This window comes from Brachionichthys hirsutus, unplaced genomic scaffold (assembly GCF_040956055.1).
Source record: "Brachionichthys hirsutus isolate HB-005 unplaced genomic scaffold, CSIRO-AGI_Bhir_v1 contig_306, whole genome shotgun sequence".
NCBI classification, from domain to species: domain Eukaryota; kingdom Metazoa; phylum Chordata; class Actinopteri; order Lophiiformes; family Brachionichthyidae; genus Brachionichthys; species Brachionichthys hirsutus.
The window spans coordinates 210,633-282,721 of record NW_027180368.1 but is presented as its reverse complement, the minus strand read 5'-3'; the positions used below and the strand labels follow the sequence as shown (position 1 = coordinate 282,721).

The 72,089-nt window shown below is 43.5% G+C and overlaps 2 protein-coding genes, 6 non-coding genes and 2 pseudogenes across 8 annotated transcripts; 6 read left to right on the top strand and 4 right to left on the bottom strand.

The window, feature by feature from the left end:
• The first annotated feature begins 44,020 nt into the window (after window positions 1-44,020).
• On the top strand, window positions 44,021-44,211 carry LOC137914127 (U2 spliceosomal RNA). The gene has a single exon (XR_011106407.1). It is a non-coding gene; the product is annotated as a U2 spliceosomal RNA (small nuclear RNA).
• Window positions 44,212-44,315: 104 nt separating this feature from the next.
• Window positions 44,316-44,427, top strand: LOC137914131 (U5 spliceosomal RNA). The gene has a single exon (XR_011106408.1). It is a non-coding gene; the product is annotated as a U5 spliceosomal RNA (small nuclear RNA).
• Window positions 44,428-50,745: 6,318 nt separating this feature from the next.
• Window positions 50,746-50,924, top strand: LOC137914128 (U2 spliceosomal RNA; annotated as a pseudogene).
• An 858-nt stretch (window positions 50,925-51,782) lies between these two features.
• trnad-guc (transfer RNA aspartic acid (anticodon GUC)) lies at window positions 51,783-51,854 on the bottom strand. The gene has a single exon. It is a non-coding gene; the product is annotated as a tRNA-Asp (tRNA).
• An 81-nt stretch (window positions 51,855-51,935) lies between these two features.
• On the top strand, window positions 51,936-52,054 carry LOC137914132 (5S ribosomal RNA). Its single transcript, XR_011106409.1, has one exon. It is a non-coding gene; the product is annotated as a 5S ribosomal RNA (ribosomal RNA).
• A 3,803-nt stretch (window positions 52,055-55,857) lies between these two features.
• On the bottom strand, window positions 55,858-57,546 carry LOC137914125 (tigger transposable element-derived protein 1-like). The gene has a single exon (XM_068757743.1). It carries the CDS (start codon window positions 57,544-57,546, stop codon window positions 55,858-55,860), a length of 1,689 nt encoding a protein of 562 aa, XP_068613844.1.
• A 5,577-nt stretch (window positions 57,547-63,123) lies between these two features.
• On the top strand, window positions 63,124-63,303 carry LOC137914129 (U2 spliceosomal RNA; annotated as a pseudogene).
• Window positions 63,304-64,161: 858 nt separating this feature from the next.
• Window positions 64,162-64,233, bottom strand: trnad-guc (transfer RNA aspartic acid (anticodon GUC)). The gene has a single exon. It is a non-coding gene; the product is annotated as a tRNA-Asp (tRNA).
• A 79-nt stretch (window positions 64,234-64,312) lies between these two features.
• LOC137914126 (5S ribosomal RNA) lies at window positions 64,313-64,431 on the top strand. Its single transcript, XR_011106406.1, has one exon. It is a non-coding gene; the product is annotated as a 5S ribosomal RNA (ribosomal RNA).
• Window positions 64,432-68,234: 3,803 nt separating this feature from the next.
• On the bottom strand, window positions 68,235-69,923 carry LOC137914124 (tigger transposable element-derived protein 1-like). The gene has a single exon (XM_068757742.1). It carries the CDS (start codon window positions 69,921-69,923, stop codon window positions 68,235-68,237), a length of 1,689 nt encoding a protein of 562 aa, XP_068613843.1.
• Window positions 69,924-72,089: the final 2,166 nt, after the last annotated feature.

Below are 72,089 nucleotides of genomic sequence, written 5' to 3'. Positions count from 1 at the left end.
ATAAACATGTTCCGGGAAGCGGAACAGAGTTGGTTTGGAGGAGCGCGCCAGACCACCCGGTCTTGGCTGCGTCAGAGAGAAAAAGGATCCCTGCCTCTGCCTGATTCATTTCGATGCGTTTGAAAATTAATACAACAATGTTAGAGACTTTATCTCTAACATTTATTGGTCCTCGAGCCGCGAATCCAATATCACGTGAATCCACGGTCCGGAACGTGCGGCAGGAGCGCGGACGCACGCGGTTTTTGCGCTGGCATGACGATGGCCAGTCGGCAACGCAGCGGGTCCTCGGAGAAGGCCCCATTCACGTTTCGGTCCGACGGAAGATCCGTGTGACGGAGGAACAGTGGGAAATACGCATCGATGGACGAAGGTAAGTAAGGATTAAGATGTTTGTGTGTGAATGAGTGAGAATGGAGGTCGCGCGCGCATCGCGTGCTTGTCGGTTACGTAGACGGGTTTCGTCTTAAACGTTATCTGTGGAAGAGTAATTAGGTTATCATCGAATACCCCTTGGGTCAATAGATCCTAAAACTGGTGGCGTTTACGCTAGCCATAGAAATTGGTGGAGATTTCTTAAATCCGGGTTATCAGCGAATAAGCCCTTGATCCGTAGCGGTCATAAATCTCGGCTGTTCTTAGAGCAGGCAGGAAGCGGATTCTTCTTAATCCCCCTGCTCTGAAAACAGACAGGCAGGAAGCAGGTTATTAAAGTATAATAAGCCTTGGGCCGCGTAGAACGAGCCCTAAATCGAGCATGGCCATTGAGTGTAACAACAAGTAACGTGTGTATGTATGTATGTATGGATGCTTAAATGGTGCTCTTAAGCAGAGGAGCACATGGGGAACTGTAACATAAAACGGCATGCTATAAAAAATTAAAAATAAAAATCGTGAGCAACAGGATAACGTGGGTTGCAGAATGTCTTAGTGAGTTCTGCAGGCCTCGACTGGACATTCATGCAAGGGGGGATAACTTTCCCAGTTGAAGATAAACATCTAGGAAGGTAGATTGTTTGTAAATAGATTATTTCTAGCAAAGAAGAAGGAAAAAGTGATGTTTTAGTAATTAAAGTACAAGAGGATGTTTAATGATGGAGGAGATTTAAGAAGGATTGAGAAGGTCGCTTAGATGGAGGAGTGGAGAAGAACACCAGAAGGAAGAAGCAGGAACCGGTGAGTATACGGAAAGTATTGAGAATGTGTGGAGGAACAGCTAAGTTGAGGAAAAGAAACCGGAATGTGGTAAGTGTTGGAAATGTAACGTAAGAAATATGATGTGTAAAGATTGTTTTGAGCGTTTCAGAAGAGACAAAGACGCAGCATGGCGAAACAGCATGCGGAGACCACATGGCAGCTCCAAGATGGAGACCAGGACAACTACAAAATGGAGGTTTAAGCAGAAAAAGTCTTTGTGAATTCCAAATTAGCATGACAGAACCACGTCTCTGCAGCCATTGATATGCGGATGATTCTGGAGACGCCTTTTGTTTGAGAAAGTTTTGGAAGACAAAGAAGGTTGAAGGAGATGTAAGAAGATGAAGCTGAGGAGAAGAAAAAAGAGGAGACAAAGGAATGCTGGATGGTGAAGACAGACAAGAGACGAAGACATGCCACATGGCATCGGATGACGCTGCATGGAGACCACAGGCAGGCCACAGCGCCAGGATGATGACCAAGACAAGCTCAAAGTGCTTGCACAGAATTAAAAATAAATAAAAATAAAATATCTAACGCCTTTTAACAAAACCCCAGATCAGCATAGTGGAGGTAAAATCACAAAATGGTGGGTTCAAGGAGGACGACTGACTGAATGCCTGTCTTTTTATGGCTGAGTGGAAATGAGACGTGCCCTCTCAAGTCCGCTCGGTCTTGGGACACGTTTGAAGCTACTCGTCCCCCACCATTTGCTTAGCTAAACACAGGAATGGGGATGTACCAGATCACCCCCCCAACTTTTATGACTCTGTGGAATGCGAGCCACAGGGAGTCATCAAGAACAGACAGTTTAATTAGATTAAAAACTAAAGTAATCTCAGGATCTAAATAAAATCTAAAATAATTGGTGATGATTCAACGGCAGACAGGTAATTGCACAAACACACGCACACATCTAAAGAGACTTTTGACTGTACGGTACAAGACAGATAAGGAGGTTAGAGACTGACTTCAGACTGAAGGAAGATGAGACGACTAGAGACAGACTTGACTCAATTCAGATGTGAATTGGGAACTTGACATTTGTGAATATAACATGTAAATTTAATGCTATTGCTTTTTCTACCATAGCAGGAGGGTCCCGGACTGGACTGGGAGCAGATAAACTCTGCCAACATATGGGTTCTCAATAGTGAAACACGAAATGAAGGAAGGAAGAGGTTCAAAGATTTTATCGTGTGTCAATAAAGGAATGTGTTTTGTTCTGAGTTGCAAATGCCTATAACAGCTCCAGGAACACCAGGAGAGACTGCTAAGCTGTGATGCAGAAACGACAGCCGACGGAAGCGCTGTACGGTCGAAGGAACATCTCAAGTAACAGCAGAGGAGAAGCCTGACGGACTGGAGGCGATGAACCTTCCAGCCAACACGTGGCAACCTCAATAGGAGCATCTCAGACGAGCACAGGGTGAGAGGCACATGGAAACTCTTTTGAACTTATTTCATCCCAAATTGAGTGATGTACATAATATGTTGTGAATGTGATGTAAGAGTAGGAATTATTTTGAGACATTGTATTAACCAAGTTAGACTAATGCTAATAGAGTAGACTAGATTTACTAATGGAAGCAAGTTTGAACCATGGAATACTTTCATAGTTCAAACAGGAGGGATTGCACAGCAGTAATTAAATCAATAGTTACTATGGAAGAATAAAAATAATACTAAAAAATTTTTTTTTTGCTGTATATATATGTGTAGAATCACTAAATGCTGTTCCAGTAGCCATAATAACTAGTTATAACGGTAATGATTTTGTGAATCAGGTGGTAAGATGTGAAACAACACGCAGATCAGATGTCACTGTATATCAGAGCGCTAGGCTAGTGTAGAGAAGGCTAAAATAAGGTTTGGCCAATGCACGGAAGAAACCAAAACCCATGGATGCAGTACATCGATTTGGTGAAGAGGAAGCGTTGAGTGAATAGATGAAGCACACTCTTTCTGAACGATGTCCAGAGAGCAAATGATCTGCCGAAGTTTTTCTTTGTCCCGACAGGAGGGCGAATCTACAGAGCGTGTTTGGTGTTGTCTTCATGAAAACCATCAGGAAGCAGCAGACGGTCCGGACCGAGGAACGGAGGACCACTCAGGGTCATGCTGACGACACCAACGAGACGTGAACATCCAGAGTTCCTCCTGAATCCATCCGTTGCACTGTAGGAGGAAACGTCTCTTGCCAAACTGATCCAGAGATGCAGACAGGAAGTCTGATCAGAGAGAGGTGGTGAGAGATTGAATCACACTCATTTTAAGATCCGTGAGGAAGAGACCCTCACAGTGTAACGCAGGACAAGAACACTGACAGTGAAGCTGAATCACTTTCAAGAAGATTTGCTGATGGACAAGGAACGAGAACAACGAGACTGATCTTACACCGAGAACAGTTTGCATTTTCTAAAGTGTAATCTGTTTGAATGTTTGTCTAGAGATGTGTGACTAGAAGAACGTCATAAAGTAATCTATGCAGATTAGGAGAGTTTCATAGGAGTAGTTAACCAACACCTGGTATCGTTATACTGTATTAATTGCAACTGTCAGTAATTTATGATTAAGTGGAGAAGCGTACGATGCAATTAGAATCCTAAAATAGATCAAATAACACTAATGAGCAGGATGTAGATTTAAATTCATAAACTAAATTTAACTAAACCATTGCTATTTGATATTCCAATAGGCATGAAATTAATAGAAAGATAGGTTAACAATTATACTAAAATAGAAGTAATAAGTCTACAACAACGTAAAAGTGTATAAGCATATGACTTTTGATAACATTAGAGTAAGTAAAAGTAGCTAAATTATAGTGACAAGTTGAGTTAATAAGACAGTAAAAGATTGTTAGGATTATCCATCCATAATATAGACATTGTAATAATTTAATTTAGAGTTCAGAATGTTCCAGATGTGTTAAAACTTTGGAGCAATAAAGATAAAATAATCATGTCACTGTTTCCAAATTTCAGTGTAGAGAAGATAATGCTGGTAAAATGTTAAAGTAATTCAAACTAGGAGAAACATCGGTAATGCGTTAACGTAGGATTTGTGAATAAAGGGTTTGACAGTAACATTTAGATTGTGGAAATGAATGTTGATTGTTTTTGTACTGATTTGATTTTATGTTTTTTCATGTTTGTTTTCCTTGTTGACGAGGAATGAGATGTTTGACATTGTATTAGGAGGATTGTTAAAATGCCTGAATTGGGGGTCGTTAAGATAATCGCAGGTGCAGCTGGATTGTGGAAGGAATTTTCCCGTTTGAAAGATGTATGCTATATGAAGATGGAATCTGCAAACTACGGGTTTTTCGCCTTCCTCCCTGATTCAGGTCAGATCTTGAATGTAAGAACTCAGATCATGAATGTAATAACTCAGGTATTGATCTTGATTGTATTGATTTTGTTCTATGATTGTTTTCTGATAGTTTAGTTCAAGCATGTTTAGTTAACACTGAATGTTTTGTAGAAACCAGAAGAATGTTACAATTTTACAATGAAAATACAGGAGGGACTGTTAGAGTCAATTTTCAATGTAATGTAATTGTTAGGTGAAGAACAGTCCCATCTGGTGGGCAGCGATGTTTGCGCCCTAAAGGTATTGTGATGTCACTGGGTCAAGAGGTGGAGCTACGAAGGTGATAAATAAACATGTTCCGGGAAGCGGAACAGAGTTGGTTTGGAGGAGCGCGCCAGACCACCCGGTCTTGGCTGCGTCAGAGAGAAAAAGGATCCCTGCCTCTGCCTGATTCATTTCGATGCGTTTGAAAATTAATACAACAATGTTAGAGACTTTATCCCTAACAGTGTCCAAAGGGTCGATAACTTGTCCACTTACCACATGTGTCACAAATCATTGGTTGTCCAAAGGGTACATAACTTGCCCACTTACCACATGTCTCCCAACTCACTGGGTGTCCAAAGGGTCGATAACATGCCCACTTACCACATGCGTCCCAAATTAATGGGGGACCAAATGAATTGGTGTCCAAAGGGTCGATAACTTGCCCACTTACCACATGTCTCACAAATCAATGGGTGTCCAAAGGGTCACCAAATGAATGGCTGTCCAAAGGGTACATAACTTGCCCACTTACCACATGTCTCACAAATTGATCAGTGTCCACAGGGTCGATAACTTGCCCACTTACCACATGTCTCCCAACTCACTGGGTGTCCAAAGGGTCGATAACTTGCCCACTTACCCCATGTGTCCCAAATTATTGGGGAACCAAATGAATGGGTGTCCAAAGGGTCAATAACTTGCCCACTTACCACATGTCTCACAAATCGATCGGTGTCCAAAGGGTCGATAACTTGCCAACTTACCACATGTGTCCAAAATCAATGGGTGTCCATAGGGTTGATAACTTGCCCACTTACCCCCAAGTGACCCCCCCACCAAGACCCATCGATTTGGGTATATGAGGTAAGTGGGCAAGATATTGACCTTTTGGACCGCCCCCCAAGTGACCCCCCCACCAAGACCCATTGATTTGGGTATATGAGGTAAGTGGACAAGATATTTACCTTTTGGACCAAGGGGACCCCCCCCGAGTGACCCCCCCACCAAGACCCATTGATTTGGCATATATGAGGTAAGTGGACAGATTACTTTACCTTTGGACAGCTTGGGACCCCCCCGCAAAGATTCTGCCCATATGAGGTAAGTGGCCAGAATAAGGACCATTTGGTCCCCCCCCCTAAGAAAAGAGAGAAAAATAGGTTTTGGTGCCACCTAGTGTATTTTTCCTGACAGCACAACAGGGGTGTCACTTATGTGCAGAATACATTGTCACCTGACGTCCAAAAGTCTGACGGAGGCTCAGGCAGCCCTTCGCCTCAATACGGTTTTAATTGCCAACCTACGGCCATTCAAAATTTGTCCAAAACCCCCCTGGTGAGCTTACCAACACCGTGAATGTGTGAACACCCAGGTGCTATATACAAATGTATGTAGTGCGTTAAAATTTGGGGCAGTTGGGGCCGGACGGGGGATGCGGAGGAGGGCAACGGCGCACTCCTGCCCTGCACCCTCCCCCTTATCTCCCCGCCTAGCACCCACGTGACCCCATGTGGTGCATTAAAATGGGGGGGGGGGGTTGCAGAGGGATGCTCGGTGAACGCCCCCCAGCACCAGGCCTCCCAGGTGCATGTACCCTATGTGTATATTTACAAATGTGTTGTGCTAAGGTGTTGAGTTAAGAGGCGCAGCACATGAGGCCCCAGCCTCATGTGCTGGGGGGAGGAGGGAGCCCGACCGTAGTCCCCAGCCTCACCCATCCCACCCACAGGTGTCAGAGGGCCAAACCATGCACAGGGCCCGGATTGAGCGCCGCCCCCGACGCATCCCACCCATCCCCCATAATCCAGCCCCCAGGAAGAAATTGGGCAGAAATTTCCAAGAGCAGACAGGGGGCAGAGCCTTCAGTTATCAAGCTCCTTTATTGTGGAATCGGCTCCCTATTTTGGTTTGTGAGACAGACACCATCTCTATGTTCAAGAGTAGATTGAAGACTTTCCTTTTTAACAAAACTTATAACTAATTGATGCAGTAATCAATATAATCAATCTCCTGTCATTAGGCAGCATTGGTGGCTTAACATCATGACACACTGAGCTCCTCCCCCTTTCTCTGATTATTCATGTTATAAATATATGTGTGCAATCTGTCTCTATTCCCCGTGTTCTTGTTCTCTCTCTCCTGCTGTTTGTCCCTCTTTCTCTTTCAGGTCCTCCTGTCTGTGGTGCTGCAGAACCTGGACCTGTGGCCTCAACGCTGATGTCCATATAGCTAGCATTAGCATTTTGTTTTTGTCTGCTCCTGCTCTGTCTCACTATCACTTCCCTATCCATCTCCTTGACTCGTCTCTGACCTGCCATTCTCTCTCTCTCTTCCTCTCTCTCTCAACCCAGCCGGCCAGACAGATGGCCGTCCACCATGAGCCTAGGTTCTGTCCAAGGTTTCTGCCCATTAAAGGGAAATTATTCCTTGCCTCCGTTGCTCTTGGGGGTCAAGTTGGGTTCTGTGTTTCCCTGCAGGTCTTTCCCTGCTAATCCAGTAAAGTGCCTTGAGATGACTTTATGTTGTGATCTGGCGCTATATAAATAAAACTGAATTGAATTGAATTGAAACATGTGGGAAACATTTTAGACAGAGTGAAGATCTGACAGTCCACATGAGAACCCACACAGAAAAGAAGCTTCACAGGTGTGAAACATGTGGCAAACATTTCAGACATAGTAGTCAATTCACAGTCCACATGAGAACCCACAAAGAAGAGAAGCTTCACAGGTGTGAAACATGTGGCGAACATTTCAGACATAGTAGTCAATTCACAGTTCATGTGAGAACCCACAAAGAAGAGAAGCCTTACAGTTGTAAAAAATGTGGGGACAATTTTAGAAAGAGTGGAGATCTGACAGTCCACGTGAGAACCCACAAAGAAGAGAAGCCTTACACTTGTGAAACATGTGGGAAACCTTTTTGACAGAGTGGAGATCTGACAGTCCACATGAGAACCCACAAAGAAGAGAAGCCTTACAGTTGTAAATCATGTGGGGAACATTTTAAACAGAGTGGAGATCTGACAGTCAACATGAGAACCCACACAGATAAGAAGCCTTACAGTTGTAAAACATGTGGGAAACACTTTAGAAAGAGTGGATATCTGACAGTCCACATGAGAACCGACAAAGAAGAGAAGCCTTACAGTTGTGAAACATGTGGGAAACTTTTTAGAAAGAGTGGAGATCTGACAGCGCACATGAGAACCCACAAAGAAGAAAAGCCTAACAGGTGTGAAACATGTGGGAAACTTTTTAGAAAGAGTGGAGATCTGACAGTGCACATGAGAACCCACAAATAAGAGAAGCCTTACAGTTGTAAACAAGTGGGAAACATTTTAGAGAGAGTGGTTAATTGACTCGCCACATGAGAACCCACAAAGGAGACAAGCCTTACAGGTGTGAAACATGTGGGAAACGTTTTCGACAGAGTGGAGATCTGACAGTTCACATGAGAACCCACAAAGAAGAGAAGCCTCACAGGTGTTAAACATGTGGGAAACTTTTTAGACAGAGTGGAGATCTGACAGTCCACATGAGAACCCACAAAGAAGAGAAGCCTTACAGTTGTAAAACATGTGGGAAACTTTTCAGACAGAGTGGATATCTTACAGTCCACATGTGAACCTACACAGATGAGAAGCCTTACAGTTGTAAAGCATTTGGGAAACATTTTAGACAGAGTGAAGATCTGACAGTCCACATGAGAACCCACAAAGAAGAGAAGCCTTACAGTTGCAAAAAATGTGGGGAAAATTTTAGAAAGAGTGGAGATCTGACAGTCCACGTGAGAACCCACAAAGAAGAGAAGCCTCACAGGTGTTAAACATGTGGGAAACTTTTTAGACAGAGTGGAGATCTGACAGTCCACATGAGAACCCACAAAGAAGAGAAGCCTTACAGTTGTAAAACATGTGGGAAACTTTTCAGACAGAGTGGATATCTGACAGTCCACATGTGAACCTACACAGATGAGAAGCCTTACAGTTGTAAAGCATTTGGGAAACATTTTAGACAGAGTGAAGATCTGACAGTCCATGTGCGAACCCACAAAGAAGAGAAGCCTTACAGTTGTAAACAAGTGGGAAACATTTTAGAGAGAGTGGTTAATTGACTTGCCACATGAGAACCCACAAAGAAGAAAAGACTCACAGGTGTGAAACATGTGGGAAACCTTTTCGACAGAGTGGATATCTTACAGTCAACATGAGAACCCACACAGATAAGAAGCCTTACAGTTGTAAAACATGTGGGAAACACTTTAGAAAGAGTGGATATCTGACAGTCCACATGAGAACCGACAAAGAAGAGAAGCCTTACAGTTGTGAAACACGTGGGAAACTTTTTAGAAAGAGTGGAGATCTGACAGCGCACATGAGAACCCACAAAGAAGAGAAGCCTAACAGGTGTGAAACCTGTGGGAAACTTTTTAGACAGATTGGAGATCTGACAGTCAACATGAGAACCCACACAGATGAGAAGCCTTACAGTTGTAAAACATGTGGGAAACTTTTCAGACAGAGTGGATATCTTACAGTCCACATGTGAACCTACACAGATGAGAAGCCTTACAGTTGTAAAGCATTTGGGAAACATTTTAGACCGAGTGAAGATCTGACAGTCCACATGAGAACCCACACAGATGAGAAGCCTTACAGTTGTAAAACATGTGGGAAACATTTTAGACAGAGTGAAGATCTGACAGTCCACATGAGAACTTACACAGATGAGAAGCCTTACAGTTGAACAATATGTGGGAAACTTTTCAGACAGAGTTGAGATCTGACAGTCCACATGAGAACTGTTAGGGATAAAGTCTCTAACATTGTGATATTAAATTTTAAACGCATCGAAATGAAGCAGGCAGAAGCAGGGATCCTTTTTCTCTGACGCAGCCAAGACCGGGTGGTCTGGCGCGCTCCTCCAAAACCAACACTGTTCCGCTTTCCGGAACCTGTTTATTTATCACCTTCGTAGCTCCACCTCTTGACCCAGTGACATCACAATACTTTTAGGGGGGGGGCAAACATCGCTGCCCACCAGATGGGACTGTTCTACACCTAACAGTTACATTACATTGAAAATTGACTCTAACAGTCCCTCCTGTATTTTCATTGTAAAACTGTAACATTCTTCTGGTTTCTACAAAACATTCAGTGTTAACTAAACATGCTTGAACTAAACTATCAGAAAACAATCACAGAACAAAATCAATACAATCAAAATCAATACCTGAGTTATTACATTCATGATCTGAGTTCTTACATTCAAGATCTGACCTGAATCAGGGAGGAAGGCGAAAAACCCGTAGTTTGCAGATTCCATCTTCATATAGCATACATCTTTCAAACGGGAAAATTCCTTCCACAATCCAGCTGCACCTGCGATTATCTTAATGACCCCCAATTCAGGCATTTTAACAATCCTCCTAATACAATGTCAAACATCTCATTCCTCGTCAACAAGGAAAACAAACATGAAAAAACATAAAATCAAATCAGTACAAAAACAATCAACATTCATTTCCACAATCTAAATGTTACTGTCAAACCCTTTATTCACAAACCCTACGTTAGAACATTACGGATATTTCTCCGAGTTTGAATTACTTTAATATTTTACCAGCATTATCTTCTCTACACTGAAATTTGAAAACAGTGACATGATTATTTTATCTTTATTGCTCCAAAGTTTTAACACATCTGGAACATTCTGAACTCTAAATTAAATTATTACAATGTCTACATTATGGATGGATAATCATAACAATCTTTTACTGTCTTATTAACTCAACTTGTCACTATAATTTAGCTACTTTCACTTACTCTAATGTTATCAAAAGTCATATGCTTAGACACTTTTACGTTGTTGTAGACTTATTACTTCTATTTTAGTATAATTGTTAACCTATCTTTCTATTAGCAATTGTTTAGTTAAATTTAGTTTATGAATTTAAATCTACATCCTGCTCATTAGTGTTATTTGATCTATTTTAGGATTCTAATTGCATCGTACGCTTCTCCACTTAATCATAAATTACTGACAGTTGCTATTAATACAGTATAACGATACCAGGTGTTGGTTAACTACTCCTATGAAACTCTCCTAATCTGCATAGATTACTTTATGACGTTCTTCTAGTCACACATCTCTAGACAAACATTCAAACAGATTACACTTTGGAAAATGCAAAGTTTTCTCGGTGTTAAGTCAGTCTCGTTGTTCTCGTTCCTTGTCCATCAGCAAATCTTCTTGAAGAGTGATTCAGCTTCACTGTCAGTGTTCTTGTCCTGCGTTACACTGTGAGGGTCTCTTCCTCACGGATCTTAAAATGAGTGTGATTCAATCTCTCACCACCTCTCTCTGATCAGACTTCCTGTCTGCATCTCTGGATCAGTTTGGCAAGAGCCGTTTCCTCCTGCAGTGCAACGGATGGATTCAGGAAGAACTCTGGATGTTCACGTCTCGTTGGTGTTGTCAGCATGACCCTGAGTGGTCCTCCGTTCCTCGGTCCGGACCGTCTGCTGCTTCCTGATGGTTTCCATGAAGACGCCGACACCGAACATGCTCTGTAGATTCGCCCTCCTGTCGGGACAAAGAAAAACTTCGGCAGATCATTTGCTCTCTGGACATCGTTCAGAAAGAGTGTGCTTCATCTATTCCCTCAACGCTTCCTCTTCACCAAATCGATGTACTGCATCCATGGCTTTTAGTTTCTTCCGTGCATTGGCTAAACCTCATTTTAGCCTTCCCTACACTAGCCTAGCGCTCTGATATGCAGTGACATCTGATCTGCGTGTTGTTTCAAATCTTACCACCTGATTCACAAAATCATTACCGTTATAACTACTTATTATGGCTACTGGAACAGGATTTAGTGATTCTACACATATATACAGCAAACAATTTTTTTTAGTATTATTTTTATTCTTCCAGAGTAACTATTGATTTAATTACTGCTGTGCAATCCCTCCTGTTTGAACTATGAACGTAGTCCATGGTTCAAACTTGCTTCCATTAGTAAATCTAGTCTACTCTATCAGCATTAGTCTAACTTGTTTAATACAATGTCTCAAAATAATTCCTACTCTTACATCACATTCACAACATATTATATACATCACTCAATTTGGGATGAAATAAGTTCAAAAGAGTTTCCATGTGCCTCTCACCCTATGCTTGTCTGAGATGCTCCTATTGAGGGTGCCATGCGTTGGCTGGAAGGTTCATCGCCTCCAGTCCGTCAGGCTTCTCCTCTGCTGTTACTTGTCTGAGATGTTCCTTCGACCGTACAGCGCTTCCGTTGGCTGTTGTTTCTGCATCACAGCTTAGCAGTCTCTCCTGGTGTTCCTGGAGCTGTCATCGGCGTTTGCAACTCAGAACAAAACACATTCCTTTATTGACACACGATAAAATCTTTGAACCTCTTCCTTCCTTCATTTCACGTTTCACTATTGAGAACCCATATGTTGACTGAGAGATTATCTGCTCCCAGTCCAGTCCGGGATCTCTCCTGCTATGGTAGAAAAAGCAATAGCATTAAATTTACATGTTATATTCACAAATGTCAAGTCCCCAATTCACATCTGAATTGATTCAAGTCTGTCTCTAGTCGTCTCATCTTCCTTCAGTCTGAAGTCAGTCTCTAACCTCCTTATCTGTCTTGTACCGTAGTCAAAAGTCTCTTTAGATGTGTGCGTGTGTTTGTGCAATTACCTGTTCACCATTGAATCATCAATTATTTTAGATTTTATTTAGATAATCTAATTAAACTGTCTGTCTTTGATGACTCCCTGTGGCTTGCATTCCACAGAGTCATAAAAGTTGGGGGATGATCTGGTACATCCCCATTCCTGTGTTTAGCTAAGCAAATGGTGGGGGACGAGTAGCTTCAAACGTGTCCCAAGACTGAGCGGACTTGAGAGGGCCCGTCTCATTTCCACTCAGCCATAAAAAGACAGGCATTCAGTCAGTCGTCCTCCTTGAACCCACCATTTTGTGATTTTACCTCCACTATGCTGATCTGGGATTTTCTTAAAAGGCGTTAGATATTTTATTTTTATTTATTTTTAATTCTGTGCAAGCACTTTGATCTTGTCTTGGTCACCATCCTGGCGTTGTGGCCTGCCTGTGGCCTCCATGCAGCGTCATCCGATGCCATGTAGCATGTCTTTGTCTCTTGTCTGTCTTCACCATCCAGCATTCCTTTGTCTCCTCTTTTTTCTTCTCAGCTTCATCTTCTTACATCTCCTTCAACCTTCTTTGTCTTCCAAAACTTTCTCAAACAAAAGGGTGTCTCCAGAACCATCCGCATATCAATGGCTGCAGAGATGTGGTTCTGTCATGCTAATTTGGAATTCACAAAGACTTTTTCTGCTTAAACCTCCATTTTGTAGTTGTCCTGGTCTCCATCTTGGAGGTGCCATGTGGTCTCTTTCTCCATGCTGCTCCTTTGTCTCTTCTGAAACGCTCAGAACAATCTTTACACATCATATTTCTTACGTTACATTTCCAACACTTACCACATTCTGGTTTCTTTTCCTCAACTTAGCTGTTCCTCCACACATTCTCAATACTTTCCATATACTCACCAGTTCCTGCTTCTTCCTTCTGACGTTCTTCTCCACTTCATCCAAGCAACCTTCTCAATCCTTCTTAAATCTTCTCCATCATTAAACATCCTCTTGTACTTTCATTACCAAAACATCACCTTTTCCTTCTTCTCTGCTAGAAATAATCTATTTACAAACAATCTACCTTCCTAGATGTTTATCTTCAACTGGGAAGTTATCCCCCTTGCACGAATGTCCAGTCGAGGCCTGCAGAACTCACTGAGACATTCTGCAACCCAAGTTATCCTGTTGCTCACGATTTTTATTTTAGTTTTTTATAGCATGCTATTTTATGTTACAGTTCCCCATGTGCTCCTCCGCTTAAAAGCACCATTCAAGTATCCATACATACATACGTTACTTGTCGTTACATTCAATGGCCATGCTCGATTTAGGACTCGTTCTACGCGGCCCAAGGCTTGTTATACTTTAACAACCTGCTTCCTGCCTGTCTGTTTTCAGAGCAGGGGGATTAAGAAGAATCCGCGTCCTGCCTGCTCTAAGAACAGCCGAGATTTATGACCGCTACGGATCAAGGGCTTATTCGCTGATAACCCGGATTTAAGAAATCTCCACCAATTTCTATGGCTAGCGTAAACGCCACCAGTTTTAGGATCTATTGACCCAAGGGGTATTCGATGATAACCTAATTACTCTTCCACAGATAACGTTTAAGACGAAACCCGTCTACGTAACCGACAAGCACGCGATGCGCGCGCGACCTCCATTCTCACTCATTCACACACATAAACATCTTAATCCTACTTACCTTCGTCCATCGATGCGTATTTCCCGCTGTTCTTCCGTCACACGGATCTCCCGTCGGACCGAAACGTGAACGGGGCCTTCTCCGAGGACCCGCTGCGTTGTCGACACACCATCGTCATGCCTGCGCAAAAACCGCGTGCGTCCGCGCTCCTGCCGCACGTTCCGGACCGTGGATTCACGTGATATTGGATTCGCGGCTCGAGGACCAATAAATGTGAGGGATAAAGTCTCTAACATTGTGATATTAAATTTTAAACGCATCGAAATGAAGCAGGCAGAAGCAGGGATTCTTTCTCTCTGGCGCAGCTAAGACCGGGTGGTCTGGCGCGCTCCTCCAAAACCAACTCTGTTCCGCTTTCCGGAACCTGTTTATTTATCACCTTCGTAGCTCCACCTCTTGACCCAGTGACATCACAATACTTTTAGGGGGGGGGGGCAAACATCGCTGCCCACCAGATGGGACTGTTCTACACCTAACAGTTACATTACATTGAAAATTGACTCTAACAAGAACCCACACAGAAGAGCCTTCACAGGTGTGAAACATGTGGGAAACTTTTTAGACAGAGTGGAGATCTGACAGTCCACGTGCGAACCCACAAAGAAGAGAAGCCTTACAGTTGTAAACATGTGGGAAACATTATAGAGAGAGTGGTTAATTGACTCGCCACATGAGAACCCACAAAGAAGAGAAGACTCACAGGTGTGAAACATGTGGGAAACCTTTTCGACAGAGTGAAGATCTGACAGTCCACATGAGAACCCACACAGATGAGAAGCCTTACAGTTTTAAAACATGTGGGAAACACTTTAGAAAGAGTGGATATCTGACAGTCCACATGAGAACCGACAAAGAAGAGAAGCCTTACAGTTGTGAAACACGTGGGAAACTTTTTAGAAAGAGTGGAGATCTGACAGCGCCCATGAGAACCCACAAAGAAGAGACGCCTAACAGGTGTGAAACATGTGGGAAACTTTTTAGACAGATTGGAGATTTGACAGTCAACATGAGAACCCACACAGATGAAAAGCCTTACAGTTGTAAAGCATTTGGGAAACATTTTAGACAGAGTGAAGATCTGACAGTCCACATGAGAACCCACACAGATGAGAAGCCTTACAGTTGTAAAACATGTGGAAAACCTTTTCGACAGAGTGGAGATCTGACAGTCCACATGAGAACCCACAAAGAAGAGAAGCCTTACAGTTGTAAACATGTGGTAAACATTTTAGAGAGAGTGGTTAATTGACTCGCCACATGAGAACCCACAAAGAAGAGAAGCCTTACAGTTGTAAATCATGTGGGGAACATTTTAAACAGAGTGGAGATCTGACAGTCAACATGAGAACCGACAAAGAAGAGAAGCCTTACAGTTGTGAAACACGTGGGAAACTTTTTAGAAAGAGTGGAGATCTGACAGTGCACATGAGAACCCACAAAGAAGAGAAGCCTCACAGGTGTGAAACACATGGGAAACCTTTTAGACAGATTGGAGATCTGACAGTCAACATGAGAACCCACACAGATGAGAAGCCTTACAGTTGTAAAACATGTGGGAAACATTTTAAACAGAGTGGAAATCTGACAGTCAACATGAGAACCCACACAGATGAGAAGCCTTATAGTTGTAAAACATGTGGGTAACTTTTCAGACAGAGGGGATATCTGACAGTCCACATGAGAACCCACACAGATCAGAAGCCTTACAGTTGTAAAACATGTGGGAAACATTTTAGAGAGAGTGGTTAATTGACTTGCCACATGAGAACCCACAAAGAAGAGAAGCCTCACAGGTGTTAAACATGTGGGAAACCTTTTCGACAGAGTGGAGATCTGACAGTCCACATGAGAACCCACACAGAAGAGAAGCCTTACAGTTGTTTATCATGTGGGAAACATTTTAGACAGATTGGAGATCTGACAGTCACACATGAGAAGCCTTACAGTTGTAAAACATGTGGCAAACATTTCAGACATTTACTCCATCCGCCCCCCTCGAGTGTGTGCTTGGAGATGTCTTACATGCAGCTGCGTGACTGTGTAAACCCATTCCACGATGCCCCAGCACTCTTTTTTTCTTCATCCTGATTTTAATGTTAGAACATAATGTTTAGAGCAGTTTTTGAGTCAGCAGAGAGTTGGCCATTTTTTGTGCAGTACACTCCTCAGCAATCAATGACCCTTTATGTGCTGCCACTTCATGGCTGAGTTGCTGTTCTTCCTAAAAGCTTCCACTTTTCAGCAATACAACTTGCAGTTGACAGTGGATTATTCAGAATGCCGTGGACTGACTTATTGCCCATCCTTTATTCGTGCCATGCGTGAGTTCACTGGGCTCTTCAGATTGGAATGATTCAAATGTTTGTAATGTAGACTGAGTGGCTGGGTGCCCGGATTTATACAGCTGTTCTTAATGAAACACCTGTATTTGACAACAAAGTGGTGTATCCTAATACTTCTAAGTACTTCTAAGTCAGTCTATAATGTATGTCAAAATGATCTTCATGCAGATGCAGTCAAATATGTTATCCACAAGGCTGCTTCAAAATAAAATACATCTGATATTCCTTCAGATTAACACCTTTCAGGTTAAGCTGAAGGCTGGTTGACTAGTAGCTGTCCTGATTTCTGATGGATAGACTGATATCATTCAGGTAAATTAAGCTCCATTATGCATAACCGCTGTGTTTTCATGAATGCTGTTTATATGCAGAAGTGTTTTGCATCCATAATAAGAAAGTAAGACCTCACCGCTAATGCAAAGCTGTAACATCGGCAGAGATGTTTTCCTAGGGATTCAGTGATCCTTAATTGTGGAATGTCGACTTCATATTAAAGCAGCAGCCCAAGATGCTGCTGCACATGGAGAGACCTCACATAGTCTATATTAGTAAGCCACAAATAATTGTGCTTGCTTGGTGGAAGAGAAGTCTTTGTGTCCAGTTGCATAAAATGTAAATAAAAGTGCATAACCGGTTCAGAGTTTTTCCCGCTTTGGCTGCACGTCTAAATCTGCATGAATACAAAGTGCTAAATAAGACTGATGAGAAAATGCTGGGCACAGCAGGTCGTTGGATGCTACGTAACTTTGATACATTAAAGAGCTCTAAAATGCTATGTACTGAGCTCTTTGAAAACATGTCTCCAGTTCATTCACACCCCTTGCTGAAAGTTTCAGCCTTTCATCATCAAGATGATTCTTTTTCAAGGTTTTTTGCCTTTATTCGAGGCAGTGAAGTATCATAATACTAATAATCACTATAGCAGGGAAAGATAGAGGTGATGACATGTGTTGCCAAGCTGTTGCATTAAGGGTGGTCTGGAGCAGGGGGGTCACTCATTTCAGTTCAGGGGGCACATGCAGCCTAATGTGATGCCAAGTGGGCCGGCTATTTATAGCATAGCTATAAATAGCAATAAATGAATGCTCCTTTTGTCACAATGGCATGAGGATATGTTTTTATTTAATGAACTATCCATTTACAAACAACTTCAGATTTCTCAAGAAGAACATGCAATTTGCTTCAGTTTATTTATATATATACACTAATCAGTGTTTGCACAAAGGCATGACACTTTAAGTCACAGGTATTCAGCCCTGAAAAACATGACAGCCTATTGCACTTGAAGCTTAAATCAACCTCTCATGATGTAGGAATCATTTTTACTCCATTTTCCACATGCATAATAATTCTCAAAACTTAAACTGACTGCACATATCTTACAAAGTGGTGGTGGCCATTTTAAATGTGCAAGAAAGAAAGTACCGTATTTTTTGGATTATACGTCGCTCCGGATTGTAGGTCGCACCAGCCAAAAAATGCATAATTAAGAAGAAAAAATCATATATAGGTCGCACTGGAGTATGAGTCGCATTTTTGGGGAAAATTTATTTGATAAAATCCAACACCAAACAACATATAGCACAAAGAACATGCTAACAAGTTTACCAAAATATCAGGTTTTATTCCGAATCACGAAATCCAAGGAAATCTTCATCCTCGGTGTCACTTTTGAACAACTCCCCCAACTCGGCAGGTAGACAAGACGCCGCTTCCTCTTCTACGTCGCTTACATCAGACTCGTCGTCAGTTGCAGTTCCAATTATTCCAGCCTTTCTGAATCCCGACAGGATGGTTGCGGTTGTCACTGAAGCCCATGCTTTGTCGATCCATTCAATGAGTTCCAGGAAAGTTGCATGGCGCATTCTCCCGGTTGCCGTGAAGCTGTGCTCTCCATCCGTCATCCACTGCTCCCACAGGTTACGCAAAACTGACTTAAAGCTCCTATTCACGGAGATATCAAGTGGCTGGAGTATTTTGGTTAAGCCTCCAGGGATGATGGCAGGTATGGAGTTGAAAACTTTTAATTTATTTTTTAACTGTGGTGTGATGTGCGCTCTCATGCTATCCATCACAAGCAGAGCTTTGCGTGCTCTAAAGAAACCATCCGGTCGCTTATTATAACACTTTGTAAGCCACAAGTTCATCATTTCTTGATCAATCCACCCTTTCTCGTTCACGGCGATTTCAACTGAGGAGGATTGGATTTTTGGCATGGTTTTTCGTTTGAAAATGACCATCGGTGGCAGTTTTGATCCGTCTCCACAACATGCCAGCACCACTGTGAAGTGTGATCTCTCATGACCAGTTGTAACGATATTCACACTTTTTTGCCCTTTCTCTGCAACACTTCGGCCCATGGGGATGTGAAAAGTGAGGGGGACCTCGTCCATGTTAATAATATGATCCGGTGTCACATTGTGATCACTTACATGCTTGTCAATGAACGTGCGGAAACTGTCAACCTTGGCTTGGAAGTCCGCTGGCAGTTTTTGGGACAGTGTCGTCCTAGCTCTGATAGAGAGGCGTTTGCGTTGCATGAAGCGGTAACACCAAGAAGGTCCTCCCGCAAAGCCGTTTATATTCACTTCCCTGGCAACCACTTGGGCGCGGAGACGCAACTGCACCGTTGACAAACCTCTTCCAGAAGCACGTTGTTCAAGCACCCATGCGTGAACTCGTTCCTCCAACTGTGGCCACCTAGCTTGTTGCCCGCGATTAGCTTTCTTTGTTTTCTTCATTTCAGTAAGCATAACCTCCGCTTTTCGCCAGTCCCTTACAAGTTTTTCGCTCACTCCAAACTTTCTTTCTGCTGCTCGATTGCCGTTTTCGGCTCCATATTTCACTATCTGAAGCTTGTAAGCCGCAGAATATGACTTTCTTTTCGGCGCCATTTTCAATCAGCCCTTCTAATTGGTGTTTTTAGATAACAGGTGTGACAGATAACTCTGAACCTCCAGAAACCACGACAGATTCTGACGGGTCACAGAGTTCCCTGTAAGACCTGTTATAGAAATGTGTAGGCTACTGTCTCTGCGCTCACAGATTTTGTAAAAAAAAACATATATAAGTCGCTCCGATTTATAAGTCGCACCCCCGACCAAACTATGACAAAAACCGCGACTTATAATCCGGAAAATACGGTAATAACCTGGCTTGAAAATAAAACTTATGACCAAACTCCTTCGTAGCGAAGCAGGTGACCAACATTAAATCGCACAATGAACTGTATTTTTTTTAATTCAAAACGTTTCTGATGCAGCATATTACAAGAACGAGTCCGGTTTAGACGACTTTGTTTTCCTCGTCAGGCTGATGTTGGCAAAAGCTTCTCGGGACATGCGAGTTCTGCAGCCTTCAGCGTGCATGTTTTCATTAGCTCCGTAATACGACTTTGATGCTAATGCTATTTCGCTAGCAATTATGTAGCTGGCTTTTACAGCTGCATCACTGACCTCTCGGCTCCGAGTGAAAACACACTTTGGCTAATGAGGGTGTGAAGTTGAGTACAAAAGTAAGTAGCTGTATCTATCTCAGCGTTGTTTTGTCTTTGTTTCCCCTCCTCTTCATTTCCGGCAACATGGACGCCGCCCGGCGCATTACTGCCCTCCACTGGTCTCTGAACGAGAGCTTCATGTGGACTCCAGTATAATTGTTGTTTTTGTCTTTTTCTTCTTTATTTTTCTTCTGGAATATTTAATTCATTGAGATCTGGGATGCGTGATTTAACCCTTTGAAGCCTGATCCATGAATAATTGCCATTAAAATTTTATTTTTGTAAAATAAGGTGTTGAGGAACATTTTTGTAAAAAGAAAACACATCTGCATACGGTATATGTTTGTCTTTAATTTGCTTTTAGTTTTTTTCTTATGGAAAAACATGTTTCATTGTATACATCAGGTTTTTCAAGTGGGACATTTTTAATTCATGAAGTAGATGGCTCACAATTCCGAAAGACGAAGTGCATCAAATATGATACACTCAACTTTAACGGGTTAAGTGTTCACTTGTTCACTCAGTGTTCTTTGGTCAGTGTAATAGAACTTAACACTTTCAGCCACGCAAACCTAAAAAACCCATGATGACCCACTTAAAGCATCACTACTACATTTTAAATCCTTTGGTCTTGAATGTTAGTCCAATGACTCTTTGCGCGTGTCAACTGTCACCAGTTAGGTGCACGTCAAAGCAAGTGTCGCACTTCAAAGCAAATGTCGCACTTCAAAGCAAGTGGTGTGGGTATATATAACTCGCCAAAGAAAAAAGTTTTAAGAGAGCATATTTCTTCTGCACTCGATAAAGTGATTATGACTTCGATCAAGTAAGTATTAAGTGTCATTGCTTTTGTTTATGCTTTTCTTGGTATTGATTGACACTGGATGATTTTTTTTCAACACAAAATTGGAGCATCCAGTCAACATATCAGGTTTCAAGGTAATCGTGTTAATTTTCAGAGCAACTAAGATTCAGGCTCCAGCTGTCCAACAGCCCCCCAAGGTTTACGGACTCACCCTTCCGATCAGCGAGGATCTGCCAAAGGAGGCCGAGTTGACCCGGACCGGCTTGCTGTTTGAAATGCTGAAGGGCTTTGACGTTATTGAGAGCAAATCAGTGCTGAAGCACAGGTAGGATTTACCGGTTGAAATAGTTATGTATTGTTCTTTTTCCTTGATTTAGTCCATCAGATGTTTAGTTGTCAAAATGTCAGAAGGGACAGTCAAAAATACAGACGTCCCCACGCTATATCGCGGTTCACTTTCCGCAGATTCACTTTATTGTGGATTTTCATATATCATGGATTTTATTGCGGGATTCTGCGGTATGTACAAATGTTTATTCATTGTCCCAACCGCTTAATCCGTTATCGGGTCGCGAGCCAAGCTGGAGCCAACCCCAGCAGTCAATGGGCGAGAGGCAGGGGACACCCCGGACAAGCCGCCAGTCCATCGCAGGGCAACACAGAGACACACAACCAGCCACACACACACTCACAACTTAGTGTCACCAATCAGCCTAGGCTGCATGTCTTTGGAGGTGGGAGGAAGCCGGAGAACCCGGAGAGAACCCACACAGACACGGGGAGAACATGCAAACTCCCCACAGAACGGCCACAAGTCGGAGACAAACCCGCGACCATCTTGCTGTGAGGCAACAGTGCTTACCACTGCGCCACCGAGCCTCCCTACAAGTGTTTATATTTACATAAAATAAGCATTTTCTGGCCCAAGTTAAATAAAATAGTATTTTTTTCAAAATGAAAATACATATTACAACACATATAAAATACAGTACCGGTACGGTACATATTGGACGAGATCTGCGTTCAGAAAACACAAAGAGCTGCACCTACATCCAGTTGGCGTCAGCGTGATTCGTTGGCGTTATGTCGACTTTGTGCTGTGCTCGTGTTTTTTGTTGAAGATTTGAAATATACACTACTTGTTAGTCATTTAGAAAAATGACTAATTTGGTGGTTTTGGGTCATCATCAACCCAAAAACCGCTAAATAAACCAAATACTGCATTGTTTGTGTAATTCTGTAATCAAGTACAGAAACGCTTCTGGAAGAAATCTCTCTTACTGTGATGTCTCAGTATGAAAACGTGCACATGCATGCACATTCATTGTGTGCACGCAATGAACTTACTTTCGTTTTTATTTTCAGAGGTGTTTCTGACAGAGTTGTTTGAGACAGAAAACAGATCAGATCAGAAAACATCTGTTTGCTATTTTGAACAAAGACTGTCACAGATATTTTATATGTGTTTGGGAACTGGATGTTCCATTTGTGCTACCGTCTGTCTCAAAGTTAATCTCATAATAAAACCACATTTTATATTACAATAATACTGTTTATCATTTATTCTATTATTGTGTGTGTGTCTGCCTGGATCTATATAGCAATTAACGAATTCAGTACCTAAACGAGTATTCTCGTCCAAAAAAATACCTTCACGTCCGAAACGTACATTACATTTGAATGAAAGTAAGCTTTTCCATTTCAAGAATAATTTAATAATAACTAGTTTTAATACAATTATATTTAAGGTATTTCCACCTTTTTGTGGCGCCCCTTGGAGGCCACGGCGCCCTTAGCATTTTCCTATATTGCCGGCTCTAGAATATTGGAGGATCTGTGATTGTTTAGAGCTAACCGATTTACTGCCATCAAGAACTTAATGAGTGAAGTTAATAAAAGTGCTAAAGCACAAGTGGAGGGACCATTGCATGCTTGTTAAGGTGCAGACAAATGTGAAAATGCCCTGTGTTTCATTTTCAGAGAGGATATCACCAAAAAGCTAGAGAAGCTGTTTAAGGAGTGGCTGACGGAGATGTGCATCGAAATGGTAGGACATCTTTTTACATACGCCATGTTGTTTCAAAGCTAACCAGCTGTGGTGCTTAAAACATGTTATTCCAAAGATAACATTTTATTTGTTTACTTTTTAATTTTAGAATGTACCAGAAATAGTGACGGACAACGTTGGAGGAAAGGTCCTTCCGTTTGGCTCCTCTGTTCTGGGTGTTGATTCAAAAGGTGAGTTTTCCTATTCTTGACCGTGAGTGTCTGGACTGCCGGAACTTTGCATGCTCATAAGGAAAATGATGGAGAAGCTCCTCTAATATGAACCTGTGCTGTTTTGACAGGCGCTGATATCGATGCTGTTTGCGTGGGACCCTCATTTCTGGAGAGGGGTGATTTCTTCACCTCTTTCTTTGAAAAGCTTAAAGCCCAGAAGGAGGTCACCAACGCACGGGTTAGCCATATACACAGTACATGTACGTGTCCGTCATACAAGATAGTAACGATTATCTAACTAACTAACCATCTTTGTGTCTTCAGGCCATCACAAAGGCATTTGTCCCAGTCATCAAACTGAAATTTGATGGGGTTGAATGAATGATTCGTTTATTTAACAGGGACAGCGCACATTAATAAACATTTCTGTCAATGTGCCAGAATTAGCCAAAAGGCTATTTTTCATCTGTTGTCCCTGGACAGAAATTCCATGCCCCCAAAATATATATACATATGAAATAAAATTAATAAAAATACAGATATAAAATAACCACATGAATAAAAACTATATCAACTAAAACAATTTCAAGTAACAGTAAAACTTAATGTCTATTAACTAAAATTTTATAAAGCAACTAAAATCATAAAAACAGATGACATTAAAAAACAACAAATTAAACAGCAGTTTCTCTCAGTGACGACACAACTGTGTGCTAATGAGCCATTCCTTAAGGTGAAATTTAAATGCATTATAGCTCTCAAGATTTCTGACGATAACTGGGATAGAATTCCACTCGTGTGCAGCTTTAAAGGAAAAGGCAGATTGACTTGACTTGAATTTGCTTTTCCTGAGTGGGATAACGCAGTCCCCTCTTGCAGCACCTCTAGAAACTCGATGTGTGGCAGTTCTTACATCCACAAACTGTCTGAGCGGAGGAGATGTTAAACCATTAATAATTTTGTACATCAGACATGAATTTATATATTTAATCAAATTTTCCCAGTTTAACAATTTGTATTTATTTAATATTGGGCAGTGATGAAAATATGCTGGTTTTTTGTCCAGTATTTTAAGCGTTTGTTTGTACAGAGACTGCAGAGGTATTAGAGTAGTGATACTCGCCTGTGACCAGGTTGTTAAGCAGTAAGTGATATGCGAAAGAATCATTGAATGCATATACGTCAACGACGCCCCTGTCGACATGTAATCCCGAGTGAATCTAAAGTTTGAGAGACTGAATTTAACTCTATTACAGACCTTTTTAACCTGTTTTTTGAAATTAAGTTGTGAATCTATAAGGACTCCAAGGTACTTGTATTCGGAAACAATCTGCAGCCTTTCCCCCAAAACAAAGACATCTGGGTCAGCACCAGAGCACTTTGTCTTTGAGAAAAACATGCAGACCGTTTTTGACAGATTTAATTGCAAACAGCACTGCTTCAGCCAAGTTGTTACATGAACCATGATGTCTGTGAGTTCTTCAGCAACTTGTGTAGTACTGCTACCAAAAACATAGATAACCGTATCGTCAGCATACATTTGTAAGTCGATGTCAGGACAAACAGAAGGTAAATCATTAACATATAAAGAGAACAGCAATGGTCCCAGGACATAACCTTGAGGAACACCTGTAGACTGACCTAGAACAGCTGATTGATGGTTTTGTAGTTGAACACACTGAGAACGGTGTAATAGATATGATTCTAACCATCCAAGTGTGCGCAGTGAAAAATTAAAGGTAGACAGTTTAGACAGGAGGATTCTGTGATTGACAGTATCAAACGCCTTTTTCAGGTCAAGAAATATTGCTCCGACAACACCACTTTTATCCATTAAAGATTTGATCCTTTCAACGAAAAAACAGTTTGCCGTTTCAGTCGAGTGTTTGGCCCTAAAGCCAAATTGCATTGGATGCAGAGAAAACAGGCCAGTATTCAGATAGCAAGTTATTTGTTCTGCTACCAATTTCTCTACCACCTTTGACAGTGTCGGGATTATACTAATAGGCCTATAGTTGCTAGGCAGCAGAGGATTTCCACCTTTAAATATAGGAGTCACAACTGCCTTTTTCCAAACACTTGGAAATTTTCCCTGGGAAATTGAAAGGTTAATAATTTTGGTTAATGGATAAAGTATTGATGAACTGAGCTCTTTGAGCATAACTGTGTCCAAACCAAAGACATCTTTAGCTCTTGACGTATTTAACGATTGGATAATTCTCCTAACCTCCATTTCACTAACATTTCTTATACTGAATGCTGGTTCATTTGTGCTTAGTGTTCTGATATTTGTTTTGCCAACAGGAAAACATTGAGCAATTGTGGACACAGAGTCAACAAAGTAATGGTTGAGAACCTCTGTAATTTCAGACGGACTATTTATGATTTTTGAGGCACCAGGTCAAATTGATCTGTAATCTTTTTAAGGTTTTTTCGAGATTTTTTGTCCTCCCAATTAATGTTAAAATCTCCCATAATAACTACTTCTTTGTTAAAATTACATTCTCTAAGTAAGTTCTCAAAATTCTCATAGAAATTACTCTTTGATGAGGGAGGGCGATAAATCAGTATAAGAGCAAATGACATTTGTTGTGACAAAACTATATTTATGCCAATGCACTCTAATTCTTTGCCATTTGACCATTCTATTTCCTGACACTGAATGCAATCTTTGACGTAGATCATCACGCCGCCTCCCTTTGAGCTCACCCTGTCTCTCCTGTAAATGTTAAAACTAGGTACATTAAGAGCTGCTGATGGGGTAGATTCCTGGAGCCAGGTCTCAGACAAACAAAGGTAGTCTAAGTTAGAGTCCAGCAAAAGATGATGCACCTGCTCACTTTTAGATTTAATGCTGCGTATATTCAAATGCCCTCCTAAAAGACCCTTCGGCTTCATTATAGGATCCCAAACTGTTCTTGAATGATTTACAGTCTGAAAGACTTTACACTTACGGTTCTTCGTGATCGCTGAGTTTACTCGTGTCTTGTTTACATTCTGTTCAGGAGCAGCTACCTGGTCACGCCTCCTTAGAGTCCGTTGTGATCCATCCTCCCCAAAACAAGGGGCATTCATAGAACTGATTGTCACAGCCTCATTTAAAAGACCACAGGTTATAGGCGTGGCTTGAGGAGCAGAAGATGGAGGAGGTATCCGAGGGATTTGGATTAAATTGCCCTGATGGGCAGCAGAGGGGCGAGATGAAGCACGTGCTGAAGTTCTCTGGTTGGAGATAATGGTGGAGATTACAGGGTTTGGGCAGCAGGGGGAGCTGGCGATGAGGACCGGTGATGGAGAGGTCCCTGAGGAGGAAGAGGGGCCATCAGAGGCCGGCGTGGTGACCTGTGCCGTCGGTGGTGTGGTGGGATAAGGAGGTGCGGTCAGTCAATGATGGGGAGCTGTGGAGACTGCATGGGAGATGTTCAATGAGAGAGCACGTGTCCCCTGGTTGAGGTAATAATATGACTTGCGAAACCAGGAAACACTCTACTCTGCAGAAAGCTACATGAGTCTTAATGGTTTCTGTGCTTCTTTCTAGATTGACTTGGTATTTGCAAAGTTGGGACGAAGGAGTGTTCCTGACAAACTCAACTTCCTCAACGATCAGCTGTTGAGGAACATGGGTACAGAGTGTGTGAGGAGTCTCAACGGTAAGAACCAAACAGCAGGAACCTCTTTGTGCTGTGTGGCCATTTAGTGTACGGTAATATGGCTGAAGCTTTGACATGACTGTCTTCAGTCACCTTTGTCTCTGTATGTTAGGCTACAGAACATCAGCCGAGATCCTCAAGCTTGTCCCAAATGTTGAGAACTTCCAGCTGGCCTTGAGAACCATCAAGCTGTGTGCTAAACGTGGGTAGAACTCAACTCGCTACGTTTTGCCAGACTGTCCAGAGACCGGTTCAGAATATGTTGAGAATTAACTAACGGTGACACACGACTGACTTCACCTTTGATACAAACTGGGTTTAAGTGTTGCTCACTGCATCTGAAAACATTGACGTTTTTTTGTGCGTGTGGTGGCAAACACACTGTTATCTGGGCTCAATATGAAAAAGCAAAAACAGACCGACAAACTGAGGACACATGGACATAGTAACATGCTGCATTGAGCTGCTCTGGTAGCGCAGATTAAAGTGGATCACTGTAAATTAGGCCGTCTTGAGGACTAGAGGTCTGACTTCTTTCTCATCTTCGTCTTTCCCTTCAGGACGGAACATTTATTCCAACATGCTGGGCTTCTTGGGCGGGATATCTTGGACTACACTTGTGGCAAGAATCTGCCAGGTGTACCCAAATGCGACCGCATCCACCCTGGTGATTAAATTCTTCAAGGTGTACTCCATGTGGTGAGTATTCTGATTCTGGTGTTCCTGTGGGAAGACCAAATATTGAATTACATTTGATAAGAGTTCCCTGAGACTGATCATCATCTCGTCAGTGTCTTGTTTCCATTAAAGCCAGTCTGTGTTTCTCCATGTACAAACTGATTGTGTTTCACAGAACGCACTTTCAGGGATTGCGTGTTTGCGTCCAGATACGTGCCCGTGAGCGTTTTGTAAAAAGGATTATCAGATGTGAAAATCTTGTGTTTTCAGGGAGTGGCCTTACACTGTTCGGCTGCAGCGAGTAGATGACCTCGGGTACGGCCACCCATTTTGGGAACCCAGGGTAAGGAACCAGCCAGCAGCGTTTTACAGCTACTATACTACTACTACTACTACTACTACTAACTCCTATAAAATCTACATTTTCAGTTTGTGATTGGGGGTCTCTGTAGCACATTTAAGCCAAGTATGTTTTCGTGTGATCTTTCAGCTTCATCGACCTGACAGCCTCCACCTCATGCCCATCATCACCCCAGTCTACCCACAGCAGAACAGCAGCACCAACGTGTCTCTCTCCACTTTCCACATCATCGCAGAGGAGATCATCCGGGGTGTGTAGTGTCTCAGATGACATAATAATAATAAATATAATCATGCGTTGGTCTTATATAGCGCTTTTCTGGACACTCAAAGACGCTTTACATTGTGCACTCGTCTTCACCATGGCCATGGAAGTCATTATCCGTGCATCTCGATGGGCGGTGGGAGGAGAGCGGCTAAAACCAGGCTTGCGCCTCCCTCCCATTAGGGCATACATGGATGATATGACCACTCTAACCTCAACCATTCCATGCACAAGACGGCTGCTGAGGAAGTTGCAGGAGAACATCGAATGGGCCCGGATGAGGTTTAAACCGAGCAAGTCCAGGAGCTTATCTGTGGTGAAAGGGAAGCTATCAGACCAGCGCTTTAACATCGGCGAGGAGCCCATACCAACTGTGTTAGAGAAGCCAATCAAGAGCCTTGGGCGTTGGTACGATGCAACCCTTAAGGATATGGTTCAAGTGGAGCAGCTTAGACGGGATGCCATCAGCGGTCTTCAGAGCATTGACAGGACCATGCTCCCTGGCAGGCTGAAGCTTTGGTGTCTTCAGTTTGGTCTCATACCTCGGCTGATGTGGCCTCTGACCATTTATGAGGTACCATGCTCGAAGGTTGAGAAGCTGGAGAGGGTCATCAGCTCTTTTGCCAGGAAATGGCTTGGGCTTCCCAGGTGCCGTACCGACATAGCACTGTATGGTAGAGGCATCCTGGAGCTTCCTCTATGTAGCCTCACAGAGGAATACAAGAGCAGCAAAGTCAGGCTGGAGATGACGCTGACAGATTCTCGAGACCCCTGTGTAGCTCAAACCGCTCCTGCAATTGCAACTGGGAGGAAGTGGACTCCAACTGTAGCTATACACCAGGCTAAATCAGCCCTTAAGCACCGGGATATTGTCGGCCACGTGCAAATGGGAAGAAGAGGCATTGGCCTAGAGGAGGGTAAACCATCCTGGTGCAAGGCATCTCCAGCTCAGCGACGTGGGCTGGTGGTCGAGGAGGTTCGCCGAGAGGAGCAGGCTGCAAGGTGCGCAAAGGCTGTCTCACAAGGAAAGCAAGGCCAATGGATGCGTTGAGAAGATGTTGAGAAGCGCAAGCTCTCTTGGAGAGAGATGTGGGACATGGAAGCTTATCGAACCAGCTTTATCCTGCGAGCGACATACGATGTGCTACCATCACCACAGAACCTCAACCAATGGTACGGAGAAGATCCTACATGCCCCCTCTGTCCATCTCCAGCAAACTTGAAGCACATTCTAGTTGGCTGCAAGACAAGCCTTACACAAGGCCGTTACACCTGGCGGCACAATCAAGTCCTGAAGTGTCTGGCAGCTGCACTGGAGAATAGAAGAATGGTCGTCAATGCCCTGCCCCCCCTTTCCTCCCATCTTACATCATTAGGACATTTTGTCCGTGAAGGGGAGAAACAACAAAAGAGATGTATTCCAAAATCAGAGGTAGGACAGATGGGAGCAGCACGGGACTGGAAGCTCCTTGTTGATCTGGAGCAGAGACTCTGTTTTCCAGTGGAGATCGCCACAACCAACCTCAGGCCAGATCTTGTGTTGTGGTCTACCTCAATTCGAAGTGTTTACATCATAGAGCTCACAGTGCCATGGGAGGATAATATAGGCGAGGCCTTTGAGCGGAAGAAGCTTCGGTATGCTGAGCTGGCAGCGGATGCTGAACAACGGGTCTGGAAGACCACAGTCCTCCCTGTAGAAGTGGGCTGCAGAGGCTTTGTAGGCAGGACTGCTACTAGTCTCCTCAGGGGCATGGGAATCCGGGGCCAGGCCCAACGGCAAATCATCACAGCCCTGTCCAGTGCTGCTGAACGAGCAAGCCAGTGGCTCTGGATCAGGAGGAGAGACAACAGCTGGGCTCCAAAATGACAGAGACAACATCAGGGGGTATAGAAGGGGGTAAGGCAGAGGGGGGCACACCCGGGACGCCAGGTGTTGCTGCTGAACCCTCTTGAGGTGTCGTGGGCCTGTTCAGTGAAACACCTATGATGGAGGGTGCCCACCTGATGACCCCAATGAAACCCTTAGCCCCTTCTATCCTGCCCTGTGATGACTATAATCCCTACGCATTTATCAAGGTAAAAAAAGGATTGTAACATCCAGTCCCATTCCGGTATGCAGCCAGACAAGTTTGGCTCAGGGATGAGGATGCCCCTGCCGTGCAGAGTCCAGTGCACTTTGGGTAATAACACCATATCCTGTGTTTGTAAAACTGCATTCTTCATTCACTCCATACTTGGTGGTGGTGAAGCTACTCCTGGAGCCACAGCTGCCCTGGGGCAGACTGACAGGGCTGCCAATTTGCGCCATCGGCCCTCCTGACCACCAACGACATTCACTCGCTCACTACATCCAACGTATACTCACAGTGCTGCGTTCATAGGGGATCAGTGGATGTGTGTCTAGTAGTTTCTAGTTTGGAAACAAAGCTGGGAGTTGCTTGAATCAGACTTTGAGCTTTCCTGTCCCTCGTTCACAGGTCATGAAATCTGTCAGGAGATCAAACAGAATAAGGCAGAGTGGTCCAAGCTGTTTGAAGAGCCAGACTTCCTTGGAAAGTATAAGTATGTATTCAACTAGAATTGTCACATCCAGAAAGAAGTCAAAAATGTATCGATTTGTAAAATGCAATAATTGTCTTTGACATTGTGAATTGTTCGCTCCTCGTCAAAGCTTTTCCAAAGATTGACTGCCGTAAAGAAAGTGGAGCTGTAGACGTGATGCTTAATTTCCTTATTGAGATGATATGAGAGCAACATGCTCAGACATTGTTCTGTCTTTTTGTGTGAAGGCACTGCGTTCTGCTAACGGCATCGTCGGCTACAGAGAGGCAGCATCTTGCCTGGTGAGTAGAACCAGCCAGACGTCTCAGGTGAACCGGAACACGCGTCTGTTTTCCTCTTTCTGAAAACGGTTTTGCTCCCTTTGTCAGGGTTAGCCTGGTGGAATCCCAGATCAGACTGCTGGTGAAGGATCTGGAGATGCATGCATTCCTTTCCCGGGCGCATGTGAGCACCAAGTCCACCACTGAAGCCGCTGCTCAGTAAGGGCACCGTTACATTTTTGTGTTTTAATTTCCACTGCAATTTCTCTTAAAAATGATGCTCATAAGATCCATATTTAACTGTGCAGTAGTAAAGTAATGCAACTTTTCTTGGTGTTTGCTTGTTTGTTGTTGTTTCTTCTGTGTCAGAGGTGGACGGAGCACAACGTGGATGATTGGGCTGCTCTTTGACCTGCGCAATTTTAAATCGGTCTCCGTCAATGTGAAAGACAACATTCAGAACTTCACTGACAATAGTGGGTTTGCCTTTTCTCTCTCCTTCAATTAAGATCAATTCAAACATGGCTGACTTTATGAATCGCTCTGTTATTTTGTGCCGTTCCAGTCTACAGCAAGGCCAAAACAACTGGCGTGTTGGAAGAGGGAATGCATGTCTCTGCCACATGCATTTCCAAGATGCCAAATCTGACCTGGAGGGAAGGCAAAGGTGGCAAGAACCACGTGTACACCGTTTTCGCCGAGCGCAGCGTCAGCCAGGCGGTGGCATTTTGTGGCGCAGTCGCCTCCAGTCAGCCGGCCTCCAAGAGGAAACAAACGGCAGCCTCTGAGAGCCCAGCTAAAAGAATCAAAGCTGAGGCGGTGAGAACATTTTTGGATGAGAAAATAGATTTAAATCATTGAACCAAATGTCTTAATTATTAGTGCTGCCATATTAAAGTTAGTGTTTCATATTTTGGGAATACACCCGATAACTTCCTTCCCAGCTATTTATTTTTAGTTGTTAAAAGATCAACTGAAATAATAAAGTCAAGTTTCCTTTTTTATGAACAGAAGAGCGTTGTGGCTAACGACTGGTGCCAGCCAGCTCCCTCTGCCAGTGGAGACCGCACAACAACCGGGATTCCACGGGCCGGAAAGAGACACCTTCCTTCCGAATCTGTTCCGTCATCAAAGAAGAGGAAGGTCAGTGAGGAAGCGGGGGTGTCTCCTCTGTCTGTGAGGTCAACAACGAAAGAGACAGAAACAGCCGTCTGCCGCGATGAGGTATGCTGAACACTTTTAAACTGATGGAAAGAGCTTCCTGTTCTGGGACTCACATCTCTTCCTTCCCTTTCAGAAGCCTGTTCCGGAGCTCTGTAAGGCAGAGGCCCCGCCCATCACGCTGTTCAAAAGACCAGTGATGAGGCTCTTTTTGAAAAAATAGCACACTGGGTGAGGAGGCAGGCAGTAAAGGCGGATGGAAGCTACCAAAGGCTGGAGGGGGATTTTGGAGAGCTGTAAATATCACCAAAGGGATGACCCTCTTTGTCAACACCCCAGCTGAATGCAGGGCAGGAGGAGGGCTTATGAACTGTGCTCATTTATCCAGCAGATGGCAGACACACTGCATTTCATGTATCACATACCGTTTTTTGGAGGATGAGGGTTTCCATCACCTGCTCGCATGCACACCGATGATCGATGGCAATATAAATGGCAATATATTGCTCTTTCCCTGTAAGAACTTCCTGAAACTCATGCCCTTATTAGCCAGTTGTGTAACATGGGGCTTTGTTTTCTGCTCGTGTTTTTTTTAATGTGCCCTATATTTGCACTCAAGCTCCTTGATTTAAAATAACAAAAAATGTAATTAAGTTCAGGCTTAATTTAAGGGTGTGTACATCCACAACCTGGAACGGCTCCCTGTGTGGCTTCCTTGGAATAGTCGCATATTTTTCATTGTGAGATTGAACGGAAGACTTGCACGGGAGATTTTATTGTAAGTTACTTACTATTTTATTGTACATTTTATTGTAAGTTACTATTTTATTGTACATTTTATTGTAAGTTACTATTTTATTGTACATTTTATTGTAAGTTACTACTACTTGTATGATCCACAATTATTAAAAGTCTTCTTTCTTATCATATACAGCTCATTGCTTGGTTTCTTTGTTTTGGAAGAACAACGACCAGCTGAGCATCAGCATCACTGGAAATTCACCTCGTTTTCGGCTATTGATTTATTGGCACACAAGCTGATATTCACCAGCTATCCAAATTTAGCCCATTGTAATGTAAATAAAAGTTCTTCCTTTCTTAATGTCCTCAAGTAAATTTCATAATAATAAGTAATATAAACAAACAAGAAAGAAAAGAATCAAGCTCCCAAAATATAACAATAAAGGCATCTGGCTCAGTTATTGGCCATCAGCTAGATATCCATTTGAAACATCATTTTCTTGTGCTAGCCTTTGTGAATGTGCACAGCACAAAATATAGCAGCGCATAAATTTAAAGGTTAAAGAGCAAGGAAAGCAATTTGAATAGTTGCGTAAAAGTCAGCTCATTTGTTCTTTGACTTCAAAAATAATCCTCCACAGAAATCAGCAGACTCTTGGCATTTCCCCTCAAACGCTCTGCCAGGGATAGACTGCTTATTTCTAAGAATTTCTGCCTTTGGTCTGGTCTTAACCAAGCGCAGCGCCCTTAGACTGACTCAAGTTTAATGTTGATGCTAATGACCCAACATTCACGTTAGGTTCGGTAGTTGGACAATTCTTACTTTGTTGTGTTGACCCACTTAAAAGAGAAGACGTTTATACGTTGAACAGTGACACATTTATTGCCTCATAACAATAACTGGCAACATATTTACAATATACAAAATAATAGAAATAAAAAAGGTACAAAAATAAATCCCTCTTATAATAAAATAAAATAAATAAAAGTACAATCGAATGGTCTTTCTTTGAATTGCAAGCACGAGAGTTGAGTTCTTCCGTTTCTCCTTTGAGGAAAGGAGAGCGAGTTCATGTAGGTTGTGTGTCTTATCTGAATGTGTGATTCAGGTGAATCGCTGCTCTGACGTCTCTGAGGACAGAACCAACGGCTGGCCACGCCGTGCGTCTGGTCTGTCCACAGTCTTTCTTTCTAACTGGCTCGCCACTCAACCCTCCAGGGTTCAGAATCTGTATTCGTCTTATTCCGCTAAAAGAAAAACCAATCTACACACATAGTGCAGAATGTAAATTACTATCTTTTTCCCTCTTAGCTTGTGATCTCAAATCACTCCAATAAAAGAAAATTAATTTTCATATGAAATCAATCTATAATAAACACACATATTCAATCATTGTGAATTGAACATAACAGACATATTTCAAATAATTATAAAAGTGCAATTAAATCAGACAGTATCATATAATCATTGTATTTCAACAGGAACTTTCATATTTTAACATTCAGAATTAAATGAACTGAATCCAAGTCATAGCAATCAGCATGAGGGCATATTTACACAATAAAATGACTTAACAGTCAACAGAATTACGTGTGACGCAGCTTTAATGCTGCACTACGTCATCACTGCTTCACTGCACTAGCTAGATGATAGCTAGCTTAACGGTCGATAGCTGCTGTTAGCATTCGCATTGAATTTGATGCTGAACTTGGCTGTTAGCTTCGCGCTAGCGCTATTAGCGTCTTTTTTTCCCAATCATTCTTTACAATTTAGATGATATAACATACCATTTTACTGCTAAATATATGGTATAATATCTCCATATCTCCGATCGGTTTATTTTAGAAAGTAATCATCAGAACTCGGCGTTATTTGCCCAGAAACAACTTATAACGGTTCATGGCCTTGTTAGCAACTAGCGCTAGCATTTTAGTCTTTGTTGCTTCCTTACCGGAGCTCAAGTTGAGAGGGCCCGCTGGATGGTAGCGGCTCCTCCGTTCAGTTCAAATGGCATTTGGTCCTAACAAGCAAGCACTTATTAATAACAGCAATGAATGTGATGATGAATTACTAATTTATAAATCTTGCTTCAGACCAAGGTTCTCTTCAATTTCTCGTAACGTTCTCTTAGGGGGTGTCAAACTCATTTTCTCCGAGGGCCACATCAGCATTACGGTTGCCCTCAAAGGGCCAGTTGTAAATGTATCATTGTGTAAATGTAACTAAATGTAATGTAATCTAAATAAAATGTAACTACTCCTTAACATGCTGCTAAATAACTGTATTTACTACTACATACTTAATTAAATTATAAATATTACATATGCAATTGCATAGTTCTAAAAATATATCGATATCTTACTGCTGTAAAAATATCCGCCGAGGTTATGTAATCGCCAAATTGTCTGTAATTTGTTCTTCAATATCTCCATTGATTATTGACCGATATTTAGGGAATTTAAGGCAGTCATGTAGGGTGGGGGGGGGGGGGGGGTCTCTATCTCACCACTGAATATCATCTGGGTCGGATCCAGAATGGAGTTAGCAACAAATATTTAATTTTAACATTAAAACCATTTACAGATTAAAGATCAGTTACAAATACACATCAACTCTGATTCACTTTTACTTTTCAGCATTTTACAAAAACAAATGTCTGCACAAAGGCCTTGCGGGCCACAAAAAATGACGTGGCGGGCCACATTGGCCCCCGGGCCTTGAGTTTGACACTTATGTCTTAGGCTGTCTTCGCGTGACGTTCTCTTTCGCTGTCTTAGATCAGAATGAGTGAGCGCGAGCTTGCAACGGCACTTTTTGAGTGCAACACGGAAGGACGCGTGTGCCTCCTTCTGGCAAGAATGTGCAACTACATCTCTAAATTATGTATATTGTTTTGGAAACCATATCTTTTGGAAACCATGATCAGAGAGCGACTGATTTATTGCCCTAAAAACTCTGTGGTTGCTTCTCCCATATAATTAGACGACTACGTTGCTGGGATTTCATTAAACTGAGGGACGGTGTATTACAACCTAAAAAGGAAAAGCCTCATTCAATACACTTGAGGCCGAGCGTCAGCGGCACTTAAAATGCGTCATTGTTTAATTCCACATTCAATCTCCTCCTGTAGAATTAGATTTGACCCAGCGTTGAATCGAGACCGACTTGGTTGGTACACAGAAAGCATGAAGCACCGTTTGGGAGGGAACATCTCGTGAAGTCTGGGTATTTCCGAGTCGGTGTTGCGTAGCGATAACGTAGCTGGCTCGGTATGTGTCGTGTTCTTCCTCCTGTCAGCGTGACGTGACGGTGGAGACGAATGGCACATTCAACAATTTCCTTTCATGTGTTGGATGAGTAACCTAATGTTCTTGCGGACACACAAGTCTTTAGAATTTCATGCCCAGCCTGTCACTTCACCCCCCCCCCCCCCCCCCTCACTTCTGCTTTGTAACATATACTCTCGCTCTCCTCCTCATTTCTTTTCTTTATGTTTTTTTTTTAAGTGTAGTTTTCTGGCCGGTTGGGTGTTGTAGTGAATTTTCTTATCATTTCTTTTGCTCTCGTGCTTTTTTCATTGGATTTTATTAAGGCCTGATAACTGAAACTCAATTTACAGAATATTAATTATGAATTAACCATGAATTTCCTGTGTACATATTTGAGTGTTTTTCGTTAGATGCAAAAGAGGTCTGATACCAGACCATGCAGTTGCTCCTGGACACTCTTCAGTATGCTGCTGCTGCTGATGCTTGGTGCACAACAAATCACTACAGATGACTGAACTGACAGTAAAAAGAAATATTTTCCTAATTGAATTAAAAACTTTATTGCTGAACTGCAGCTAAACTCCACCCGAGGCCTTCTATTTGCATGCAAACTGAAGTAGAAATGCAAATGAGCTGGTGAGAGAGAGAGAGAGAGAAAAAGGAAGTGAGTGCATTAATGAAATATGGCAGTTTTGCTCCTTAAGACATTTTAATTCTATTTTAACTGGGTAGCTAAAGAATTTTAGATGATAATGCTGGTGATATGTTCAAATGAAACTGTGAATTCACACCGTCAGACCTTGATCACAGCCACTCTGTGTCCAAATGATGAATCTTTAATTCTTGCATGATTTCATCTTCCAAAGTTCACAGTAGACATTGGGGAGCATTTATGGCAGTTCATATAGACATTATAACATGGAGTCCCCCACCCCGCTTTCAGCTGTAACAGTTCCACTCCACTGTGAAGCTTTTCTTCAAATCTCTGGAGTGTGTCTGTGAGAATGTCTGATCATTCATCCAGAAAAGCATTTGTGAAGCACCGATGCGAGCAAGAAGGCCTGGTAATCTTTGTTCCAGTTCATCTCAAAGGTGTTTGATGGGTTTGAGGTCAGGGCTCTGTGCAGGCCAGACTAGTTCTTCCAAATCAAACTCACCAAAGCATGTCTTTCAGGACGTTGGTCTGAAAAAAGGCCTTCCCCAAGCTGACCCGACACAGTTGGAAGCATATACTTATCTTAAATGTCTTGGTATTCTGAAGCATTAGGATTTGCCTTCACTGGAACTATTGGACATGTAGGTCAACCCGTGAAAAACAATCCCATACCATTATCCCTCCTCCACTAAACAGGTCATGTTCTCCTGGCATCAGCCAATCCCAGACGAATCCACCAGGCTGCCAGAGAGGCCCGATTCCTCACTCTGCAGAACATGATTCCACTGTTCCAGAGTCTAGTGGCGGCGGGATTTACTCCATCCGCCCCCCGAGTGTGTGCTTGGAGATGTCAAAGCTTCCAGTGCCGACTGTGAAAGAGGATTTAGTTTAATGAATTGTATCAAAACAAAATCCAGAAGTCATCTTGAAGTGACACATTTGGACCCGCTGATGCGCATTAAGTCAAAGCAAGAAGCAGACGAAGCCATCAACCTGGACAAAGTGTACAACCATTGGAGAAGTGACAAGGACAGACGTAAAAAATGAGGTAAAATTTAAGTCAGATTTATGCATATTCTAGTGACAGATTTTGAGATTTTTTCTTTATGGATATTAATCATTAAATGTCATTGTGCAAATGTGAATGTTTTAATGTGATCAAAATGTTATGTCTGAAAGGCGTATATCTCTCATATCTTCCAGAACAGGATGCCCCCAGCCAGGCCAAAGCAGGACTCTCACATATGTACACATCCCATTTTTCAGATTGTTGTCTTTTTTAAGTGTACCATTCATTCATTGTCCCAACCGCTTAGTCCGTTATCGGGTCGCGGGCCAAGCTGGAGCCAATCCCAGCAGTCAATGGGCAAGAGGCAGGGTACACCCCGGACAAGCCGCCAGTTCATCGCAGGGCAACACAGAGACATACAACCAGCCACACACACACTCACACCTACGGGCAATTTAGTGTCACCAATCAGCCCAGGCTGCATGTCTTTGGAGGTGGGAGGAAGCCGGAGAACCCGGAGAGAACACACACAGACACGGGGAGGACCCGGAGAGAACCCACGCAGACACGGGGAGAACACGGAGAGAACCCACGCAGACACGGGGAGAACACGGAGAGAACCCACGCAGACACGGGGAGAACACGGAGAGAACCCACGCAGACACGGGGAGAACACGGAGAGAACCCACGCAGACACGGGGAGAACACGGAGAGAACCCACGCAGACACGGGGAGAACACGGAGAGAACCCACGCAGACACGGGGAGAACACGGAGAGAACCCACACAGACACGGGGAGAACATGCAAACTCCTCACAGAATGGCCACAAGTCGGAGACAAACTTGCGGCCACCCCGCCGTGAGGCTAACAGTGTTTACCACAGCACCAACGGGCCGCTAATTCAAGAAAATCTATTTGCTTTCCATTATATTTACTGCAGCCTTTTCTTTCTGATAAAGATCTGAGATTTCAGATCTCAGAGGCTCGGGAGTGATTCCCTGTTAGAGGGAGGACAAATAGATTATTTTGGGACTTTGGGGGAATTCTTGAAAAATTAACTACGTCTTATTTACAAACTTAAGTATATCCTCATCGCACAGAAGTTGCTGCTAGGTACATTTTCTTGCTATGAAAGGTTAGAGCGTGTGAAACTATGTTCAAACATAGATTAGAGATGACATCTTCTCCATCCATAAATTCCCAGCCAATAAAAGCCACTCCTTTTTGGGGGTTGGGCAGCTTTAGCCTTGATTGCAGCGCACATTCATTCTATCTTAAGATCTACAGGAGAGGAGATCCATTGGGATCTACTGAAGTCACATGATTTACAAGGAGAGCGAGACAAAATCTAATCTTGGAAAACAATATCTCCATCTCTCAGCCAAGACTGAGAACATTAAATAACTTCACACCAGTTGGAGTTACCCTGAATTGATCCTATATGTTGATTATCTAGTCATTAAGAAGCTATTTGAGATGCATAATATATAGAAAGAAAATGTGATGGAAAAGTGATTTTATTAGCTTATTGGATGAGGATTCAGCTGGTGGTGTATGGAGAAATCATGTGTATTGATAGCTGTTTATGGTGGTTTCATTAGACATCCTTTACCTCGCCTCACTGGCAAAAAAATAAGTATATTGAAACACATCTGAATATGCAGTAACCCTTCTTAAAGCATTTTATTGTGCCAATCAACCACGAAGAAGATATTTTCTGGCCAGCCTCCCAAAGTTCCCATGGCAAGTTCAAGACTTCGAACATCAAAGCCATTCCCCACCACCACCCTGAACGCTTGGTGGCTTTGTTCACGTTTTGAAGATCAAAGCACAAAGCAGCCAACATGGTTTATATATATAAAGGCCGCCACAGTTTTGGTTTTATGGACTCAGCTTCCGTCAGGTAAGAAACTTTTATTCTTTACACCTGGTCTATCTCTTGTCAAGCCGTTTTGTGTCTTCAGTCTAGAGCAGGTCTGGCATTGTAACGGCCCTTTGGTTGACTGACCGGCCTGTGTAAGGTTAATTGGAAATTACATTTGTATTTTAAAATTAATTTTTGTTAGTTGGCTGTTAGCAACGTATAATTTAGAAGTGAATTCTACTTTGTAGAAAATCCGGTAGTTTTTTGAAATAAAACACCTTTTAGACGCTAATAATCGATACAACGGAAATTGTATAAAAGAATTATTCTTTTTGTGCAGCCCGGTAACAAATAATGCCTCACGGACCGGTACCGGGCCGCGGCCCGGTGGGTGGGGACCACTGAGTCACAAATGTACTCTTACACGTTTGTCAAAACAATGATATTTACTGCTTTTTTAAATAAAGAAATACAATTGATATTATGCAGAATTGAGTTCAGACTCTTGGCCCGGACCCGCAAAAATATTTTCTGTTTCTCATGTGGCCCCATGAGAAAAAATAATTGCCCACCCCTGGTCTAGGGTGACCAGATTGTCCCGCATTGTGCTGGACGGCATAGCATGTTAATGTCAAAATCCTGCATTATGCAGATTGCGGGTGTACCCCGCATTTTAATCTTACCGCAAAAGCATAGACATTGCTCGACACAAGCGTGGGACAGTCGTGCCGCAAATGGACAGGCAAAGTCGTTTTTCTGATTGGATTCTGTCCTTTCGGTATGATTGTGTGAAGAGTTGATGTTTCTAATGGCTTAATGTTTCTGTTCTTTTTAGACAGAACAGTGTTGGTGATGTCGGCTAGAAGTACAATGAACATTGATGAAAGCACATTCCGGCTTCGCACCGTGAATTTCATTCACCAGCAGCTCGTGCAGCTGGCCGAAGAATGTGGGAAGACCTACCACAGCGGTCAGGCCAGCCTGCAGTTCTGCACCGAGCTGAAGGGCAAACTGAAAAAGGTTCTCCATCGGGTATGCACTGTTCAGTTCTTTCAGTCAAAAATGTCTTCTGATTGCAAAGGGAATCTTGACTTCTGTCTTTTCACCTCACACACAGTAATATATTCTAGACTGTATTTATTGACGGTTGGACTTGTTCCTGTCTTTAGAATTGTTTGGTGTGCTGTCCCGCTCTGGAAGCTGTTGGTCTGAGGCCTGATAGACTGAACCCATCGGCCCCCAGCTTTGAGCACAAGCACCTGTCTCCTCTGTTGGATCCCACCAACCCCAACCAACCCCTCCTGCCTCAGAACCCGGTACCTGTCCGTCAGAGTAAGTTTCTTGTTTTCTTTTTCAGGACTTGGAGCCTGCTGCTCAGCTGCTGGTCAGCTGTTCAACGTTTCTGACTAGTGTTTATGATCTTGTAGGTCCACAGGCCGTCCGTCCACTAAAGAGGCGCTTCGTTCAGGACGATGTCAACGACCGGCCCTCTAAACGGATCTGCTACGGCCTTATCCAACCCTCTCAGCCGGTTGCGGCGATCTTTGGCACCGGTCTGTGGACTTTCTGATTGTTCTAGTTCACTTGTTAGAGCTGTCATTAAAAGGGTTTCTAATACTTGTGGCTCCAACAGCTTCACCAGCAGTTAAGGAGGAAGAGGAGGAGATGGAGGTGGACGAATTTGTCCAACATAAGATGGTGGACAAAATCATCTTTGATGAGAAGATGGAGGTGGATGAAAACATCCAGGATGAGGAGAACAAGGTTCTCCATCGGGTATGCACTGTTCAGTTCTTTCAGTCAAAAATGTCTTCTGATTGCAAAGGGAATCTTGACTTCTGTCTTTTCACCTCAAACACAGTAATATATTCTAGACTGTATTTATTGATGGTTGGACTTGTTCCTGTCTTTAGAATAGTTTGGCGTGCTGTCCCGCTCTGGAAGCTGTTGGTCTGAGGCCTGATACACTGAACCCATCGGTCCCCAGCTTTGAGCACAAGCACCTGTCTCCTCTGTTGGATCCCACCAACCCCAACCAACCCCTCCTGCCTCACAACCCGGTACCTGTCCGTCAGAGTAAGTTTCTTGTTTTCTTTTTCAGGACTTGGAGCCTGCTGCTCAGCTGAGTTCAACGTTTCTGACTAGTGTTTATGATCTTGTAGGTCCACAGGCCGTCCGTCCACTAAAGCGGCGCTTCGTTCAGGACGATGTCAATGACCGGCCCTCTAAACGGATCTGCTACGGCCTTATCCAACCCTCTCAGCCGGTTGCGGCGATCTTTGGCACCGGTCAGTGGACTTTCTGATTGTTCTAGTTCACTTGTTAGAGCTGTCATTAAAAGGGTTTCTAATACTTGTGGCTCCAACAGCTTCACCAGCAGTTAAGGAGGAAGAGGAGGAGATGGAGGTGGACGAATTTGTCCAACATAAGATGGTGGACAAAATCGTCTTTGATGAGAAGATGGAGGTGGATGAAAACATCCAGGATGAGGAGGAGATGGAGGTGGATGAAAACATCCAGGATGAGGAGGAGATGGAGGTGGATGAGAACATCCAGGATGAGGAGATGGAGGTGGATGAAAACATCCAGGATGAGGAGGAGATGGAGGTGGATGAAAACATCCAGGATGAGGAGGAGATGGAGGTGGATGAAAACATCCAGGATGAGGAGGAGATGGAGGTGGATGAAAACATCCAGGATGAGCAGATGGAGGTGAATGAAAACATCCAGGATGAGGAGGAGATGGAGGTGGATGAAAACATCCAGGATGAGGAGATGGAGGTGGATGAAAACATCCAGGATGAGGAGATGGAGGTGGATGAAAACATCCAGGATGAGGAGGAGATGGAGGTGGATGAAAACATCCAGGATGAGGAGATGGAGGTGGATGAAAACATCCAGGATGAGGAGATGGAGGTGGATGAAAACAACAAGGATGAGGAGGAGATGGAGGTGGACGAATTTGTCCAACATAAGATGGTCGACAAAATCATCTTTGATGAGAAGATGAAGGCGGATGAAAAAATCCAGGATAAGGAGGCGATGAAGATGGACGATATCGTCCTTGAAATGGAGAAATTGAGCTTGATGCCGGTCGACCTCCCCAGCTTCACCATGGATGACGTGTCACAGTGAGTTTCAGGCCAGGTTTAAAGCCAGAATGCCGTAGCTCCCGTGTGAAGGGTTGGCGTTGAGACATGTTCTGTCCTCTGTGTTATTTTGTGTCCCTCTCAGGTCCTATGAGAGCGTGGTGACCGAGCTGTTCTCAATTGAGATAGAATAAGTCTACCCCAGGCCAGCGGGGCCCAACAACGTTTACTCCACATCAACCTGCAGACCTCCATGAGCGCTTCTGTAAATGAAGAAGCAGAAGAAGAAACCCTCATCCTCATCTTCACTTGATCTTTGCTTAAGGGACATGTTTTTATCACGCAGAGGGCAAATCCTCAAGACAAACTTAAATAAATTTTTGTCTTTGACCATTTACGATATTTTGTGAGTCAAATTCAATCTTGGATTGGCAGACCGGGGTGGTGGTCCCTCTTTATAAGAAGGGGGACCGGAGGGTGTGCTCCAACTATAGAGGGATCACACTCCTCAGCCTCCCCGGTAAGGTCTATTCAGGGGTACCGGATAGTCCCTGATAAGGGGTGTCCCTCTCCCTATATGACCTCTCACTGGATCGGTTCGCAGCCGCATGTGAAGCGGCCGGGATGAGAATCCGGTCCCCCCGGAAGAGCTAGATGAAGTGGCCGGGGAGAGGGAAGTCTGGGCTTCCCTGCTTGGGCTGCTGCCCCCGCGACCCGGCCCCAGATAAGCGGATGAAGATGGATGGATGGATGAATTCAATCTGTATATAGAAATGTTTAAAAAAATAAATCATTTTGTTTCCTAATGGCTGGTTTGCTGCCTGTTACAGTCTGTAAAAGCCGAATGGATTCTTAATAATTACCCTCACCGAAGAGCAGGCAAGGGTATTGCAATTGGGTGCGTTTGTTTGTCTGTCTGTTTGTCTGTCCGAGCGCATAACTCAAAAACTAGTAACCCAATTGACTTGAAATTTTTACACAGGCAAGGTTCTGTCCGTGGCTCGGTCCTCCCCCGAGAATGCCGTTGATCCGGATCTGGATCCAGATTCTAGAATTATTTTTACATCTGGAATCGTGCCTGTGCTGTAAACTGCCACTTTACGAGGGAGGGACACGAATGGCATGATGGGAAAAAGAGTACGTTCCGGAGCAGCAAGCTAGAACAGGTTTGGCCCTTCTGATCCAGAAGCCCTGTTTACTGTCTCACAAGATTGAAGAGTCTTTTGGAGGCGGGGTCTGCAGTCTCTGATAGTCTTTCTAGTATTCTTTGTTGTTTACGTGGTCGAAATAAATATAATATAGTCAATGTGAGCTTCGGACCACAAGCCGAGTTTGAATCAGCAGCTTTTCCTATGGTCAGCATGTGTCTGCACCATGACCTGAGGGATAGGTTTCAGGCAGTTGGCACCTGCGCCAAGCGGGCCGGGCTCATCGCTTCTCGGCCTTTTGGCTAAGATCAAGTGTAGTATCTGTTCTTATCAGTTTAATATCTGATATGTCCTCTGTTAGAGGATACCGTATTAAGCGGATTTTTAGAACTGGGAGCTGAGAAAGGGGCTTGCCTCACTCGCTCTACGCATTGACCTGGTATTGCAGTGCTGCCAGGAATGGTGCACTGTTGCATGCTGACTGGAGATCAGTGTGGATGATATTCTGAGACGAACCAGGACTGAAAGTCTTGTTGTCAGAAATGTGGTCGGTCTGACTTTCAATGAGAAGGTAGATCGCTCTTGCTTCACTTCAGATCGTATAAATCTTTCGCCTTTTACTAAAGATTTCCGTGGAGTGGAACAACGAGAGTTGAAGTCAATTTTTTACGCCCAGCTAAAGCGGGGCGTCCTTTCCCTGTGAAAAAAAGTATTTGTCATTTCCGATTAAGTGTGGCGTAGTGTACACGTGGCTGATGGGACGCAATCCTTCTTATATACACTGTAGGCCTTTGATCAACTTGTGCTTTGATGTTAGAATTTTAACATTAAATCTATGGCTGCAGCATGGATCAGTGTTTCTCACTGACGGCAGCATCTTCTTCAACTGCTCAGGAGGCAATGCACCGCCTTGATGGACAAATAATTTTCCTGCTGTGTCATAAAGCAAACACATCGTGTTTGACTCCAGATGTGGTCAAAAACAAGATCCTTCATGAGCTCACTAAATTTAGAGGGAGGGATGACAGGCTGAAGGCACAGTAGCATAGCATAGGAGCAAAGCATAGTTAGCTCTGGCTAAACCTTCCTTTACACAGGGTGAGCTGATAGACTCATCTGAGTCAGTTGTTTCCCTGCCAGCGCTGTCCATGGGCTGAAACATCACGAAAAACCTGAGATTCCAGGAAGCCAGTTTTATCTTTCTAGTTTGGTCCTCAACTGCACAGAAATGAGTTAGATCCAGAGGGATCAATTCTTTCATTTTGTCTCCATGACCTCAGCTCAAATTGTTACTCTTAAATTGTATTTTACAAATTCAAATCATTGTTCTGAATAAATCAATTTTTACATCGTAAAGCTCCACTTGATCCGTGGAATACGATTTCAGCTATGAGAGAGCTTTGTGTGTTTCACTGCTGTGGTGGAAACCCGTCAAGAGGTGGAGGAATACGCTAGTCTTCACGATGACGCCTTGCCTCTTCCCCTGGGCACATTTGGAGCGGCAGCACCCCCTCCCCTGGAGGGGAAAAGGGAAAACGTCCAGAGTTTCAAAACATCAAAGCATACAGGCATTACACAATACCAAACCATTGTGAACTCAAAGCATAACATCAAAGCAAAGCAGCATTGCACGGTGGTTCTTAATGTTGGAACCACCGGCCTTCTCGGCGTTTTGGCTAAGACAGTGATCACTCCTTGGCAGTAAGGTCTTTCCAAATTATTGGAAAAATCCCTTAGCTTGAGAGGAGGACATTGTTCTGTTTCTGCGTCACTTTGTTGTATTTTGCACATTACTTGCTCATTTGCATTTTTCCCACTTGCACTTTAGGTCTACCTCAAGGTAAGTTTTAACATCTTTTATATTTTACATTGTATTTTACCTGTTTTTAGCTAATTTATTGTTTTTAGTGGTGCCTCTCGCCATGTCGGCTGCACATGCCGGCATGCGGAGGCACCACAGTGTGCATTTTAAATTCAGGGAGGAGGCTGGGAGGCTCCTGGGGATGTCGCGGCTAGACTTCTCCAGGAAGCTAATCCAGCAGGCCCTAGGTTTTCAGCCAGATGACCTCCATTGTATTTTGACCCTCCCTTTTAACAAAGGTTTTGATGTAAGTTTTATGTCTGATTTATTATTGAAACAGTTTTGGATGAAGTATGAAAATGTGAAGACCCAGTTCTCTGTGTTCGAAATTGAGAAACTGACTGACAATAGCCTTAAAACGGTTATTGTCAGGATGTTCAATGAAATGGTGAACGCAGGAGACATTTTGGTTTGGCTGGGTAGATACTGCACGGTCAAAGGACAGGCTACCAAAGTGAGGGATGTGGATGGCATTTGGAACTGTGCCTGGAGGGTCCCCATTCAACAATGGGAGGACCCTCAGGGCTTCCAGGGCTGAAGCATCTCCCGTCCATGATAGTCCTGGGAAACGACCGGGGCTACATCCACTATCAAGGACAGCCCAAGCTGTGCCACAAGTGTGGTGAGCATGGGCACCTTGCTGAGGCGTGTCCGCACATCATTTGTGGTAAATGTAGAGAGATTGGGCATACTTTTGAGGAATGTACCAATGGCAGAAAGTGTAATCTCTGTGTAGTCACTACCCATCTCTTCAGAGATTGCCCAAACTCGTTTGCCAACAAATTGAAAGCCAGACCGACAATGACCGACACACCTGCGGAAAATGGCGGCAAAGTGCTGATTGAAGAGGCGGGGCTGGGAAATTCAAACTTCCCGCCAAAACTGGTGATTGGAGGAGAGCCCGGTGAGGCGGGAAAAGGGGAGGGGCCTGAACTCAACCCAGCAGAGGGAGCTGAGGAGCCTGCCGTGGCGAGCCAGGCAGCTGGGGAGCCTGCTGGGGAGAGTCAGGCAGATGGTGGAGCTGGACCTAGCTCTTCCGGTGAGGACTCCACTGGAAGTCTTATCACAGTGAGTGAAGAGGGGTCCGGTGAAACCTGCCTCTCCAATGCCCAGCCCTGTTATAAGAGGACTGCGTCAGAACTGTCGAGCTCTGAGGCTGAGGAAGCCTTGGAGAAGAGGGGAAGGGCTGAGCCAGGCTCTCACAGTTCCTCTGTGGAGCAGGACGAACCCCCCCCCCTCCGGTTCACCAGGTCAGTGTTCCTTCCTAACAATTGCACTGCAATCAACTCCATTGGAACGGCGAGCAGATATTGCTTTCCGGAGGACAGGATCTCGAAGTTCACCTCCCGACTGTGAGGATATTATGACATGAGATCCTGTTACAATATTGGCGGACACGTACGACTAGGTTTAGTGTTTTAATTATTTATTGTCTTTTAAAATGTTGTACCTGTTTTTAATAACTATATTCATGACCCTCACCTTCACGACAATTAATGTCAGGAGTGTGAAGTCGAGGGTGAGGGCACAGAGTATTTTATCCTTCCTTTACAATTTTAAGTCAGATGTGTTTTTAATTCAAGAATGCAACCTTCCGTTTTTAAAGAGGTACACGCAGTGGGAGGAGATGTGGCCACTCCCGTCCATATGGAGCGGATCAGACGAAAACAAGAATGACGGAGTGGCCATTTTAGTAAAAAATCCTCAGATTGTGGTGAAGGGCAGCACTGTGGTGAGACACGGTCGGGCACTTTTAGCACATTTGACTTTTATGGAACAGGATTTTAACCTCTTAAATGTTTATGGTTTTAATGACAAAAACAACAGGTACGAATTTTTGCAAGGATTTTAAGCTGACTGACTGCTTTAAATCCATGCATCCCAGAGAGGAGGGCTTCACCTGGACCAGTGGTGACGGCACCAGAGCCTCTCGCATCGATTACATTTTTACCCGGGGTTGCCCACCCACCGATGCTAGATTAATCCCTGTTTTCTTCTCAGATCACTCGATGCTGACCTGCACCCTCTCACTCTCTTCAGGTGTGACTGTAGGGACGGGTCTGTGGAAGCTCAACTGCTCCCTTCTAGAAGATAGGGAGTTAGTTAGTCAGTACAGGGAGCAGTACACAATGTGGCAGACCCTCCAAGACTTCTACGATACACGAGCACTATGGTGGGAAATGGTTAAAAAAAGGACCCAGACTTTCTTTAGGCAGGCAGGTAAGAGAAGGAAAGATAGGGAAAACAGATGCATGATGGGACTGCAGAAAAGACTGCAGCGTTATTTTAGACTAACTTTACAAGGTTTGGATTTTAGTGAGGAGGTAAAATATATTAAGCGTGAAATGTCAATTTTAGCAGATAACAACAGTAAAGGTGTCATTTTAAGAAGCAGGGAGAAGCAGCTAGAGGAAGGGGAAAAGTGCACGCGATACTTCTTTAAAAAGATTTTAAATAAAAGAGGGGCAATTTTAAAACTAAAGGACCCTAATGGATGCACTTTTAATACTTCCAAAGAAATACGAGAGCACATAGAAAGTTTTTATTCTGAATTGTATAGAGAAAAAACTGTTTTTATTGACACCTTGAATGAAGTTTGAGATTCCACTGAACAGGTTTTAAGTGACAGTGTGCTTTTATCCCAAGATTTTAACATGCTTGAGTTAAATAAATCCATACAAGCTTTTACGAGAGGGAAGTCCCCAGGACAAGACGGACTTCCCTTGGAATTTTATTTGACATTTTGGGATCTTTTAGCACCTGACTTACTGACTGTTTTTATGGAATTCGAACGACTAGATCGGCTACCTGACAGTTTTAGGACAGGGATAGTGACCCTCCTATTTAAAAACAAAGACAAGACTGACATTAGAAACTGGAGACCAATCACGCTTTTAAACTTTGACTGTAAACTTTTTAGCAAACTTTTAGCAGTTCGGATGTCCCTTGTTTTAGAAGACTTGATTCACCCGGATCAAGCCTGTGCCGTCCCGGGGAGGAAGATCACCGACAGCCTCGTACTGATCCGAGACACCATCTGTTTTGCGAGAGACAGGAATATTCGGTTGGTTGTTTTAAACCTAGATTTTGAGAAAGCCTTCGATCGGGTCTCGCACCAGTACCTGTTCCAGGTACTGCAAAAAATGGGGTTTCCAGGGAGGTTTATTGCTTGGGTGGGATTGCTGTACAAAGACATCACCAGCAAATTCATGGTTAACGGGGATCTTACAAAAGCAGTGGAGATTAACTGCGGTGTCCGTCAGGGTTGTCCGTTATCCGCTCTCCTCTATGTAATCTGCATCGAACCGCTGGCACAGGTCTTGAGAAGGGACCCACGAATCCACGGGGTGGTAGTACCAGGGTCCGGGGGACTGAGCAGCAAATGCGTTTTATACATGGATGACATCAACGTTTTATGCACTGACCTTTTATCTGTCAACCGGACCCTGGACTTGACTGACTGGTTTGGGCGGGCTTCTGGTTCCAAACTGAACAGAAGCAAGACGCTAGCCCAATTTTATGGCCCTTGGACACCGACTGAATGTACAGGACTGCCCCTGACTGTGACTCAGACTGACCAAAAGATTCTGGGGATTAAATTTGACAGGGATGGGGGAGGGCATACAAATTGGCCAGACGTGGTAGGGAAAGTTAGGCAGAGACTGGGGTATTGGGGACTAAGGGAACTGACTATGGAAGGGAAGGTTTTAATCATTAAAGCCGTGATTTTACCTTTGCTTTTATTGGTCAGTTCTGTTTTTACCCCTCCGAGGAGAGTGATTTTAGACCTGGAACGAGCCATTTTTTATTTTTTATGGGGATCCAAGTGGGAAAGGTTGAGGAGAGGTGTGGTAAAAAGGCCAAAGGAGAAAGGAGGCAAGGGGGTTCCAGACCTGACCTTGTTTTTAACGACCTTGTACGCCACAGCGCACATTGGAGCAGCCACAGCCCCATCCAGAAACCCAAAAACTGCGGCCATGGCACGCTTCTGGATGGGGTCCTACCTCAGACACTTAAAGATTTTACCCACTGATCTTAAAGTTCCTGTGTCTTTTAACCTGCCACCAGCCTACACTGCGATGAAAAATTTCCTAAAGAATTTTAATCTGGAACATGAGAAGTTGTCGGTTTTAACCAGCCATCGCTCTCTTTTATGTGTTGTGCAGGAGCGCGAGCCGGTGAGTCCAGTGCAGGGGCTTGCACTCGGCGAACCCCAAACAGTTTGGCGCAACGTGAACCATCCTGCTCTTTCAAACAAGCTCCGGGATCTGTCCTGGATGGTGGCCCACGAGATCCTCCCGGTCAGGTCCGTAATGCACTCCCGGGGAAAGGCAAGACTGTCAATCTGCCCCCGACCGGGTTGTGGCACCCCGGAGTCGGTGAGGCATCTGCTCTGGGAGTGCGGCGCTGCTGTGGACCTGTGGGAAATGGCCAGCTCCTTGAATTTCCCGTACTTGCCAGCAAGGGAGGTCCTCACTGCACAACTGGTCCTCTACGGAGTGAACCGAAAACAAGTGCCTGCAAAAGAACATGCAAAGCAGTGGCTCGCCATCACCGCCATCAAAGACGCCATCTGGACCTCCAGAAACTTGCTGGTAAGGAAGCACATGCAGATCCCCCCCGTGGCTGCGTTCCGGATGGCGGCAGCAACCGTCAAAGCAGCTGAAGCTGCAGGCGGAAGGCTGCGGACGCAGCCACAAAGAAGAATCGCCTCTGTGCCCATTCGGACAAAGGAGCTGGACCCACGAAAATAAGGACACAGCAGCGGCGGCCTGGCTCTCCGGGTGAGGCAGGCGGGAAGGAGCACGAGGGCGGGGGATCTCCTCTGGGCACCGGGGCAGGACCCCGACAGACCGGCTGTTTGGAGGAGCAGGATGAGTTCCCCTTGGTAGGGACTCACTGCGCTCCGGCACAAACTGAAAGATCAGCAGAGCCTTTTAAACAATGCACTCCTCTTTTAAAGACTGTTTTAAGGATATTTGACACAGTTTTAACTTGTATAAGATTATCTTTTCACAAACACTTTTATCTGTATAACCTCTTTTAAGGCAGAATTTTAATGTCTTAGATGTGTTTTTACAGAATTGTGTACACATACTATGTGAAAAGAATTATATGAATGTATATATGAGTATTAAGTGTCAATAAAACTTTTCGAAAGAAAAAAAAAAATCTGTTCTTATCAGTTTAATATCTGATATGTCCTCTATTAGAGGATACCATATTAAGCAGATTTTTAGAACTGGGAGCTGAGAAAGGGGCTTGCCTCACTCGCTCTACGCATTGACCTGGTATTACAGAGCTGCCAGGAACGGTGCACCCTCCTTCTGCCTTATGTAAAACCAACGACTGTTGCATGCTGACTGGAAATCAGTGTGGGTGATATTCTGAGATGAACCAGGACTGAAAGTCTTGTTGTCAGAAATGGGGTCGGTCTAAATCTATCTATACTAAAGATGCACTGAAGATGTACTAAAGATGTACTAAAGATGCACTAAAGATGCACTAAAGATGTACTAAAGATGTACTAAGGATGTACTAAAGATGTACTAAAGATGCACTAAAGATGTACTAAAGATGTGCTAAAGATGCACTAAAGATGCACTAAAGATGTACTAAAGATGCATTAAAGATGTACTAAAGATGTACTAAAGGTGTACTAAAGATGTACTAAAGATGTTCTGATAAAGTTAAGTGGTTGGAACTGCTACTGCCTTCTTATTTCCAACCAACACCACACCATTCCTGATGCAACTCTCTGCATTTATCCGGGCTTGAGACCGGCACAAGGGAGATACTAGCAATGCTACGTTAGCTCCTGCTAACCGCACTACCGGTAATACCATGAGGCTGCATTGCCCTGTATGGTTTGATTTGTAATCTTTGATGTTCAACATCTTTTATTTGATCTGTATCTTTGATGTTCATCATCTTTTATTTGATCTGTATCTTTGATGTTCATCATCTTTTATTTGATTTGTATCTTTGATGTTCATCATCTTTTAATTTGATCTTTGATCAGTGATTGAACAGCTGTGATTGGACAGCAAAGAATGAACCTTTTTTGTATCGAGACAGGATGGATCTCAGAATTAAATGTGTTCCAAGATTGATCAAGAAGTTGATTGCATGCTTAATTTATTTGGAAAATATTTACGCCGGATGCCTGGATACAAAGAACACCTCCCCGTCGGGGAATCGAACCCCGGTCTTCCGCGTGACGGGCGGAGGTACTGTCCACTATACTAACGAGGAAGACACAGACGAGCAAGGTGACGCCCGCTGGGAAAGTATGGACAGTCGTGTTTATATACTGTCCTTTTCGCCACGGCTTTCGTCTACGGCCATACCACTCTGAACACGCCTGATCTCGTCCGATCTCGGAAGCTAAGCAGGGTCGGGCCTGGTTAGTACTTGGATGGGAGACCGCCTGGGAATACCAGGTGCCGTAAGCTTTTCCTCATCCCTGAGGCTGCGGGCAAACAAAATGGAATTTTTTCATCCAAAAGTCGGAAATCAAGATGGTTGTCAATTTGAACACTTGTGATTGATGACTTTCCTTGAGCAGTTGATTGATTTCATAGGTTGATTTTATTTATTTATTTATTTTTAATGACACAAGCATGGATGACGCCAGAGTAAAATGACCATGTGTGATTATATATATAAAATTGTGCTTCCTTTGATTTTTAGATATTTTATTTGATCTGTATATTTGATGTTCATCATCTTTTAATTTGATCTTTGATCAGTGACTGAACAGCTGCGATTGGACAGCAGAGATTGGACCTTTTTTGTATCCAGACAGGATTGATTTCAGAATTAAATGTATTCCAAGATTGATCAAGATCAAGAAGTTTAATGCATGAATAATTCTTTTGGAAAATATTTTCGCCGGATGCCATTTTTTGTGTTCTATGCTTTCGCCACAAGAGGGCGAAAGTACTCTGATGCTGAGAAATAGGGACTGCAGAAGAAACGAGAGGAGCGAGAGAGAGAATGAGAGAAGAAGAATGCAGAGTTGATGTTCCAGTGCGAGTTGTACTCAAGATGTACTAAAGATGCACTAAAGATGTACTAAAGATGTACTAAAGATGTACTAAAGATGTTCTGATAAAGTTAAGTGGTTGGAACTGCTACTGCCTTCTTATTTCCAACCAACACCACACCATTCCTGATGCAACGCTCTGCATTTATCCGGGCTTGAGACCGGCACAAGGGAGATACTAGCAATGCTACGCTAGCTCCTGCTAACCGCACTACCGGTACTACCATGAGGCTGCATTGCCCTGTATGGTTTGATTTGTATCTTTGATGTTCAACATCTTTTATTTGATCTGTATCTTTGATGTTCATCATCGTTTATTTGATCTGTATCTTTGATGTTCATCATCTTTTATTTGATTTGTATCTTTGATGTTCATCATCTTTTAATTTGATCTTTGATCAGTGATTGAACAGCTGTGATTGGACAGCAAAGAATGAACCTTTTTTGTATCGAGACAGGACGGATCTCAGAATTAAATGTGTTCCAAGATTGATCAAGAAGTTGATTGCATGCTTAATTTCTTTGGAAAATATTTACGCCGGATGCCTGGATACAAAGAACATCTCCCCGTCGGGGAACCGAACCCCGGTCTTCCGCGTGACAGGCGGAGATACAAGGTGACGCCCGCTGGGAAAGTTTTTTTTTTTTTTTAATACACGGCGGTCCGCCAAGTTTGGACAGTCGTGTTTATATACTGTCCTTTTCGCCGCGGCTTTCGTCTACGGCCATACCACTCTGAACACGCCCGATCTCATCCGATCTCGGAAGCTAAGCAGGGTTGGGCCTGGTGTTGGGGATAAAGTCTCTAACATTGTTGTAATTATTTTCAAACGCATCGAAATGAATCAGGCAGAGGTAAGGATTCTTTCTCTCTGACGCAGCCAAGACCGAATGGTCTGGCGCGCTCCTCCAAAACCCACTCCGTTCCGCTTTCCGGAACATGTTTATTTATCACCTTCGTAGCTCCACCTCTTGACCCAGTGACATCACAATACTTTTAGGGCGCAAACATCGCTGCCCACCAGATGGGACTGTTCTTCACCTAACAGTTACATTAAATTGAAAATTAGCAAATAACCCTATCATTCCCTCCTGTATTTTCATTGTAAAACTGTAACATTCTTCTGGTTTCTACAAAACATTCAGGGTTAACTAAACATGCTTGGACTAAACTATCAGAAAACAATCACAGAACAAAATCAGTACAATCAAAATCAATACCTGAGTTATTACATTCATGATCTGAGTTCTTACATTCATGACCTGACCTGAATCAGGGAGGAAGGCGAAAAACCCGTATTTTGCATAATTCTTCTTCAAATCCAAACTTCTTTCAGTCGGGAAAATTCCTTCCACAATCCAGCTGCACCTGCGATTATCTTAATGACCCCCAATTCAGGCATTTTAACAATCCTCCTAATACAATGTCAAACATCTCATTCCTCGTCAACAAGGAAAACAAACATGAAAAAACATAAAATCAAATCAGCACAAAAACAATCAACATTCATTTCCACAATCTAAATGTTACCGTCAAACCCTTTATTCACAAATCCTACGTTAGCGCATTACCGATGTTTCTCCTAGTTTGAATTACTTTAACATTTTACCAGCATTATCTTTTCTATACTGTAATTTGAAAACAGTGACATGATTATTTTATCTTTATTGCTCCAAAGTTTTAACACATCTGGAACATTCTGAACTCTAAATTAAATTATTACAATGTCTATACTATGGATGGATAATCATAACAATCTTTTACTGTCTTATTAACTCAACTTGTCACTATAATTTAGCTACTTTTACTTACTCTAATGTTATCAAAAGTCATATGCTTATACACTTTTACGTTGTTGTAGACTTACTTCTATTTTAGTATAATTGTTAACCTATCTTTCTATTAATTTCATGCCTATTGGAATACCAAATAGCAATGGTTTAGTTAAATTTAGTTTATGAATTTAAATCTACATCCTGCTCATTAGTGTTATTTAATCTATTTTAGGATTCTAATTGCATCGTACGCTTCTCCACTTAATCATAAATTACTGACAGTTGCAATTAATACAGTATAACGATACCAGGTGTTGGTTAACTACTCCTATGAAACTCTCCTAATCTGCATAGATTACTTTATGACGTTCTTCTAGTCACACATCTCTAGACAAACATTCAAACAGATTACACTTTGGAAAATGCAAACTGTTCTCGGTGTTAAGTCAGTCTCGTTCTCGTTCCTTGTCCATCAGCAAATCTTCTTGAAAAGTGATTCAGCTTCACTGTCAGTGTTCTTGTCCTGCGTTACACTGTGAGGGTCTCTTCCTCACGGATCTTAAAATGAGTGTGATTCAATCTCTCACCACCTCTTTCTGATCAGACTTCCTGTCTGCATCTCTGGATCAGTTTGGCAAGAGTCGTTTCCTCCTGCAGTGCAACGGATGGATTCAGGGGGAACTCTGGATGTTCACGTCTCGTTGGTGTCGTCAGCATGACTGAGTGGTCCTCCCTTCCTCGGTCCGGACCGTCTGCTGCTTCCTGATGGTTTCCATGAAGACGCCAACACCAAACACGCTCTGTAGATTCGCCCTCCTGTCGGGACAAAGAAAAACTTCGGCAGATCATTTGCTCTCTGGACATCGTTCAGAGTGTGCTTCATCTATTCACTCAACGCTTCCTCTTCACTTCTTCTCTTCACCAAATCGATGTACTGCATCCATGGCTTTTGGTTTCTTCCGTGCATTGGCCAAACCTCATTTTAGCCTTCTCTACACTAGCCTAGCGCTCTGATATACAGTGACATCTGACCTGCATGTTGTTTCACATCCTACCACCTGATTCACAAAATCATCACCGTTATAACTAGTTATTATGGCTACTGGAACAGCATTTAGCGATTCTACACATATACAGTGGTACCTCAGCTTACGAATTTAATCCGTTCCGGGACTAGCTTCGTAACGTGAAAACTTCGTAAGTAGAGACGCGTTTTGAATGTAAATGCACTAATCCGTTCCAAGCCACGCAAAAGTTTGATTTTTTTTATTAAAACATAAAAGCGCATCAGAACATGAAACAAATACACGCTAAAATTAGATTACCGCACAATAAACATAAAACGAGAGGCACATCATGTAAAAAATCCAAAGAATAAAGAAAATAATAAAAATATTAATTTACCGTTTAGCTGTTATTTTTTGTCCTCTGTGTTTATTGGTCCTTTGCGGTGTTTCCTGCGTCGCGTTTCTTGAAGTACTGATCCAATGACGTCTGCTTTTGCCGGCTTTTGACAATCTGTCGGAAATGTCCGAGGCAGACATCATCATAGTGAGCAATAGCCCGACTTGTCAGAACTTTTTCCGGGTGATTCTTTTCCACAAATTCCGAGACTTCATGGAATTTCGCTAAAATGTCTTTAATTTGGGCTGATGGAATGATGGCTGCGTCCTCCTCCTCCTCGTCTCTGAACTCCTCCTGCACAGCGGTGTGCTGCATCGCCTCCAATTCTTGCAGCTCCTTCGTGGACAGCTCCTCGTGCTCCTGAATCAGCTCGTTGATGTCCTCCTCATCCACCTCAAGACCCATGCCCTGTCCCAGCGAAATAATTTGGTCAACTTCACTGTCCACCTCGAGCCCCTCAACATGTAGTGGGGCAACTGCATCAGGCCACAGCTTTGTCCAAGCTGCATTAAGGCTACGTGTGGTCACCTCCTGCCAGGCCATGTCGATCATCTTGAGACAAACAACAATGTCGAAGTGCTCCTTCCAAAACTCACGAAGAGTAAGCTGGGTGTTTTCAGTGATGTCAAAACATCTCCTGAACAGGTTTTTTGTGTAGAGTTTTTTAAAGTTTGCAATGACTTGTTGGTCCATGGGCTGGAGGATAGAGGTGGTGTTAGGTGGGAGGTACAGCACCTTAATAAACGAAAACTCCTCCAGGATATCATCTTCAAGGCCGGGCGGGTGGACAGGGGCATTATCAAGAATGAGGAGGCACTTGTAGGGGAGATTGTTCTCCTCTAGGTACCCCTTAACAGCAGGGCCAAAAACCAAATTAACCCATTCAACAAAATATTGTCGGGTGACCCAGGCCTTGGCATTTGCCCTCCATAGCACATTAAGTTTTTCTTTTATTATTTTGTGAGCCTTGAATGCTCTGGGATTTTCGGAGTGGTACACCAGCAGGGGCTTGATTTTGCAGTCCCCGCTGGCATTGGCGCAAAGGGCGAGCGTAAGGCGGTCCTTCATGGGCTTGTGGCCCGGCATTTTCTTCTCCTCCATTGTAATGAAGGTGCGGCGTGGCATCTTTTTCCAAAAAAGGCCCGTCTCATCACAATTAAAAACTTGCTGTGCACCGTAGTCCTCATCGATCATTAATTGTGTGAATTTTTGTACAAATTCGGCGGCCGCTTCGTGGTCGGCGCTAGATGCCTCGCCATGGCGAACAACAGAGTGAAGTCCAGTCCTCCTTTTAAACTTCTCGAACCACCCACGCGATGCCTTAAACTCCGGGTGTGGTCCTTGTGCCGAATTTCCTTCGCCTGTGTCCTCCTTCGCTATGTCGGTAAAAATGGCGATTGCTTTTGCGCAAATTATGGCCTCCGTCACTGTGTCACCAGCGATCTCTTTATCTTTTATCCACATGAGCAACAACCTCTCCATCTCGTCGTTCGCTGCTGACCGCCTCTTGGAAATGACAGAGAGGCCTTTGGAAGGAACCGTAGCTTTTAGGGCTTCCTTTTGTTTTATTATCGTGCCGATTGTGGATATATTACGGCCATATTCTTTTGCGAGATCACTCAAGCGCATCCCCTTTTCATACCTTTCTATTATCTCTTTCTTTGTTTCTATGGCCAGAATAAGTCTCTTCCTCTTCTTTTCTCCTGTTTTGGGGTCCATTGTGAATAACGTGGGTTCTCTCTCTCTCTCGCTGCATACACACAAACACGTAGCATGCCGGGATACACGTAGCATGCCGGGATACACGCATACGGGAAAAGGGAAAACGTCCAGAGTTTCAAAACATCAAAGCATACAGGCATTACACAATACCAAACCATTGTGAACTCAAAGCATAACATCAAAGCAAAGCAGCATTGCACGGTGGTTCTTAATGTTGGAACCACCGGCCTTCTCGGCGTTTTGGCTAAGACAGTGATCACTCCTTGGCAGTAAGGTCTTTCCAAATTATTGGAAAAATCCCTTAGCTTGAGAGGAGGACATTGTTCTGTTTCTGCGTCACTTTGTTGTATTTTGCACATTACTTGCTCATTTGCATTTTTCCCACTTGCACTTTAGGTCTACCTCAAGGTAAGTTTTAACATCTTTTATATTTTACATTGTATTTTACCTGTTTTTAGCTAATTTATTGTTTTTAGTGGTGCCTCTCGCCATGTCGGCTGCACATGCCGGCATGCGGAGGCACCACAGTGTGCATTTTAAATTCAGGGAGGAGGCTGGGAGGCTCCTGGGGATGTCGCGGCTAGACTTCTCCAGGAAGCTAATCCAGCAGGCCCTAGGTTTTCAGCCAGATGACCTCCATTGTATTTTGACCCTCCCTTTTAACAAAGGTTTTGATGTAAGTTTTATGTCTGATTTATTATTGAAACAGTTTTGGATGAAGTATGAAAATGTGAAGACCCAGTTCTCTGTGTTCGAAATTGAGAAACTGACTGACAATAGCCTTAAAACGGTTATTGTCAGGATGTTCAATGAAATGGTGAACGCAGGAGACATTTTGGTTTGGCTGGGTAGATACTGCACGGTCAAAGGACAGGCTACCAAAGTGAGGGATGTGGATGGCATTTGGAACTGTGCCTGGAGGGTCCCCATTCAACAATGGGAGGACCCTCAGGGCTTCCAGGGCTGAAGCATCTCCCGTCCATGATAGTCCTGGGAAACGACCGGGGCTACATCCACTATCAAGGACAGCCCAAGCTGTGCCACAAGTGTGGTGAGCATGGGCACCTTGCTGAGGCGTGTCCGCACATCATTTGTGGTAAATGTAGAGAGATTGGGCATACTTTTGAGGAATGTACCAATGGCAGAAAGTGTAATCTCTGTGTAGTCACTACCCATCTCTTCAGAGATTGCCCAAACTCGTTTGCCAACAAATTGAAAGCCAGACCGACAATGACCGACACACCTGCGGAAAATGGCGGCAAAGTGCTGATTGAAGAGGCGGGGCTGGGAAATTCAAACTTCCCGCCAAAACTGGTGATTGGAGGAGAGCCCGGTGAGGCGGGAAAAGGGGAGGGGCCTGAACTCAACCCAGCAGAGGGAGCTGAGGAGCCTGCCGTGGCGAGCCAGGCAGCTGGGGAGCCTGCTGGGGAGAGTCAGGCAGATGGTGGAGCTGGACCTAGCTCTTCCGGTGAGGACTCCACTGGAAGTCTTATCACAGTGAGTGAAGAGGGGTCCGGTGAAACCTGCCTCTCCAATGCCCAGCCCTGTTATAAGAGGACTGCGTCAGAACTGTCGAGCTCTGAGGCTGAGGAAGCCTTGGAGAAGAGGGGAAGGGCTGAGCCAGGCTCTCACAGTTCCTCTGTGGAGCAGGACGAACCCCCCCCCCTCCGGTTCACCAGGTCAGTGTTCCTTCCTAACAATTGCACTGCAATCAACTCCATTGGAACGGCGAGCAGATATTGCTTTCCGGAGGACAGGATCTCGAAGTTCACCTCCCGACTGTGAGGATATTATGACATGAGATCCTGTTACAATATTGGCGGACACGTACGACTAGGTTTAGTGTTTTAATTATTTATTGTCTTTTAAAATGTTGTACCTGTTTTTAATAACTATATTCATGACCCTCACCTTCACGACAATTAATGTCAGGAGTGTGAAGTCGAGGGTGAGGGCACAGAGTATTTTATCCTTCCTTTACAATTTTAAGTCAGATGTGTTTTTAATTCAAGAATGCAACCTTCCGTTTTTAAAGAGGTACACGCAGTGGGAGGAGATGTGGCCACTCCCGTCCATATGGAGCGGATCAGACGAAAACAAGAATGACGGAGTGGCCATTTTAGTAAAAAATCCTCAGATTGTGGTGAAGGGCAGCACTGTGGTGAGACACGGTCGGGCACTTTTAGCACATTTGACTTTTATGGAACAGGATTTTAACCTCTTAAATGTTTATGGTTTTAATGACAAAAACAACAGGTACGAATTTTTGCAAGGATTTTAAGCTGACTGACTGCTTTAAATCCATGCATCCCAGAGAGGAGGGCTTCACCTGGACCAGTGGTGACGGCACCAGAGCCTCTCGCATCGATTACATTTTTACCCGGGGTTGCCCACCCACCGATGCTAGATTAATCCCTGTTTTCTTCTCAGATCACTCGATGCTGACCTGCACCCTCTCACTCTCTTCAGGTGTGACTGTAGGGACGGGTCTGTGGAAGCTCAACTGCTCCCTTCTAGAAGATAGGGAGTTAGTTAGTCAGTACAGGGAGCAGTACACAATGTGGCAGACCCTCAAGACTTCTACGATACACGAGCACTATGGTGGGAAATGGTTAAAAAAAGGACCCAGACTTTCTTTAGGCAGGCAGGTAAGAGAAGGAAAGATAGGGAAAACAGATGCATGATGGGACTGCAGAAAAGACTGCAGCGTTATTTTAGACTAACTTTACAAGGTTTGGATTTTAGTGAGGAGGTAAAATATATTAAGCGTGAAATGTCAATTTTAGCAGATAACAACAGTAAAGGTGTCATTTTAAGAAGCAGGGAGAAGCAGCTAGAGGAAGGGGAAAAGTGCACGCGATACTTCTTTAAAAAGATTTTAAATAAAAGAGGGGCAATTTTAAAACTAAAGGACCCTAATGGATGCACTTTTAATACTTCCAAAGAAATACGAGAGCACATAGAAAGTTTTTATTCTGAATTGTATAGAGAAAAAACTGTTTTTATTGACACCTTGAATGAAGTTTGAGATTCCACTGAACAGGTTTTAAGTGACAGTGTGCTTTTATCCCAAGATTTTAACATGCTTGAGTTAAATAAATCCATACAAGCTTTTACGAGAGGGAAGTCCCCAGGACAAGACGGACTTCCCTTGGAATTTTATTTGACATTTTGGGATCTTTTAGCACCTGACTTACTGACTGTTTTTATGGAATTCGAACGACTAGATCGGCTACCTGACAGTTTTAGGACAGGGATAGTGACCCTCCTATTTAAAAACAAAGACAAGACTGACATTAGAAACTGGAGACCAATCACGCTTTTAAACTTTGACTGTAAACTTTTTAGCAAACTTTTAGCAGTTCGGATGTCCCTTGTTTTAGAAGACTTGATTCACCCGGATCAAGCCTGTGCCGTCCCGGGGAGGAAGATCACCGACAGCCTCGTACTGATCCGAGACACCATCTGTTTTGCGAGAGACAGGAATATTCGGTTGGTTGTTTTAAACCTAGATTTTGAGAAAGCCTTCGATCGGGTCTCGCACCAGTACCTGTTCCAGGTACTGCAAAAAATGGGGTTTCCAGGGAGGTTTATTGCTTGGGTGGGATTGCTGTACAAAGACATCACCAGCAAATTCATGGTTAACGGGGATCTTACAAAAGCAGTGGAGATTAACTGCGGTGTCCGTCAGGGTTGTCCGTTATCCGCTCTCCTCTATGTAATCTGCATCGAACCGCTGGCACAGGTCTTGAGAAGGGACCCACGAATCCACGGGGTGGTAGTACCAGGGTCCGGGGGACTGAGCAGCAAATGCGTTTTATACATGGATGACATCAACGTTTTATGCACTGACCTTTTATCTGTCAACCGGACCCTGGACTTGACTGACTGGTTTGGGCGGGCTTCTGGTTCCAAACTGAACAGAAGCAAGACGCTAGCCCAATTTTATGGCCCTTGGACACCGACTGAATGTACAGGACTGCCCCTGACTGTGACTCAGACTGACCAAAAGATTCTGGGGATTAAATTTGACAGGGATGGGGGAGGGCATACAAATTGGCCAGACGTGGTAGGGAAAGTTAGGCAGAGACTGGGGTATTGGGGACTAAGGGAACTGACTATGGAAGGGAAGGTTTTAATCATTAAAGCCGTGATTTTACCTTTGCTTTTATTGGTCAGTTCTGTTTTTACCCCTCCGAGGAGAGTGATTTTAGACCTGGAACGAGCCATTTTTTATTTTTTATGGGGATCCAAGTGGGAAAGGTTGAGGAGAGGTGTGGTAAAAAGGCCAAAGGAGAAAGGAGGCAAGGGGGTTCCAGACCTGACCTTGTTTTTAACGACCTTGTACGCCACAGCGCACATTGGAGCAGCCACAGCCCCATCCAGAAACCCAAAAACTGCGGCCATGGCACGCTTCTGGATGGGGTCCTACCTCAGACACTTAAAGATTTTACCCACTGATCTTAAAGTTCCTGTGTCTTTTAACCTGCCACCAGCCTACACTGCGATGAAAAATTTCCTAAAGAATTTTAATCTGGAACATGAGAAGTTGTCGGTTTTAACCAGCCATCGCTCTCTTTTATGTGTTGTGCAGGAGCGCGAGCCGGTGAGTCCAGTGCAGGGGCTTGCACTCGGCGAACCCCAAACAGTTTGGCGCAACGTGAACCATCCTGCTCTTTCAAACAAGCTCCGGGATCTGTCCTGGATGGTGGCCCACGAGATCCTCCCGGTCAGGTCCGTAATGCACTCCCGGGGAATGGCAAGACTGTCAATCTGCCCCCGACCGGGTTGTGGCACCCCGGAGTCGGTGAGGCATCTGCTCTGGGAGTGCGGCGCTGCTGTGGACCTGTGGGAAATGGCCAGCTCCTTGAATTTCCCGTACTTGCCAGCAAGGGAGGTCCTCACTGCACAACTGGTCCTCTACGGAGTGAACCGAAAACAAGTGCCTGCAAAAGAACATGCAAAGCAGTGGCTCGCCATCACCGCCATCAAAGACGCCATCTGGACCTCCAGAAACTTGCTGGTAAGGAAGCACATGCAGATCCCCCCCGTGGCTGCGTTCCGGATGGCGGCAGCAACCGTCAAAGCAGCTGAAGCTGCAGGCGGAAGGCTGCGGACGCAGCCACAAAGAAGAATCGCCTCTGTGCCCATTCGGACAAAGGAGCTGGACCCACGAAAATAAGGACACAGCAGCGGCGGCCTGGCTCTCCGGGTGAGGCAGGCGGGAAGGAGCACGAGGGCGGGGGATCTCCTCTGGGCACCGGGGCAGGACCCCGACAGACCGGCTGTTTGGAGGAGCAGGATGAGTTCCCCTTGGTAGGGACTCACTGCGCTCCGGCACAAACTGAAAGATCAGCAGAGCCTTTTAAACAATGCACTCCTCTTTTAAAGACTGTTTTAAGGATATTTGACACAGTTTTAACTTGTATAAGATTATCTTTTCACAAACACTTTTATCTGTATAACCTCTTTTAAGGCAGAATTTTAATGTCTTAGATGTGTTTTTACAGAATTGTGTACACATACTATGTGAAAAGAATTATATGAATGTATATATGAGTATTAAGTGTCAATAAAACTTTTCGAAAGAAAAAAAAAAAATCTGTTCTTATCAGTTTAATATCTGATATGTCCTCTATTAGAGGATACCATATTAAGCAGATTTTTAGAACTGGGAGCTGAGAAAGGGGCTTGCCTCACTCGCTCTACGCATTGACCTGGTATTACAGAGCTGCCAGGAACGGTGCACCCTCCTTCTGCCTTATGTAAAACCAACGACTGTTGCATGCTGACTGGAAATCAGTGTGGGTGATATTCTGAGATGAACCAGGACTGAAAGTCTTGTTGTCAGAAATGGGGTCGGTCTAAATCTATCTATACTAAAGATGCACTGAAGATGTACTAAAGATGTACTAAAGATGCACTAAAGATGCACTAAAGATGTACTAAAGATGTACTAAGGATGTACTAAAGATGTACTAAAGATGCACTAAAGATGTACTAAAGATGTGCTAAAGATGCACTAAAGATGCACTAAAGATGTACTAAAGATGCATTAAAGATGTACTAAAGATGTACTAAAGGTGTACTAAAGATGTACTAAAGATGTTCTGATAAAGTTAAGTGGTTGGAACTGCTACTGCCTTCTTATTTCCAACCAACACCACACCATTCCTGATGCAACTCTCTGCATTTATCCGGGCTTGAGACCGGCACAAGGGAGATACTAGCAATGCTACGTTAGCTCCTGCTAACCGCACTACCGGTAATACCATGAGGCTGCATTGCCCTGTATGGTTTGATTTGTAATCTTTGATGTTCAACATCTTTTATTTGATCTGTATCTTTGATGTTCATCATCTTTTATTTGATCTGTATCTTTGATGTTCATCATCTTTTATTTGATTTGTATCTTTGATGTTCATCATCTTTTAATTTGATCTTTGATCAGTGATTGAACAGCTGTGATTGGACAGCAAAGAATGAACCTTTTTTGTATCGAGACAGGATGGATCTCAGAATTAAATGTGTTCCAAGATTGATCAAGAAGTTGATTGCATGCTTAATTTATTTGGAAAATATTTACGCCGGATGCCTGGATACAAAGAACACCTCCCCGTCGGGGAATCGAACCCCGGTCTTCCGCGTGACGGGCGGAGGTACTGTCCACTATACTAACGAGGAAGACAGACGAGCAAGGTGACGCCCGCTGGGAAAGTATGGACAGTCGTGTTTATATACTGTCCTTTTCGCCACGGCTTTCGTCTACGGCCATACCACTCTGAACACGCCTGATCTCGTCCGATCTCGGAAGCTAAGCAGGGTCGGGCCTGGTTAGTACTTGGATGGGAGACCGCCTGGGAATACCAGGTGCCGTAAGCTTTTCCTCATCCCTGAGGCTGCGGGCAAACAAAATGGAATTTTTTCATCCAAAAGTCGGAAATCAAGATGGTTGTCAATTTGAACACTTGTGATTGATGACTTTCCTTGAGCAGTTGATTGATTTCATAGGTTGATTTTATTTATTTATTTATTTTTAATGACACAAGCATGGATGACGCCAGAGTAAAATGACCATGTGTGATTATATATATAAAATTGTGCTTCCTTTGATTTTTAGATATTTTATTTGATCTGTATATTTGATGTTCATCATCTTTTAATTTGATCTTTGATCAGTGACTGAACAGCTGCGATTGGACAGCAGAGATTGGACCTTTTTTGTATCCAGACAGGATTGATTTCAGAATTAAATGTATTCCAAGATTGATCAAGATCAAGAAGTTTAATGCATGAATAATTCTTTTGGAAAATATTTTCGCCGGATGCCATTTTTTGTGTTCTATGCTTTCGCCACAAGAGGGCGAAAGTACTCTGATGCTGAGAAATAGGGACTGCAGAAGAAACGAGAGGAGCGAGAGAGAGAATGAGAGAAGAAGAATGCAGAGTTGATGTTCCAGTGCGAGTTGTACTCAAGATGTACTAAAGATGCACTAAAGATGTACTAAAGATGTACTAAAGATGTACTAAAGATGTTCTGATAAAGTTAAGTGGTTGGAACTGCTACTGCCTTCTTATTTCCAACCAACACCACACCATTCCTGATGCAACGCTCTGCATTTATCCGGGCTTGAGACCGGCACAAGGGAGATACTAGCAATGCTACGCTAGCTCCTGCTAACCGCACTACCGGTACTACCATGAGGCTGCATTGCCCTGTATGGTTTGATTTGTATCTTTGATGTTCAACATCTTTTATTTGATCTGTATCTTTGATGTTCATCATCGTTTATTTGATCTGTATCTTTGATGTTCATCATCTTTTATTTGATTTGTATCTTTGATGTTCATCATCTTTTAATTTGATCTTTGATCAGTGATTGAACAGCTGTGATTGGACAGCAAAGAATGAACCTTTTTTGTATCGAGACAGGACGGATCTCAGAATTAAATGTGTTCCAAGATTGATCAAGAAGTTGATTGCATGCTTAATTTCTTTGGAAAATATTTACGCCGGATGCCTGGATACAAAGAACATCTCCCCGTCGGGGAACCGAACCCCGGTCTTCCGCGTGACAGGCGGAGATACAAGGTGACGCCCGCTGGGAAAGTTTTTTTTTTTTTTTAATACACGGCGGTCCGCCAAGTTTGGACAGTCGTGTTTATATACTGTCCTTTTCGCCGCGGCTTTCGTCTACGGCCATACCACTCTGAACACGCCCGATCTCATCCGATCTCGGAAGCTAAGCAGGGTTGGGCCTGGTGTTGGGGATAAAGTCTCTAACATTGTTGTAATTATTTTCAAACGCATCGAAATGAATCAGGCAGAGGTAAGGATTCTTTCTCTCTGACGCAGCCAAGACCGAATGGTCTGGCGCGCTCCTCCAAAACCCACTCCGTTCCGCTTTCCGGAACATGTTTATTTATCACCTTCGTAGCTCCACCTCTTGACCCAGTGACATCACAATACTTTTAGGGCGCAAACATCGCTGCCCACCAGATGGGACTGTTCTTCACCTAACAGTTACATTACATTGAAAATTAGCAAATAACCCTAAAATTCCCTCCTGTATTTTCATTGTAAAACTGTAACATTCTTCTGGTTTCTACAAAACATTCAGGGTTAACTAAACATGCTTGGACTAAACTATCAGAAAACAATCACAGAACAAAATCAGTACAATCAAAATCAATACCTGAGTTATTACATTCATGATCTGAGTTCTTACATTCATGACCTGACCTGAATCAGGGAGGAAGGCGAAAAACCCGTATTTTGCATAATTCTTCTTCAAATCCAAACTTCTTTCAGTCGGGAAAATTCCTTCCACAATCCAGCTGCACCTGCGATTATCTTAATGACCCCCAATTCAGGCATTTTAACAATCCTCCTAATACAATGTCAAACATCTCATTCCTCGTCAACAAGGAAAACAAACATGAAAAAACATAAAATCAAATCAGCACAAAAACAATCAACATTCATTTCCACAATCTAAATGTTACCGTCAAACCCTTTATTCACAAATCCTACGTTAGCGCATTACCGATGTTTCTCCTAGTTTGAATTACTTTAACATTTTACCAGCATTATCTTTTCTATACTGTAATTTGAAAACAGTGACATGATTATTTTATCTTTATTGCTCCAAAGTTTTAACACATCTGGAACATTCTGAACTCTAAATTAAATTATTACAATGTCTATACTATGGATGGATAATCATAACAATCTTTTACTGTCTTATTAACTCAACTTGTCACTATAATTTAGCTACTTTTACTTACTCTAATGTTATCAAAAGTCATATGCTTATACACTTTTACGTTGTTGTAGACTTACTTCTATTTTAGTATAATTGTTAACCTATCTTTCTATTAATTTCATGCCTATTGGAATACCAAATAGCAATGGTTTAGTTAAATTTAGTTTATGAATTTAAATCTACATCCTGCTCATTAGTGTTATTTAATCTATTTTAGGATTCTAATTGCATCGTACGCTTCTCCACTTAATCATAAATTACTGACAGTTGCAATTAATACAGTATAACGATACCAGGTGTTGGTTAACTACTCCTATGAAACTCTCCTAATCTGCATAGATTACTTTATGACGTTCTTCTAGTCACACATCTCTAGACAAACATTCAAACAGATTACACTTTGGAAAATGCAAACTGTTCTCGGTGTTAAGTCAGTCTCGTTCTCGTTCCTTGTCCATCAGCAAATCTTCTTGAAAAGTGATTCAGCTTCACTGTCAGTGTTCTTGTCCTGCGTTACACTGTGAGGGTCTCTTCCTCACGGATCTTAAAATGAGTGTGATTCAATCTCTCACCACCTCTTTCTGATCAGACTTCCTGTCTGCATCTCTGGATCAGTTTGGCAAGAGTCGTTTCCTCCTGCAGTGCAACGGATGGATTCAGGGGGAACTCTGGATGTTCACGTCTCGTTGGTGTCGTCAGCATGACTGAGTGGTCCTCCCTTCCTCGGTCCGGACCGTCTGCTGCTTCCTGATGGTTTCCATGAAGACGCCAACACCAAACACGCTCTGTAGATTCGCCCTCCTGTCGGGACAAAGAAAAACTTCGGCAGATCATTTGCTCTCTGGACATCGTTCAGAGTGTGCTTCATCTATTCACTCAACGCTTCCTCTTCACTTCTTCTCTTCACCAAATCGATGTACTGCATCCATGGCTTTTGGTTTCTTCCGTGCATTGGCCAAACCTCATTTTAGCCTTCTCTACACTAGCCTAGCGCTCTGATATACAGTGACATCTGACCTGCATGTTGTTTCACATCCTACCACCTGATTCACAAAATCATCACCGTTATAACTAGTTATTATGGCTACTGGAACAGCATTTAGCGATTCTACACATATACAGTGGTACCTCAGCTTACGAATTTAATCCGTTCCGGGACTAGCTTCGTAACGTGAAAACTTCGTAAGTAGAGACGCGTTTTGAATGTAAATGCACTAATCCGTTCCAAGCCACGCAAAAGTTTGATTTTTTTTATTAAAACATAAAAGCGCATCAGAACATGAAACAAATACACGCTAAAATTAGATTACCGCACAATAAACATAAAACGAGAGGCACATCATGTAAAAAATCCAAAGAATAAAGAAAATAATAAAAATATTAATTTACCGTTTAGCTGTTATTTTTTGTCCTCTGTGTTTATTGGTCCTTTGCGGTGTTTCCTGCGTCGCGTTTCTTGAAGTACTGATCCAATGACGTCTGCTTTTGCCGGCTTTTGACAATCTGTCGGAAATGTCCGAGGCAGACATCATCATAGTGAGCAATAGCCCGACTTGTCAGAACTTTTTCCGGGTGATTCTTTTCCACAAATTCCGAGACTTCATGGAATTTCGCTAAAATGTCTTTAATTTGGGCTGATGGAATGATGGCTGCGTCCTCCTCCTCCTCGTCTCTGAACTCCTCCTGCACAGCGGTGTGCTGCATCGCCTCCAATTCTTGCAGCTCCTTCGTGGACAGCTCCTCGTGCTCCTGAATCAGCTCGTTGATGTCCTCCTCATCCACCTCAAGACCCATGCCCTGTCCCAGCGAAATAATTTGGTCAACTTCACTGTCCACCTCGAGCCCCTCAACATGTAGTGGGGCAACTGCATCAGGCCACAGCTTTGTCCAAGCTGCATTAAGGCTACGTGTGGTCACCTCCTGCCAGGCCATGTCGATCATCTTGAGACAAACAACAATGTCGAAGTGCTCCTTCCAAAACTCACGAAGAGTAAGCTGGGTGTTTTCAGTGATGTCAAAACATCTCCTGAACAGGTTTTTTGTGTAGAGTTTTTTAAAGTTTGCAATGACTTGTTGGTCCATGGGCTGGAGGATAGAGGTGGTGTTAGGTGGGAGGTACAGCACCTTAATAAACGAAAACTCCTCCAGGATATCATCTTCAAGGCCGGGCGGGTGGACAGGGGCATTATCAAGAATGAGGAGGCACTTGTAGGGGAGATTGTTCTCCTCTAGGTACCCCTTAACAGCAGGGCCAAAAACCAAATTAACCCATTCAACAAAATATTGTCGGGTGACCCAGGCCTTGGCATTTGCCCTCCATAGCACATTAAGTTTTTCTTTTATTATTTTGTGAGCCTTGAATGCTCTGGGATTTTCGGAGTGGTACACCAGCAGGGGCTTGATTTTGCAGTCCCCGCTGGCATTGGCGCAAAGGGCGAGCGTAAGGCGGTCCTTCATGGGCTTGTGGCCCGGCATTTTCTTCTCCTCCATTGTAATGAAGGTGCGGCGTGGCATCTTTTTCCAAAAAAGGCCCGTCTCATCACAATTAAAAACTTGCTGTGCACCGTAGTCCTCATCGATCATTAATTGTGTGAATTTTTGTACAAATTCGGCGGCCGCTTCGTGGTCGGCGCTAGATGCCTCGCCATGGCGAACAACAGAGTGAAGTCCAGTCCTCCTTTTAAACTTCTCGAACCACCCACGCGATGCCTTAAACTCCGGGTGTGGTCCTTGTGCCGAATTTCCTTCGCCTGTGTCCTCCTTCGCTATGTCGGTAAAAATGGCGATTGCTTTTGCGCAAATTATGGCCTCCGTCACTGTGTCACCAGCGATCTCTTTATCTTTTATCCACATGAGCAACAACCTCTCCATCTCGTCGTTCGCTGCTGACCGCCTCTTGGAAATGACAGAGAGGCCTTTGGAAGGAACCGTAGCTTTTAGGGCTTCCTTTTGTTTTATTATCGTGCCGATTGTGGATATATTACGGCCATATTCTTTTGCGAGATCACTCAAGCGCATCCCCTTTTCATACCTTTCTATTATCTCTTTCTTTGTTTCTATGGCCAGAATAAGTCTCTTCCTCTTCTTTTCTCCTGTTTTGGGGTCCATTGTGAATAACGTGGGTTCTCTCTCTCTCTCGCTGCATACACACAAACACGTAGCATGCCGGGATACACGTAGCATGCCGGGATACACGCATACGCAATGGGTTGCCAGGCAGATTTTAGGCGATAGCCAATGGCAGAGCAGCTACGAGCAGCTATTTTTGACTTTGTAGCCTGAAACGCCTTCGTAACGAGAGGCAATATTTTCCCATTCAGAAACTTCGTAACCTGAAAATTTCGGATGTAGGGACATTCGTAAATAGAAGTACCACTGTATACAGCAAACAAATTTTTTTTTTAGTATTATTTTTATTCTTCCAGAGTAATTATTGATTTAATTACTGCTGTGCAATCCCTCCTGTTTGAACTATGAAAGTATTCCATGGTTCAAACTTGCTTCCATTAGTAAATCTAGTCTACTCTATCAGCATTAGCCTAACTTGGTTAATACAATGTCTCAAAATAATTCCTACTCTTACATTACGTTCACAACATATTATATACATCACTCAATTTGGAATGAAATAAATTCAAAAGAGTTTCCATGTGCCTCTCACCCTATGCTCGTCTGAGATGCTCCTATTGAGGGCGCCATGTGTTGGCTGGAAGGTTCAACACCTCCAGTCCGTCAGGCATCTCCTCTGCTGTTGTCTGAGATGTTCCTTCGACCGTACAGCGCTTCCGTTGGCTGTCGTTTCTGCATCACAGCTTAGCAGTCTCTCCTGGTGTTCCTGGAGCTGTTATCGGCATTTTCAACTCAGAACAAAACACATTTCTTTATTGACACACGATAAAATCTTTGAACCTCTTCCTTCCTTCATTTCACGTTTCACTATTGAGAACCCATATGTTGGCTGAGAGTTTATCTGCTCCCAGTCCAATCCGGGATTCCTCCTGCTATGGTAGAAAAAGCAATAGCATTAAATTTACATGTTATATTCACAAATGTCAAGTTCCCAATTCACATCTGAATTGATTCAAGTCTGTCTCTAGTCGTCTCATCTTCCTTCAGTCTGAAGTCAGTCTTTAACCTCTTTATCTGTCTTGTACCGTACAGTCAAAAGTCTCTTTAGATGTGTGCGTGTGTTTGTGCAATTACCTGTCTGCCGCTGAATTGGCATCAAGTCTTTTAGATTTTATTTAGATCCTGAGATTACTTTAGTTTTTAATCTATCAACAAACTCTAAACTCCTGCTGCATGTCTTCATGGATTCAGCTTTTGTTTCAGAAGACCTTTTGTGGCTATGCATTCCACAAACCATGGACAATGGGTCTGCAACCAGCCGGTCTCTCTCAAACAAAAGGTGTCTTCAGAAACATTTGCATATCAAATGACTGTAGAGACGTGGTTCTGTCATGCTAATTTGGAATTCACACAGACTTTTTCTGCTTAAACCTCCATTTTGTAGTTGTCCTGGTCTCCATCTTGGAGCTGCCATGTGGTCTCAGCAAAAGTCTCCATTTTGTTGTTGTCCTGGTCTCCATCTTGGAGCTGCCATGTGGTCTCAGCATGCCGTTTTCTCCATGCTGCTCCTTTGTCTCTTCTGAAACGCTCAGAACAATCTTTACAAATCATATTTCTTACATGTTACATTTCCAACACTTACCACATTCTGGTTTCTTTTCCTCAACTTAGCTGTTCTTCCACACATTCTCAATACTTTCCGTATACTCACCGGTTCCTGCTTCTTCCTTCTGACGTTCTTCTCCACTTCATCCAAGCGACCTTCTCAATCCTTCTTAAATCTCCTCCATCATTAAACATCCTCTCGTACTTTAATTACCAAAACATCACTTTTTCCTTCTTCTTTGCTAGAAATAATCTATTTACAAACAATCTACCTTCCTAGATGTTTATCTTCAACTGGGAAAGTTATCCCCCCTTGCACGAATGTCCAGTCGAGGCCTGCAGAACTCACTGAGACATTCTGCAACCCACGTTATCCTGTTGCTCACGATTTTTATTTTTAAAGTTTTTTATAGCATGCTGTTTTATGTTACAGTTCCCCATGTGCTCCTCTGCTTAGCACCATTCAAGCATCCATACATACACACGTTACTTGTCGTTACATTCAATGGCCATATATTCAATCCGCTCTCCGGATCAGTTTTAGAAATCTGGGATTTCAAGGCAATCACAAATAAAATGAGTCCTATTTTACAGTCTGCT

Excerpts from the sequence above, each read along its gene's own strand:
- LOC137914125 (XM_068757743.1), bottom strand. The coding sequence starts at position 57,546 with ATGGACCCCAAAACAGGAGAAAAGAAGAGGAAGAGACTTATTCTGGCC.
- LOC137914124 (XM_068757742.1), bottom strand. The coding sequence starts at position 69,923 with ATGGACCCCAAAACAGGAGAAAAGAAGAGGAAGAGACTTATTCTGGCC.